The sequence below is a fragment of the Triticum urartu genome, chromosome 3A, assembly GCF_056163025.1.
Source record: "Triticum urartu cultivar PI428250 chromosome 3A, HENAU_Tu73, whole genome shotgun sequence".
In the NCBI taxonomy this organism is placed as follows: domain Eukaryota; kingdom Viridiplantae; phylum Streptophyta; class Magnoliopsida; order Poales; family Poaceae; genus Triticum; species Triticum urartu.
Genome location: NC_141875.1, coordinates 302,191,563 through 302,263,651, shown reverse-complemented (window position 1 = coordinate 302,263,651; position 72,089 = coordinate 302,191,563). Strand labels below are relative to the sequence as shown.

The 72,089-nt window shown below is 43.5% G+C and overlaps 1 protein-coding gene across 1 annotated transcript; it reads right to left on the bottom strand.

The window, feature by feature from the left end:
* Positions 1 to 30,428: 30,428 nt before the first annotated feature.
* On the bottom strand, positions 30,429 to 62,714 carry LOC125543791 (Carbohydrate-binding-like fold). The gene is made up of 27 exons (XM_048707261.2): positions 62,526 to 62,714; positions 62,374 to 62,439; positions 61,245 to 61,331; positions 60,971 to 61,027; positions 60,791 to 60,855; positions 60,536 to 60,702; positions 59,055 to 59,116; positions 58,886 to 58,969; positions 58,590 to 58,746; positions 57,674 to 57,789; positions 55,056 to 55,184; positions 45,804 to 45,875; positions 45,609 to 45,704; positions 45,452 to 45,529; positions 44,897 to 45,025; positions 44,607 to 44,783; positions 44,322 to 44,522; positions 44,124 to 44,237; positions 43,785 to 44,035; positions 43,599 to 43,641; positions 43,279 to 43,527; positions 42,604 to 42,831; positions 32,301 to 32,392; positions 31,580 to 31,808; positions 31,138 to 31,494; positions 30,777 to 30,850; positions 30,429 to 30,685 (listed from the first exon to the last, which is right to left on the bottom strand). Exons 1-27 carry the CDS (start codon positions 62,616 to 62,618, stop codon positions 30,592 to 30,594), a joined length of 3,567 nt encoding a protein of 1,188 aa, XP_048563218.2. The 5' UTR covers positions 62,619 to 62,714; the 3' UTR covers positions 30,429 to 30,591.
* Positions 62,715 to 72,089: the final 9,375 nt, after the last annotated feature.

Sequence of the window (72,089 nt, the reverse complement as noted above, 5' to 3'; positions counted from 1 at the left end):
GTGCACTTTCCAAGGTTACCAAACAAACGTGCATCACGTAGAGCAATAAAAACAACACGTAAATGTTCCAAATGTTCCTCCAAAGATTTGCTATAAATCAATATGTCATCAAAGTAAACTACCACAAATCGTCCAATGAAAGCACGTAAAACTTCGTTCATTAACCTCATGAAAGTACTAGGTGCATTAGTTAACCCAAAAGGCATGACTAACCACTCATATAATCCAAACTTAGTTTTAAATGCTGTTTTCCATTCATCTCCCAATTTCATACGAATTTGATGGTAACCACTACGCAAATCAACTTTGGAGAATATTATAGAGCCACTCAATTCATCAAGCATATCATCTAGCCTAGGAATAGGATGACGATAATGAATAGTAATATTATTAATGCCTCTACAATCAACGCACATACGCGACGTACCATCCTTTTTCGGCACTAAAATGATAGGAACAGCACAAGGACTAAGGGATTCGCGTATATAACCTTTGTCGAGCAGTTCTTGTACTTGACGCATAATCTCCTTCGTCTCCTCTGGATTGGTACGGTATGGTGCCCGGTTGGGTAATGATGCACCGGGAATTAAGTCAATTTGATGCTCAATCCCGCGAATAGGTGGTAATCCCGGTGGCACGTCTTGTGAAAAGACGTCGGCGAACTCCTGCAAAATGTTAGTGACAGCAGGAGGCAAAGAGGAAGGCACGTCCTCGAATGAAAATAATGCCTCTTTGCACACAAAAGCATAGCAAACAGATTTGCTAAAATCTAGATCATCAATATCAGATTTGGTGGCAAGTAAACATGCACTTTTCAATTTAATTTCAGAAGCAACACTAGATTGTTTATTATTATTAGGCTGCATTTGTTGCTCAAATTCTTTTGCCACAATCTGATTTTCACTCTTAGTTTTCTCCTGTTTTGCTTTATTAGCTCTATTAATATCATCTTTCAAAATGGAATCAGGAGTCATAGGAAGCAAAGTAATATTTTTATCCTTATGAACAAGAGTATACTGATTGTTTCTACCATGGTGAATAGAATTTTTATCAAATTGCCATGGTCTACCAAGTAATAAGGAACATGCTTGCATCGGTACCACATCACAATCAACATAATCAGCATATGTAGAGATACTAAAATGCACACGAACAGTACGTGTTACCTTAACCTTGCCGCTGTTGTTGAACCATTGGATGTAGTAAGGATGTGGATGTGGTCTTGTGGTGAGAGATAGCTTCTCCACCATCTCGATGCTAGCCAAGTTGTTGCAACTCCCTCCATCTATGATCACGCGAACAGAACGTTCCTTCACAACTCCCTTTGTATGGAACAAATTATGCCTCTGATTTTGCTCAGCTTGTGTAACCTGCACACTCAAAACACGTTGAGCAACTAAACATTCATACCTGTCAGCATCTTCAGGAGCCATGTATTGCGTCTCATGATCAGAATCGTCTCCACCATGTTCGTTACATGTAATAAGAGCCAAAGTCTCCTCATCATAGTCACTAGCGGACTCATACCCACCATCCTCAGTAACAATCATCACACGCTTAGATGGGCATTCTCTCGCATAATGACCTCCACCCTTGCAACGTCGACAAATAATATCATGTGTTTGCCCTGTTGATGCCATGGATGAAGAAGAGCTCTTTGCAAGCCCAGAAGGTGTGCTCTTGGCAGATAGTGGTGATTGTGCCTGCTTTATTGTATCACGGTTGGAGGTGGCAGCCGACGGAGGCGCCGGTGAAGCAGAACGTGTGGAAGTAGATGATGCACGTGGTGTCCATGAAGAAGGTCGACCTGCAGAAAAGTTAGTCCGCGCCAATGCCTGTCGATCCTGCACTTCACGTTCAGCTTTACAAGCAAGATGGAATAAACGAGTGATATTAGTATACTCCTTATACTCTAGAATCGTCTGAATCTCTCTATTTAATCCACCCATAAAACGTGCAAGCATAGCTTCATTCTCCTCAACAATACCACATCTAATCATGCCAGTTTGTAATTCCTGATAATATTCTTCTACAGAATTTTTCCCCTGTCTTAAGCGCTGCAATTTTTGAAGTAATTCACGTTGATAATATGGTGGAACCCAACGAGTACGCATAGCAGTTTTCAAAGCAGCCCAAGTAGCAGGAATGGGATATAATCTACAATGCTCAGACCACCAAACACATGCAAAACTAGTGAATGCACAAACAGCAGCAGGAACACGTCTCTCCTCGGGATATTGTAAACATGTAAATCGTTGCTCAGTTTCTAACTCCCAAGTAAGATATATATCAGGAACATATCTACCCTCAAATGGTGGAATATTCAATTTTAGTTTAGGGAGATGGTCATGATCTCGTACCTGAGGGTGAGCCCTACCATTGCCATTATTTGCATGTGGACGACCTGATGGTTGTTGCTGTGCTGGTGGTGGCACGTAGTTCTGATTTTGATCAACCTCATCCTCGTAATCGCCAGCAAAATCATCCTCCTCTGCATCAGCAGCAGGAGCCATAGAAGTAGCAACAACAGCACCAACAGTTTGGCCAGGTGCAAGAGGGAGACGGCTCGCTCGGCGGAGGGCTGTTTCACGATGTGTAGGTAGTCGTCGTTGTTGTTGTAGAGGTGCGTTAGGTGCAGCCGGTGGTGGTGGTGGAAGACGCGCGAGCAATTCATTAAACCTGTTATCGAGCTTTGTTTCGAACGTCTTCTCCATGTCATCTATCTTCTCCATGGCCTCTTCAAATCTGTTTAGCACATCCTGCACCTGTCCATTCATCATTTGCTGAAATTTATCATGCAACTCCTGATTCGTCATGTTCTCCCAGTCAGTCTCGTCGGCTTGTGATCCTGCCATGGTTAGCAACAATAGAAAACGCACAAGAATATGATCCTACAGAATACTAACAAGAGGTGGTGGTGGCGGGTGTCACAAATCCGTCAAGCAAATCTCAAATTCTTACCAGTTCTTACCCAGCAGCAGGCGGTGATCGGCAACCGTTGTAGTCAAAACTCTCAAAAGCTTGGATAGAGCGATTGCCAGGGAGAGTCAAACGCACGACGTAGAGGTATGTGGAGCTGGGAAGGCTTATAGTATGGTAGCAAAAATGGTCAGCAATAATCAATTCAGAGATGCAAAGTTGAATAAACGCTCAACGACGGTACTGTGCTGGTCCTAGGCTAGACCGTGCTAGAGACGCGAGCCTAGAACACTAACAAAATCACGGCGCTGCACGTAAATAAGGGAAAAGCACACTCTGGAACTTTTTTTCGCTTTTTTTTTTGCGCTCCTCTTTTTTTTTGCGCTCCTCTTTTTTTGCGAAAAATTACTATAATGGCGAGTGTCTCAAAACTCTTCCCTCGTCAAACTGATAGGATGGGCACGAAAAAAAAAATTCACTTTTTTTTCGGAAATCAGGGCAGCGACGACGAAAATTGCGACAAAAAATCACTATGATGGCACGTGGCTTTTTTTTCCGAGACCTACGCAGGCAAGGAAACACGAATCGGAGTTGAGATTGATCTCAAGAACAAACCTAATATGAGAAGAACTCGGATTGGTTGTGGTATATGGCAGCGGTGGTGGTATATGGTAGCGGTGGTGGTATATGGATAGAGATTGATGGTGGTATATGGATACGGATTGGTAGTGGTATATGGATAAGGATTCAGAGCGGTGGCGGATAAGCAAAAGTGGTAGATGGGCGATGATGATGGTGCGGCGGCGGCGTGACAACTTATGACCAGAACTCGAAACTCTAAAAGACTAGACTCTAAGACCAGCAACTTGACACGACGATGCAACCGCAAATTCAACAAAGCAAAAACCCTAAAAAGATTATGCAAAGGCTCAGATTGGTTCGGATATGATGAACTAACCCTAATTTTTTTTTTGTGTGGCTTTTTCGTGGATTGTAGGTATGAAGAACAGACTCGATCTAATCTACGAAAAACTGTAAAATCTCACCGAGCAACCTGGAAATCTGATACCACTTGATAGACGCAAAGGTGTCCCGATGTTTCGATGAGATGGTGGCTATCGTTTTCTATGGGAGTCGACCTTGACGATCCGACTACGAACGTGCGAGACGTCGCGCCTTAGCAATCGCTAAACCAACTTCCGAGGGGTTATTGACCACGCCGGAGCACGATCAACTTGACCACGAGGGCCTGTTTCCTGCGAGCAAACGAAGAACAAGCAAGAAACTGAGATTGCAATCTGGATATTGCGAATATAAGATGAAAGCTTTATTGATCAAGGTGGGGTTCTGTGACGTCTTGGTCTGGTCGTTGGACGCAAACGAAGTATGAGAAGTTGCAGCTATGGCGAACTTTTAATCTAAACAAAACCCAAAGTCTAAACGACGCCCTAAGGGCTGTATATATGGAGGAAGAGAGGGGAATTTCGTGGCCCTTGAGGGTGGGGTCCGAAACCAACCCTAACTCTTGTTTCCCCACACATACGGACTCTAAAAATAGCCTATACTTAAGTATTTCGAAATTACATGGGCCTGGCCCATTAATAAGGTGACGCAGCACCTAGAATAGCCTATGGACGAATATTATGAAGTGGCATCTTGTATATTTCGTCCATGGCTTCATGCACTCCTTATGGCGGCTTCAAAGTCCTGAAATCATCACTTGTAACTCCGTTCTTGATCCCCTTGCGCATGCCATCAACTTCATGCGTGTTCTTGCTCCAATGTTCATCCTTCTCCAAGCTAGGCCCTTCATTTGAAAGCAAAACAAATGTATCCAATTTAGGCAGCATCATAATCTCATGAACATTAGAATCATTACCAAGAAACGAAAGTACCTGGTAATTTAATTGGCGTGCGCGAGCTCTAGTAATTGGTCCAGTATATGTAACAGTAGGGGCTGTGGGTGTAACAATGGTATTGATGTCCTCATCAATCCCTGTAGCAAACTGATTTCCTGGGGGCAAAACCTGATAACCTAGAGCAGGGGCATTGGTTATGGTGGTGGTGGAAGACTAAGGGAATGGCGCAGATCCGTTCCTTAAAAGGAGTTTAACTCCATCTATTATTCTTGCGTTTACTTAGTGGAGAAGATGAAGAGGATCTGGTGTAGAATGCGAAGAGAGGTGCGCAAAATCAATCGATTAAGTGAGGGCTGGGGAGTAATTGGGGAGACGACAGGCTGCGGCGGCGCAGCCGGAGCTCAGATTTTTCTATTAAATTATAAAGCAATTATGTTTGGGTGGGCTTTTCTTAGGGCATGTGTTAGCAGATGGGCCAACAATCTTGTATATGAAGCAGGCCACATGGGCCATGCAGGAACGGAGCAGGCGCTATAGCGAACGGAGATGCTGGTTGGACGGTTCGATCGACCAGTTGGAGTTTTTACATGTGGGACCTACTTGATGATGTGGATAGGCTGCATGTCAAGAGAAATAGTATAGTGGGGATGAACTATTTAGGTATTATAGATATGAACGTTAGGAATCTCGGTGGCACCGACAGGAACAACTCGGTGGGACCAATGTGCTAGGGCTTAGGGCAAACCACATCTCGGTGGCACCGATTAGATCATCTCGGTGGGACCGAAGTGAAGTAATAAGGCAATAGAGAATCAGTCGAGCCATCTCAGTGGGACCGATTGCAACATCTCAGTGAGACTGAAGTGATTGCAACAAGTCACAGAGAGCTAGCAAGGCCATCTTGGTGGGACCGAGATCCCTATTGGTGGAACCGAATTGTTAGGGTTTCGGCTGTGGCTAAGTCAAGATGAACTCGGTGGCTCCGGATGGGAAGTTTCGGTGGGGCCGAGTTGGGAATTAGGGTCTGGACATATTTGAATAGATAAGGTGGTTGAGGGTTTTGGAGCAATATCACTAAGCATTTGAGCAAATAGATCATTAAGAAACACCTCATCCCCTTTTAATAGTATTGGCTTTCCTATGGACTCAATGTGATCTTGGATCACTTAAACAAAAAATGTAGAGTCTTGAGCTTTTGCCAATCCTTGCCCTTACCATTTTGAGGGGTTCACATCTCTAGTTCATGCCATGCCAATCACTGAACTTCCTGAAATATTTATCTTGAATGGACATTAGTTCAATGAGATATACATTTTTATGAATTACCAAAACCACCCGGGGATTAGTTGCACTTTCAAGTATGGATTGAGGCAAGAGCCTTGCAACCCTCTGTATTTGTTGTGGGGATCATTGGAAGGGCTTTGAATTAATGTCCCATCTGCATGAAATAAAATTGTTCGGTAGAGGTCTCTTTTCTCGGCTGTGTTCTTGATCCTTGCAGGTACCCAAGATCATGAAGAGCGAGCCATAAAGAGGCTAAGGGTAGTGTGACGCCCCGAGACCGATGCTCCAGTTTCCTTCTTTTATTTTAGTTGTTGTCATGTGTTTATTGTGTTTGTTGCATTATCATAATTGTTTTGCACATTTCAGTATGATGTGTTTATGCCATGATCATGATGAGTGCCATTGCCATATTTTGTTTATTGCATCATGTTCATCTTTTATTATATTGCATTGTGCCATTTCATTTTGTTGCATTGAGCCTCTTGTCATTTTGCATTATGCCATCCTTTGCCTGATGCATCATATTATAGCATTGTGTCATCCATGTTGTTTCCAAGTCCATCATGTGCATTGCCCCTACATTATGTTTGTTGTTTGCTCCATGTATGATCGTGCATCATCACCTCCTCCTTTCTTCTTCTTTCTTTCATTTTCGCAAGTGACCTTTTCCCCTCCTCCATAAATGTTCATTTATTTCCTGGTAATCTTACACCATGCGTACACCCCCTTTACCAAATTTCAGATCCTTTGGAGTTGTTTTGGTTGGGTTCAAAAATGGCTCAAGTTTGAATTTAATTCAAACTTGAATTATTTTTATATCCTTAAAAATGCCCAAAGCAATTTATTAAAATGCTACATAAATCCAGAATCCTAAATACATTTTTATCTCATCCTAATTCCTTGCCAAACTCTCTCGCCTTTTCATGCATTTCTGTTTGAAGAAAATGCTTAAAGGAAAAGAGAGAAAGAGAGAGTAGCAATAGCAGCAGGAGCAGCCCAGCGCAGCAGCAGCCCGGCCCAGCTCCAGCGCCTCCCTCAGCCCACCTCTCTCCCCCTCCGTTGGTAATTCCAGCTTGCCACGCTGGTCACCCGCGCTGAGCCCACCTGCAGTGATAGTTCCCTTTTCCCTTTTCTTCCTCCTCTCGCCACATCCCCCTCATAGTAAAACAGAGGAGGAGCACACATGGCCCAATAATAAGGTGACGCGGCACCTAGAATAGCCTCTGGATGAAATTTATGAAGTGGCATCTTGTATATTTCGTCCAAGGCTTCATGCACTCCTTATGGTGGCTCCAAAGTCCTGAAGTCATCACTTGTAATTCTGTTCTTGTTCCCCTTGCGCATGCCATCATCTCCATGCTTGGTCTTGCTCCAGTGTTCATCCCTCTTATCCATGCCAAGCCCTTCATTTGTAAGCAAAACAAATGTATCCAATTTAGGCAGCATCATATTCTCATGAACATTAGAATCATTACCAAGAAACGAAAGTACCTGATAATTTAATTGGAGTGTGCGAGCTCTAGTAATTGGTCCAGTATGTATAGCAGCAGGGGTTGTGTGTGTAACAATGGTATTGATGTTCTCATCATCCTCCCATTATTGAAATGAAGTCGTCCTCGATCGAAGCTCATCTTCCTCACCCAAATAAGGCTTCAAATCTGCAATGTTAAAAGTGGGACTAACCCCAAAATCTACAGGCAGCTCAAGTTTATATGCATTATCATTTATTTTCTCTAACACCTTAAAAGGACCATCAGCACGTGGCATTAGCTTTGATTTGCGCAAATTAGGAAATCTATCCTTACGCAAATGTAACCAAACAAGATCTCCAGGTGCAAACACCGCATGTTTTCTACCCTTATCTCCAGCAAGTTTATATTTAGCATTCATACGCTCAATGTTTTCCTTAGTTAACTCATGCATTTTTTAAATCAAATCATCATGTTCTTTGGCATCAAAATTAGCCTTCTCCGAAGATGGAAGAGGCAACAAATTAATAGGTGCACGAGGTAGGAAACCATACTGTAGGATCGAAAGTATGTCTAGAGGGGGGGTGATTAGACTACTTGACCAAATAAAAAACTAGCCTTTTCCCAATTTTAGTCTTTGGCAGATTTTAGCTATCTTAGCACAAGTTAAGAAATCTTAACACAATTCAAGCGAGCATGCAAAGAGTCTATGAGCAGCGGAAAGTAAAGCATGCAACTTGCAAGAATGTAAAGGGAAGGGTTTGGAAATTCAAACGCAATTGGAGACACGGATGTTTTTGTCATGGTTCCGATACGTGGTGCTATCGTACATCCACGTTGATGGAGACTTCAACCCACAAAGGGTAACGGTTGCGCGAGTCCACGGAGGGCTCCACCCACGAAGGGTCCACGAAGAAGCAACCTTGTCTATCCCATCATGGCCATCGCCCACGAAGGACTTGCCTCACTAGCGGTATATCTTCATGAAGTAGGAGATCTCCTTGCCCTTGCAAACTCCTTGGTTCAACTCCACAATATAGTCGGAGGCTCCCAAGTGACACCTAGCCAATCTAGGAGACACCACTCTCCAAGAAGTAACAAATGGTGTGTTGATGATGAACTCCTTGCTCTTGTGCTTCAAATGATAGTCTCCCCAACACTCAACTCTCTCTCACAGGATATGGATTTGGTGGAAATAAGATTTGAGTGGAAAGCAACTTGGAGAAGGCTAGAGATCAAGATTCATATGGTGAGAATGGAATATCTTGGCCTCAACACATGAGTAGGTGGTTCTCTCTCAGAAAATGTGTATTGGAAGTGTAGGTATGTTCTGATGGCTCTCTCCACGAATGAAGAGTGGGTGGAGGGGTATATATAGCCTCCACACAAAAACTAACCGTTACACATAATTTACCAATCTCGGTGAGACCGAATTGAGAAACTCGGTCGGACCGATTTAGCAAACCTAGTGACCATTAGGATTTTCGGTGGGACTAAAATGCAACTCGGTAGGACCGATATGGTTAGGGTTAGGGCATAACGTAATCTCGGTGTGACCGATTACACAAACTCGGTGGGACCGATTTTGGTAATAAGCTAACCAGAGAGTTGGTCAGGTAAACTCGGTGGGACCGATTTGCTCATTTTGGTGGGACCGAAATGTTACAAAAGGGAAACAGAGAGTTTACATTGCAATCTCGGTGGGACTGATCGCTCATCTCGATAGGACCAAAACTTTATGAAGGGAAACAGAGAGATTACAACCCCATCTCGGTGTGACCGAGATCCCTATCGATGAGACCGATTTGCCTAGGGTTTGTGGCAGTGGCTATGACATCTGAACTCCGTGGCGCCGGATAGAAATAATTGGTGGGGCCGAGTTTGACTTTTGGTTTAGGTCATATGTGGATGTGGGAAGGTAGTTGAGGGTTTTGGAGCATATCACTAAGCACTATGAAGCAAGAACCTCATCAAGCAACACCTCATCCCTCCTTGATAGTATTGGCTTTTCCTATAGACTCAATGTGATCTTGGATCACTAAAATATAAAATGTAGAGTCTTGAGCTTTGAGCTTGAGCCAATCTTTTTGTCCTTAGTATTTTGAGGGTTCCACTTTCCTCATCCATGCCATGCCATTCATTGAGCTTTTCCTGAAATATTAATCTTGGAATAGCATTAGCTCAATGAGCTATGTGTTGTTAGGAATTACCAAAACCACCTAGGGATAGTTGCACTTTCAATCTCCCCCTTTTTGGTAATTGATGACAACATATAGATCAAAGCTTCGACAAATGATAATAAGAGTGAAAACATTGTCGCTTTGAGAAGTATGTGAAAAGCAAGAGCTCCCCCTAAATTTGTGCATAGTTTATGATTTGCTTTGGACTGCAAATGCATAGAGAATTAGGCTCATGGGTTACTCTTTCATGTCACATACATCTTGGTGGAGCGCTCAAAATGATAATAATTAAATACATGCACTCATCACCAAGCAAAGTGAATGATCATATAGGGATAAAATGATAATGTCATCCAACAAGCATTAATGTAGCATATGATCAAACACACATGATCATCCAAATATCACACATACAGAAAGTATCTCAATCAAGCAAATAAAGTTCAACCACCAAAGTAAGAGAGAATAAAAAAGCAACGCTCTCTCTCGAAGCCTATGATCTATACATTTTTCTCCCCCTTTGGCAACAAGTTACCAAAAAGTTCCTAGAAAATGCATAGCACTAAATCGTCTCTCAGGCTTGGTCTTCAGGTGGTGGTGTCCGGATAACTCCAAGAACGAAGGCTTCAGTCGATGTAGATGGAGCTGATGGAGTAGGTGCTAGAGCTGGTGGCACTGAAGTTGTAGCTGGTGCAGATGAAGTGGCTCTGGTGTCTGGAACAGGCACTGCAGCAGATCTCTGAGCTCTAGGCACTCTAGAAAATGCATCAGTGGTTGTCTTGCCATTCCTCTCCTGCATATCATCCTGAAGTTGCTCCACAACAGACTAGATCTCAGTTACCTTCATATCCATGTCATAGAACTTCTGCTCCATGATCCTTTCCAAGCTCTCATGGTTTTGAGTCAGGGTGGCCAGCCCTTTCTCAATCCTTAGAGTGGATGCAATCAAGTAGCCAAGCTGATCTTGCTTGCTCTTCAGAAGATACTGAGATGCCTCTTCCATGGTTGGCATCTTTGCAGCTTTCTCAGCCTTTACCTTCTCCCTCTTTGCTTGAACGTGCACAGAAGATGGTTCATCCTCATTCATGACCACTTGGTTGTTCTCAAAGTCTGGATAGATAGGCATGTGCTCCTTGTCCAACAAGTATGTGCTAGTGCCCATCTTGGAGTTAATCAACTCCTGGATCTGTGGTGCATACCCACAGCTTCTCTTTTGGTCAGCAGCTGTCCTTTTGATAGTTTCAACTATGAGACTCGTGACCTTGAACTTTTGTGGCACATCAAATATATGTAGCAAATTGATGGAGTGGCCTCTGATCATTCTGTGATCACCGGACTTGGGCAGAGGAGTGTGCCTGAGGATTCAATTGATAGTAGGCAGTCCTGACAGCAGGTGTTTCACTGATCCAAATTGGTGAGTCTCAAGATCTGCATCAGGAATCTCCTTGTACATGCTAGCCATGGAGTTGTGATCCTTCTTCTTCTTGGCATAGACATCCAAGTCATCTTCATTCTCCTCAGGAGCATTGATCAATTGATCCCATTCTGCTACTGTTGACTGGTATCTAGTGCCTTCAGACATCCAGGCTATCTTGCCATCTGGGTAGAAGTGAGCTGTGGAGTAGAACTGCATGATAAGCTCATCATTCCACTTTGTGAACTTCTGAGCCACAAACTCGTCAACTCCACAAGCCTTGAAACTGGCATATACTCCTGGATAATTTTCTTCATTCTCCTTGATGTACTCCCAGTTGACCCATCTCATGTCACATACTATTGGTTTCTTGTCAAGCAACACTGTCTCATAAAAATCCTGCTGTTCTTTGGTATGGAACCTGTAGTCCACAGCAGTTCTCCTTCTGGTGGCATATGGATCTGACTCTCTCCATAGCCTCAATCATGAGTCCTTCCTAATCTTCATGTTTTCTGCTACAGGATGAGCATCATTATGATCTGGAATTTTTGGCTTTAACTTCCTCAAAACATGTGTCTCATCATCTTCTTCTTCAGCAACAGTTTCAGGCACTGGGGCCTTGTTTTTCTCAGCAGCTGGAATGTTCCTGGTACTCCTCTTTGGTGCAGTTTTGGGTTTTGGAGCAGCTGGCTTGGAAGTTCCTTTGGGCTTAGATGAAGCAGCCCTGGATCTTATGGCATCTCCCATAAGTTTCTGTGCCTTAGGTGCTGGTGCAACATCCTCTTCCTCTTCCTCTTCTTCAGAGTCTTTCATGATTGAAGATCTCCCAAGCACTCTGGCAGTGGTATTTTTGACCCTTTCCTTCCTTTTCTTTTCTGCCACAACCTGCTCTTTGGGTGCAGATCCCAAAGTCTCTTGAGTAGATACTCTGGCTTTAGACATTGAAGCTCTCTTGGAAGGAACCTTTTGCTTCATTCCAGGCTTGGTGGCAGTAGTTGTGCCATATTCCTTCTTCAGGACTTTCCTCTTTGAGGTGGTTTCTTCTTCCTCAGCCACATAGTCTTCATCCTCTGACTCTGAGGTTCTTTTCTTGCTGGCCCTGGTGGCATCCTTTGGCAGATTGCTTGGTGTGCTCCTGCTGCCATCATCTGAGCTGCTAGAGGGACTAGTGCCCTCACTCAAGTGAACCTGCTCCTCTGACTTGTTCTGACTGTCACTCTGATCTGACATGATGCAAACACTGACAGCAGACCCTGTGAATAGATTATAGATGAGGTAGAGTGGATGAGCATCACAAAGTACAGAGGCTTTTGCAAAAGAATGAATTAAAAACTTGGTTTTAGTCTTTGGCAGATTTTAGCTATCTTAGCACAAGTCAAGAAATCTTAACACAATTCAAGCAAGCATGCAAAGAGTCTATGAGCAGCGGAAAGTAAAGCATGCAACTTGCAAGAATGTAAAGGGAAGGGTTTGGAAATTCAAACGCAATTGGAGACATGGATGTTTTTGTCGTGGTTCCGATAGGTGGTGCTATCATACATCCACGTTGATGGAGACTTCAACCTACGAAGGGTAACAGTTGCGCGAGTCCACAGAGGGCTCCACCCACGAAGGGTCCACGAAGAAGCAACCTTGTCTATCCCATCATGGCCATCGCCCACGAAGGACTTGCCTCACTAGCGGTAGATCTTCACGAAGTAGGCGATCTCCTTGCCCTTACAAACTCCTTGGTTCAACTCCACAATCTTGTCGGAGGCTCCCAAGTGACACCTAGCCAATCTAGGAGACGCCACTCTCCAAGAAGTAACAAATGGTGTGTTGATGATGAACTCCTTGCTCTTGTGCTTCAAATGATAGTCTCCCCAACACTCAACTCTCTCTCACAGGATATGGATTTGGTGGAAAGAAGATTTGAGTGGAAAGCAACTTGGAGAAGGCTAGAGATCAAGATTCATATGGTGAGAATGGAATATCTTGGCCTCAACACATGAGTAGGTGGTTCTCTCTCAGAAAATGTGTATTGGAAGTGTAGGTATGTTCTGATGGCTCTCTCCGCGAATGAAGAGTGGGTGGAGGGGTATATATAGCCTCCACACAAAAACTAACCGTTACACATAATATACCAATCTCGGTGAGACCGAATTGAGAAACTCGGTCGGACCGATTTAGCAAACCTAGTGACCGTTAGGATTTTCGGTGGGACTGAAATGCAACTCGGTAGGACCGATATGGTTAGGGTTAGGGCATAACGTAATCGCGGTGTGACCGATTACACAAACTCGGTGGGACCGATTTTGGTAATAAGCTAACCAGAGAGTTGGTCAGGTAAACTCGGTGGGACCGATTTGCTCATTTCGGTGGGACCGAAATGTTACAAAAGGGAAACAGAGAGTTTACATTGCAATCTCAGTGAGACCGATCGCTCATCTAGGTAGGACCGAAACGTTATGAAGGGAAACAGAGAGATTACAACCCCATCTCGGTGTGAACAAGATCCCTATCGGTGATACCGATTTTCCTAGGGTTTGTGGCAGTGGCTATGACATCTGAACTCGGTGGCGTCGGATAGAAAGAATCGGTGGGGCCGAGTTTGACTTTTGGTTTAGGTCATATGTGGATGTGGGAAGGTAGTTGAGGGTTTTGGAGCATATCACTAAGCACTATGAAGCAAGAACCTCATCAAGCAACACCTCATCCCTCCTTGATAGTATTGGCTTTTCCTATAGACTCAATGTGATCTTGGATCACTAAAATATAAAATGTAGAGTCTTGAGCTTTGAGCTTGAGCCAATCTTTTTGTCCTTAGTATTTTGAGGGTTCCACTTTCCTCATCCATGCCATGCCATTCATTGAGCTTTTCCTGAAATATTAATCTTGGAATAGCATTAGCTCAATGAGCTATGTGTTGTTAGGAATTACCAAAACCACCTAGGGATATTTGCACTTTCAATCTCCCCCTTTTTGGTAATTGATGACAACATATAGATCAAAGCTTCGACAAATGATAATAAGAGTGAAAACATTGTCGCTTTGAGCAGTATGTGAAAAGCAAGAGCTCCCCCTAAATTTGCTCATCATTCCACTTTGTGAACTTCTGAGCCACAAACTCGTCAACTCCACAAGCCTTGAAACTGGCATATACTCCTGGATAATTTTCTTCATTCTCCTTGATGTACTCCCAGTTGACCCATCTCATGTCACATACTATTGGTTTCTTGTCAAGCAACACTGTCTCATAAAAATCCTGCTGTTCTTTGGTATGGAACCTGTAGTCCACAGCAGTTCTCCTTCTGGTGGCATATGGATCTGACTCTCTCCATAGCCTCAATCATGAGTCCTTCCTGATCTTCATGTTTTCTGCTACAGGATGAGCATCATTATGATCTGGAATTTTTGGCTTTAACTTCCTCAAAACATGTGTCTCATCATCTTCTTCTTCAGCAACAGTTTCAGGCACTGGGGCCTTGTTTTTCTCAGCAGCTGGAATGTTCCTGGTACTCCTCTTTGGTGCAGTTTTGGGTTTTGGAGCAGCTGGCTTGGAAGTTCCTTTGGGCTTAGATGAAGCAGCCCTGGATCTTATGGCATCTCCCATAAGTTTTTGTGCCTTAGGTGCTGGTGCAACATCCTCTTCCTCTTCCTCTTCTTCAGAGTCTTTCATGATTGAAGATCTCCCAAGCACTCTGGCAGTGGTATTTTTGACCCTTTCCTTCCTTTTCTTTTCTGCCACAACCTGCTCTTTGGGTGCAGATCCCAAAGTCTCTTGGGTAGATACTCTGGCTTTAGACATTGAAGCTCTCTTGGCAGGAACCTTTTGCTTCATTCCAGGCTTGGTGGCAGTAGTTGTGCCATATTCCTTCTTCAGGACTTTCCTCTTTGAGGTGGTTTCTTCTTCCTCAGCCACATAGTCTTCATCCTCTGACTCTAAGGTTCTTTTCTTGCTGGCCCTGGTGGCAGCCTTTGGCAGATTGCTTGGTGTGCTCCTGCTGCCATCATCTGAGCTGCTAGAGGGACTAGTGCCCTCACTCAAGTGAACCTGCTCCTCTGACTTGTTCTGACTGTCACTCTGATCTGACATGATGCAAACACTGACAGCAGACCCTGTGAATAGATTATAGATGAGGTAGAGTGGATGAGCATCACAAAGTACAGAGGCTTTTGCAAAAGAATGAATTAAAAACTTGGTTTTAGTTTTCCGCAAAAAGCATTTCGGATCTACCGATTTGCAAACTCGGTGATACCGAAGCAGCTTTTGGAACCTAAACTAGTGAACTCGGTCAGACCGAGTCACAGTTCGATGGCATCGAGACTGCTAGGGTTTCACAAAGTGCTGAACTCGGTCACACCGATTTGCAATTCTCGGTCAGACCGAGAATCACATGTGCAATGGCCTGAGCCAAATCGGTGGAACCGATTTCATCAACTCGGTCGGTCCGAGATGGTTTCGGCGGAAACCTAACCCTAAATTTTCAATTCATGACTAAACTACGGAGTGTTTTCAATGGATAGAACGGTTTCAATCGTGGCAAGATTCATGGCAAAGCAATGTGCTGGGGAATCGGAGTTAGAACGGCACAAAGTTGAAGTCCATACCCTAGTTCGGCGATGAACTTGCTACGGCGGCAACGGCGGAGATAATCCCATTGACGGCGGAGGAGACCAGCGACAGGAGGCGGCTGGCGACGAGGAGGACAATCCGGAGACCCAGGGAGGCAGAGCAGGCTAAGCACGGGCGAGGAGGTTCGGAAAGTTTTCCAAAATTTGACTCGTGGATATATATAGCCTGACCCTGTTGGTGTGACCGAGTGGAATAACTCAGTGGCACCAAGATTCATAACTGCAAGCAGTTACTGAAACTCGGTGTGACCGAAAAGTTCAAATCGGTTGCACCGAGATTGAAAACCTAGATCGACTTAGTGATCTCGATATGACCGAAATGGATGAATCGGTCAGACCGAAACACACAAAGAAGTTTTGGAAGTTTAAGTCTATGACGAATCGGGGACTCCGAGTGCTCCTCACACAGAGTGGTTCGAATCTGACTTGATCAAACTTTGTGATGCAGCATGAATAGAGTTTGAGACGAGAAAAGCATAGATAGCTAGAGAAGGTTCTTAGGCATTCTTGTCCATCCACTTGGCCAAAAGAAAAGGAAACCAATCAATCAAAACAACAAGTGGATGTCCTCGAATGAGTAAATTATGCAACCAACATGCTCGCACAATAAAATGACAAATGAAATATGTGGCAAAGCATGCACAAACAATTCTAGCATCTATCAAGCAATTGGCGATGACTAGGTCATCTATATATGAGTATATTGACTTAGGAGTCAAATGAGAACATTTGATCATAGGTCATACTCATCGTTTAAGCACAAGTGGGGTTACCACTTTTACATAAAGCGTTGTTGTGTTCACACCATTAGAGTTGCTTTAACTCAATTGTTAGAGTAAAGCTCCCTCTAGATGTGAGATCCCCCCTAAGAGGGATTAACTAACCTTGGGTTTTGTCGATGATGACTTCATGTAGGTGTTGAAGATGTGGATGCTCTAAGTTGATGTAGATCATTCGGAGTGAGTTGCACTTTCAATACCTACACGGGTTAGTCCCACAAGGAACAAACAAGGATATCCATAGACATAGAGTGATGCACACACAAGATGATGTCTATGAGAGCATTAGGTTACCTTGTCCCTTGTCTTACCAACAAGAGGGTTTGTGACTCCTTGAACTAGTGCAAGATGTGGAAATTGATTGCACTTGTTCTTGCCAAAATGATAAGAGTGAAGTATGTTGGCGGAGTCACCATCAAGAACTCTCTAGTTCTTCTTCTTCGGGATCCACACCATCTTGATGGGAATCCTCGGAGTTGTAGTTGTACTTGATGAAGTGGAACTTGCTAGTCTTGGGAACCCACTTGACCAAGGCCTTAGGAGCTTCTTCAACTGCATCAATTTCCTCTTGAAGCTTGTGCTTGCCTTTTTGCTTGTGGTCTTGTGGTGGAAGATCATCTTGAGCTTGTGTCCCTTGGAAAGAAGTAGGATCATACTTCTCTTGTTGAGGAACAAACTTTGTCTTGGGGTATTGATCTTCTTCCCACTCAACTCCATTGGCATTGAACTTCCGTTCAAAACCAATACCTTGATTCTTCCGGTGCCTTCCTTGCTTGCGTACAATTTCCTCGAATTTCTTACTCCCGGCAAGGCTCTTGTAAACACCTTTCTCTATAATTCCCTTCAATAAGCTATTTTCTTGCTCAAGTGTACCTTGGCTAAGAGAATCATTAGTGGAATCAAGAGAACTACTAGAAGCAACAACATTGGATTTAGCATGATTATTGTTACTACTAGAAGAAGAATCTTTCTTGTTCTTGTTACTAGACTTGACTTGAGGCATGTAAGTGGATAAGAGTAAATGCTTGGCAATGTAAGAAGAACTTTTCTTGCAAAGATCATCATTGATTGCCTTTAAGAACTCATGCTCTTGCTCAAGGTTGATCTTCTCAAAACGTAATTTCTCATGAGTCCTTAAAAGTTCTCGATGATCTCCTAAGATAGTTTCATGAGCTAACTTAAGAGTGTTTAGTTCTTTAGTTAGAGACTCACTCTTCTCCTTATCATTGTCATTCGTTTCATCTTGATTAGCATGATTAATTGACGTTTCATCATAGTATTCATCACTATAGTTGTCAACAAGTAAATCATCATCACCTAACAAGTCATCTTCATCACTATTGAAATCAACATACTCGGGGTGTGATACCTTTGGACCTTTGGCCATGAAGCATCTTCCAATTCCTTCATTTAGTGAATCAAATATGTCGTAGGAGTTGGTTGACACAAGTGCTAGACCGGCAACACCTTCATCTTGAGTATATTCGGAGTCGGAGTGATAGCTTCTCTCAGAGTCATTGTCGGAGTCGGAGCCGGATACCCATTCACCAACATGAGCTTGATGTCTTCGTTTTGTGTAGCTCCTTGATGACTTGTCCTTCCTTTCCGAATCCTTGCTTCTCTGAGAGGGTCTTCATTCATATCGATCATCCCTACTCCTTCTCTCCCTTGATGGTGATTCTTCTCTTCTACTTCTTCTTTTGGGAGAATCTTCTCTTCTCTTGTGGGGAGCCGTACACTCATTGGAGTAGTGTCCGGGTCTTCCACAATTGTAGTAGTTTCGCTCTCGACTAGAAGATCTTTTGTCATTGTAGGACCTTGACTTGGAACTTCTCTCTTTGCTTCTATTCTTGTAGAACTTGTTGAAGTTCTTCACCATTAAGATCAATTCTTCATTGAAGGTTTGTTTCTCACTTGATGATGTGGGAGCTTCACATGAGGCTTTGTAAGCACCACTTGACTTGTTATGGAGCTCCTCCTTATCCTTGAGTGACATCTCATGAGCAACAATTCTTCCAATGACTTTCGTTGGCTTGAGATCTTTGTAATTTGGCATCATTTGGATCAATGTGCATACGGTATCGTATTTTCTATCCAAGGCTCTTAGGATCTTCTTGATGATGAATTTGTCGGTCATCTCTTCACTTCCTAAGCCGGCAATCTCATTTGTGATAAGAGCAAGCCTAGAGTACATTTCAGCGACACCTTCACCATCCTTCATTTTGAACTTGTCAAGTTAACTTTGAAGCACATCCAACTTGGATTCCTTGACGGAGTCGATACCTTCATGCATGTCAATCAAAGTATTCCAAATTTCCTTTGCATTTTCAAGACGGCTGATTTTGTTGAATTCTTTGGGGCACAATCCGTTGAAGAGGATATCACAAGCTTGAGCATTGTATTGTAGCATCTTCAAATCTTCCGCGATGGCTTCACGATTCGGTTCTCTCCCATCAAAGAATTCACCTTGCAAGCCAACACACACAATAGCCCAAATGGCGGGGTTATGTCCAAGAATATGCATTTTCATCTTATGCTTCCAACTAGCAAAATTAGTACCATCAAAGTAAGGACCTCTATGGTGGTAATTTCCCTCGCTAGACGCCATACTCTCCTAGGTTGTGAAACCAAGGCTATGACCGCCAAAAACTATGGAAATCAAAGCAAATGGAGACCAAAGCTCTGATACCACTTGTAGGATCGAAAGTATGTCTAGAGGGGGGGTGATTAGACTACTTGACCAAATAAAAAACTAGCCTTTTCCCAATTTTAGTCTTTGGCAGATTTTAGCTATCTTAGCACAAGTCAAGCAATCTTAACACAATTCAAGCAAGCATGCAAAGAGTCTATGAGCAGCGGAAAGTAAAGCATGCAACTTGCAAGAATGTAAAGGGAAGGGTTTGGAAATTCAAACGCAATTGGAGACATGGATGTTTTTGTCGTGGTTCCGATAGGTGGTGCTATCATACATCCACGTTGATGGAGACTTCAACCTACGAAGGGTAACAGCTGCGCGAGTCCACAGAGGGCTCCACCCACGAAGGGTCCACGAAGAAGCAACCTTGTCTATCCCATCATGGCCATCGCCCACGAAGGACTTGCCTCACTAGCGGTAGATCTTCACGAAGTAGGCGATCTCCTTGCCCTTACAAACTCCTTGGTTCAACTCCACAATCTTGTCGGAGGCTCCCAAGTGACACCTAGCCAATCTAGGAGACGCCACTCTCCAAGAAGTAACAAATGGTGTGTTGATGATGAACTCCTTGCTCTTGTGCTTCAAATGATAGTCTCCCCAACACTCAACTCTCTCTCACAGGATATGGATTTGGTGGAAAGAAGATTTGAGTGGAAAGCAACTTGGAGAAGGCTAGAGATCAAGATTCATATGGTGAGAATGGAATATCTTGGCCTCAACACATGAGTAGGTGGTTCTCTCTCAGAAAATGTGTATTGGAAGTGTAGGTATGTTCTGATGGCTCTCTCCGCGAATGAAGAGTGGGTGGAGGGGTATATATAGCCTCCACACAAAAACTAACCGTTACACATAATATACCAATCTCGGTGAGACCGAATTGAGAAACTCGGTCGGACCGATTTAGCAAACCTAGTGACCGTTAGGATTTTCGGTGGGACTGAAATGCAACTCGGTAGGACCGATATGGTTAGGGTTAGGGCATAACGTAATCGCGGTGTGACCGATTACACAAACTCGGTGGGACCGATTTTGGTAATAAGCTAACCAGAGAGTTGGTCAGGTAAACTCGGTGGGACCGATTTGCTCATTTCGGTGGGACCGAAATGTTACAAAAGGGAAACAGAGAGTTTACATTGCAATCTCAGTGAGACCGATCGCTCATCTAGGTAGGACCGAAACGTTATGAAGGGAAACAGAGAGATTACAACCCCATCTCGGTGTGACCGAGATCCCTATCGGTGAGACCGATTTGCCTAGGGTTTGTGGCAGTGGCTATGACATCTGAACTCGGTGGCGTCGGATAGAAAGAATCGGTGGGGCCGAGTTTGACTTTTGGTTTAGGTCATATGTGGATGTGGGAAGGTAGTTGAGGGTTTTGGAGCATATCACTAAGCACTATGAAGCAAGAACCTCATCAAGCAACACCTCATCCCTCCTTGATAGTATTGGCTTTTCCTATAGACTCAATGTGATCTTGGATCACTAAAATATAAAATGTAGAGTCTTGAGCTTTGAGCTTGAGCCAATCTTTTTGTCCTTAGTATTTTGAGGGGTCCACTTTCCTCATCCATGCCATGCCATTCATTGAGCTTTTCCTGAAATTAATCTTGGAATAGCATTAGGTCAATGAGCTATATGTTGTTAGGAATTACCAAAACCACCTAGGGATAGTTGCACTTTCACATACACAATTTCAAAAGGGCACATCTTAGTAGTAGAATGCAATGAACGATTATAAGAAAATTCAATATGAGGCAAGCATTCTTCCCACATTTTTTTATTATTCTTCAAATCAGCCCTAAGCATAGTAGACAATGTTCTATTGACTACTTTAGTTAGTCCATCACTTTGGAGGTGACAAGTAGTACTAAAAAGCAGTTTAGTCCCCAACTTAGCCCATAAACATCTCCAAAAGTGGCTAAGAAATTAAGTATCATGATCTGAAACAATTGTATTTGGCACACCATGCAAGCGAATAATTGCACGAAAGAACAAATCAGGAACATTAATAGCATCATTGCTTTTATGACAAGGTATAAAGTGTGCCATTTTCGAGAACCTATCCACAACAACAAATATGATATCCCTCCCCTTCTTTGTTCGAGGTAAACCTAAAACAAAGTCCATAGATATATCCTCCCAAGGAACACTAGGTACACGCAAAGGCATATATAAACCATGAGGATTTAGTCGTGACTTAGCTTTTTGACATGTAGTGCAGCGAGCAACAAAACGCTCAACATCATGTCTCATCTTTGGCCAAAAGAAATGTGTAGCAAGTATATCCTCCGTATTCTTAATGCCAAAGTGTCCCATTAATCCTCCTCCATGTGCCTCATGCAACAACAAAATATGAACGGAGCTAGCTGGAATGCATAGCTTGTTAGCACGAAACACAAATCCATCATTAATGACGAACTTGTTCCACGTTCTTCCTTCTTTACAATTCTGCATTACATCTTTAAAATCAGCATGATACACATATTGATCTTTGATGGTCTCCAAACCAAATATTTTGAAGTCAAGTTGTGAAAGCATAGTATAGCGACGAGACAATGCATCGGCAATAACATTTTCTTTACCCTTCTTGTGTTTAATGACATAAGGGAAAGTCTCAATGAATTCAACCCATTTAGCATGTCTACGATTCAATTTAGCTTGACTTTTAATATGTTTCAAAGATTCATGATCAGAATGTATAACAAATTCTTTGGGCCATAAATAATGTTGCCATGTTTCTAAAGTCCGAACAAGAGCATATAATTCTTTATCATAAGTAGAATAATTCAGACTAGGCCCACTTAATTTTTCAGAAAAGTATGCAACAGGTTTGCCATCTTGTAATAACACACCTCCTAATACAATTCCACTAGCATCACATTCAAGCTCAAAAGTCTTATTAAAATGAGGAAGTTGGAGTAAAGGAGCATGTGTCAACTTATCTTTCAATACCATGAAGGCTTCTTCCTGTGCAGTACCCCAAACAAAAGGCAAATCCTTCTTTGTAAGCTCATTGAGAGGTGCAGCAATGGTGCTGAAATCTCTCACAAAAGGCCTATAGAATCCAGCGAGGTCAAGAAAACTCCTCACTTGTGTGACCGTTTTGGTCTGCGGCCAACTCTCAATAGCTTCAATCTTGGCCTTATCAACTTCAATTCCCTGTGGAGTAACAACATGGCCAAGAAAAGATACTCGATCGGTGCAGAAGGTGCACTTCCCAATGTTACCAAACAAACGTGCATCACGTAGAGCAATAAAAACATCACGTAAATGTTCCAAATGTTCCTCCAAAAATCTGCTATAAATTAGTATATCATCAAAATATACTACCACAAATCGTCCAATGAAAGCACGTAAAACTTTGTTCATTAGTCTCATGAAAGTACTAGGTTCATTAGTTAACCCAAAAGGCATGACTAACCACTCATATAAACCAAACTTAGTTTTAAATGTTGTTTTCCATTCATCTTCCAATTTCATACGAATTTGATGGTATCCACTACACAAATCAACTTTGGAGAAAATTGTAGAGCCACTCAATTCATCAAGCATATCACCTAGCCTAGGAATAGGATGACGATAACGAATAGTAATATTATTAATGCCTCTACAATCAACACGCATACGCGACGTACCATCCCTTTTAGGCACTAGTATAATAGGAACAGCACAAGGACTAAGAGATCCGCGTATGTAACCTTTTGTCGAGCAGCTCCTGTACTTGACACATAATCTCCTTCGTCTCCTCTGGATTGGTACAGTATGGTGCACGGTTTGGTAGCGATGTACCGGGAATTAAGTCAATTTGATGCTCAATCCCTCGAATAGGTGGTAATCCCGGTGGCACGTCTTATGGGAAGACGTCAGCGAACTCCTGCAAAATGTTAGTGACAGTAGGGGGCAAAGAGGAAGGCACGTCCTCGAATGAAAATAATGCCTCTTTGCACACAAAAGCATAGCAAACGGATTTACTGAAATCTAGCTCATTAATATCAGATTTTGTGGCAAGTAAACATGCACTTTTCAATTTAATTTCAGAAGCAACACTAGATGGTTTATTACTAGGTTTCATTTGTTGCTCAAATTCTTTTGCCACAATCTGATTTTCACTCTTATTTTTCTCCTGTTTTGCTTTATTAGCTCTATTAATATCATCTTTCAAAATGGATTCAGGAGTCATAGGAAGCAAAGTAATATGGCTATCCTTATGAACAAGAGAATACTGATTATTTCTACCATGGTGTGCAGAATTTTTATCAAATTGCCATGGTCTACCAAGTAATAAGGAACATGCTTGCATAGGTACCACATCACAATCAACATAATCAGCATATGTAGAGATACTAAAATGCACACGAACAGTACGTGTTACCTTAACCTTGTCGCTGTTGTTGAACCATTGGATGTAGTAAGGATGTGGATGTGGTCTTGTGGTGAGAGATAGCTTCTCCACCATCTCCATGCTAGCCAAATTGTTGCAGCTCCCTCCATCTATGATGACGCGAACAGAACATTCCTTCACAACTCCCTTTGTATGGAACAAATTTTGCCTCTGATTTTGCTCAGCTTGTGTGACCTGCACACTCAAAACACGTTGAGCAACTAAACATTCATACCTATCGGCATCTTCAGGAACCATGTATTACGTCTCATGATCAGAATCATCTCCACCGTGGTCTTCACGTGTAATAAGAGCCAAAGTCTCCTCATCATAGTCACTAGCGGATTCATACCCACCATCCTCAGTAGCAATCATCACACGCTGAGATTTGCATTCTCTCGTCAAATGTCCCCTTCCCTTACAACGACGACAAATAATATCACTTGTGTGCCGTATTAATGCCATGGAAGAAGAACTCTGTGCAGGTCCGCTAGGTGTGCTCTTGGCAGATAATGGTGGTTGTGCTTACTTCCTTGTATCACGGCTGGAGGTAACAGCTGATGGAGGTGTCGGTGCAGTAGAATGTGTGGAAGTAGAGGATGCATGCGGTGTCCATGATGAAGGTCGACCTGCAGAAAAGTTAGTCCGCGCCAATGCATGTCGATCCTGCACTTCACGTTCAGCTTTACAAGCAAGATGGAATAAACGAGTGATATTATTATACTCCTTATACTCTAGAATGGTCTGAATCTTTCTATTTAATCCACCCATAAAACGTGCAAGTATAGCTTCATTCTCCTCAACAATACCACAGCTAATCATGCCAGTTTGTAATTCCTGATAATATTCTTCTATAGAATTTTTTCCTTGTCTTAAGCGCTGCAATTTTAAAGTAATTCACGTTGATAATATGGTTGAACCCAACGAGTACGCATAGTAGTTTTCAAAGCAGCCCAAGTAGCTGGAATAGGATATAATCTACAATGTTCAGACCACCAAACACATGCAAAACTAGTGAAAGCACAAACAGCAGCAGGAACACGTCTCTCCTCGGGATATTGTAAACATGTAAAACGTTGTTTAGTTTCTAACTCCCAAGTAAGATATATATCAGGAACATATCTACCCTCAAATGATGAAATGTTCAATTTCAGTTTAGGAAAAAGGTCATGATCTCGTACCTCAGGTGGTGGTGCATCCCTACCATTGCGATGATATACCTGAGGACGACCTGGTGGTGGTGGTGCTGGTGGTTGCACGTAGTTTTGATTTTGATCAACCTCATCCTCGTAATGGTCCTCCACCTCTGCAGTAGCAGCAGGAGCTACAAAAGCATCAACAGCTGCACCAGAATTTTGCCCAGGGTCAATGGGAACGCATTGTGCTCGTTCCACTTGATTTGGAAGGCATTGTTGTTGCTGTTGTTATTGTAGAGGTGTGACAGGTGCAGCCGGCGGTGGTGGTGGAAAACGCGAAAGCAATTCAGTAAACTTGTTATCGGGCTTTGTTTCGAACGTCTTCTCCATGCCATCTATCTTCTCCATGGACTCTTCAAATCTATTTAGCACATCTTGCACCTGTCCACTCATCATTTGCTGAAACTTATCATGAAGCTCCTTGTTCGTCAAGTTCTCCCAGTCAATCTCGTTGGCTTGTGATCCTGCCATGGTTAGCAGCAATAGAACCACACAAGGATATGATCCTACAGACTACTAACAAGTGGTGGTGGTGGGTGTCACAAATCTGTCAAGCAAATCTCAAATTCTTACCAGTTCTTACCCAGCAGCAGGCGGCGATCGGCAACCGAGGTAGTCAAAACTCTCAAAGCTTGGATAGAGCGATTACCAGGGAGAGTGAAACGCACGACATAGATGTATGTGGAGATGGGAAGGCTTATAATATGGTAGCAAAAAAGATCAGCAATAATCAATTCAAAGATGCAAAGTTGAATAAACACTCAACGACGGTACCGTGCTAGAGACGTGAGCCTAGAACACTAACAAAATCACGGCGTTGCACGTAAACAAGGGAAAAGCACACTCTGGAATTTTTTTTTCACTCTATTTTTTTGTGTTGCTCTTTTTTTGCGCTTCTTTTTTGCGAAAAATCACTATAATGGCGAGTGTCTCAAAACTCTTCCCAGGTCAAACTGACAGGATGGGCACGAATTTTTTTTACTTTTTTCTGAAATCGGGGCAGCGACGACGAAAAAGTGCGACAAAAAATCACTGATGGCACGTGGCTCAAAAGACTCAGAAAAACCTAAAAATAGGATAGGGAAAAAAATATTTTTGCCTAAGAAAATTTAGGCCTAAAAACTCCCCCGGGGTCTCTAGACTCTTTTTTCGTAACCTATTCAGGCAAGGAAACACGAATCGGAAATTAGACAGATCTCGAAAACAAACCTAATATGAAAGGAACTCAGATTGGTGGTGGATATATGGTGGTAGGATATGGCAGCGGTGGTGGTATATGGATACGGATTGGTGGTGGTATATGGATACGGATTTGTGGTGGTATATGGATACAAAATGGTGATGGTATATGTAGATGGGTCGGTGGCGGATAAGCGGTGGTGGTAGATGGCAGGGGCGATGATGATGGTGCGGCGGCGGCGTGACAACTTATGACTAGAACTCGAAACTCTAAAAGACTAGACTCTAAGACCAGCAACTAGACACGACGGTGCAGCCGCAAATTCAACAAAGCAAAATACTGAAAAGACTATGCAAAGGCTCAGACTGGTTCGGATATGATGAACTAACCCTAATTTTTGGCGTTTTCATGGACTGTAGATATGAAGAACAGACTCGATCTAAACTACGAAAAACTGTAAAATCTCACCGAGCAACCTGAAAATCTGATACCTTGATAGAGGCAAAGGTGTCCCGTCTTTCGAAGAGATGGTGGCTATCGTTTTGGAGGAAGTCGACTTTGACGATCTGACTACGAACGTACGAGGACGTCGCGCCTTAGCAATCGCTAAACCAACTCCGAGAGGTTATTGACCACGCCGGAGCACGATCAACCTGACCACAAAGTTTTGTTTCCTGCAGGCAAACGAAGAACAAGCAACAAACTAAGATTGCAATCTGGATATTGCAAATATAAGAGGAAAGCTTTATTGATCAAGGTGGGGTTTTGTGATGTCTTGGTCTAGTCGTTGAACACAAACGAAGTACGCGAAGTTGCAGCTATGGCAAACTTTTAATCTAAACAAAACCCAAAGTCTAAACGATGCCTTAAGGGTTGTATATATGGAGGAGAGAGGGGAAATTTCGTCGCCCTTGGAGGAGGGGTCCGAAACCAACCCTAACTCTTGTTTCCCCATACATACGGACTCTAAAAACTGCCTATAATCAAGTATTTCGAAATTACATGGGTCTGGTCCAAAAATAGTGTGACGCGGCACCTAGAATAGTCTCTGAACGAAATTTATGAAGTGGCATCTTGTATATTTCGTCCAAGGCTTCATGCACTCATTATGGTGGCTTCAAAGTCCTGGAATCATCACTTGTAACTCTGTTCTTGTTCCCCTTACGCATGCCATCATCTCCAGGCTTGAACTTGTTCCAAGATTCATCTTTCTTGTCCAAGCTAGGCCCTTCATTTGTAAAAAAAACAAATGTATCCAATTTAGGCAGCATCATATTCTCATGAACATTAGAATCGTTACCAAGAAATGAAAGTACTTGATAATTCAATTGGCGTGCGCGAGCTCTAGTAATTAATCTAGTATGTATAGCAGCAGGAGATGTGGGTGTAACAATAATATTAATGTCCTCATCAACATGTATATGTGAGACGAGGATCCCCTGCCGTAGGGGGTGCCGTTCCACCACCAATACATGGGCCTGCTTGAAACTTGGCGCACAGCAAGTGGTGCAAGTTTTTGTTCTTTGATGCCCACAAAACAAAACAATCAGCCACTCGTATCACAGTATTTGTAGAACTGTCAACAATGACACTGCAGTTCTTTCCTCTTGCTACCGGAAATCAAACACCAGGCTCTCAAAATTATATTACCTCCATCCTGAATTATTTATTTTAAATTTGTCTAGACACAGGTGTACTTAGGACTAAAACGTATCTAGATAAATCCGTATCTAGACAAGTAATTCGGGTGGAGGGAGTACGTCCGTCCCAAAATTCTTGTCTTAGATTAGTCTAGATACGGATGTATCCAACACTAGAATGTGACTTGATGCATCCATATTTAGACAAATCTAAGACAAGAATTTTGGGACGGAGGGAATACTACCATCGTATGACATTTCCAATAACCAACAATGAGACAAAATTTGTGCTAGTTAACAATGACACCCCCCCCCCCCCCGGTAAATGTAAAGAAATATAAGAGTGTTTAGGTCACTATATTAACTGTTAGCTTCCTCATCTGCAAAATACCCATTAGGACTCGTTTGTTTCACGTGGATCAGAGGGGTTTTCAGAGGATAAACCCCGCGAGGCCCATAATCCCCGCAAATACCCGTTGGCCCATTGGCCCCATTTGGTAGGCGCGGTTTGGACAGCCCAATCCCCTCGATTCCCTTTCGACCCACCTATTCCCACGCGCTTCAGAATCATCGAGGCCCCCCTCGAGGATTTGGCTGCTCAACTCGAGACGCCGCTGCCGACGCTGCGCCGCCTCCTCCCCAAGACGCCGCGCCACCCGACACCTCGACGTTGATGATCTCCTCCGGCATACTGGACTTCTCGTCGGTGGTTAGTCATCGCAGCCCCTCCCCTCCCCCCTCCTCTCCATGGCTGCCACCTCCCGCACGCCCTCCGTCCGCCTCGTCCTCACCAGCGAGCACGCCAAGAACGGCGTCTCCTACCCCAACTCCACATGGACCCTAACCCTACCAGCTAGCTTGCCAAGAACGTTCGCCTCTTCCCTAGCCGTCCAGATTGCCATAAATTTGAGTGCTGAGGATAAATTGGCAGATTGTAAACCACCTAGCCGTCGAAACTTAGCTGTTTGTTTGTTTTCAAGGACGAAGTAAAGTTGTATGAACCATTCATAGTCATTCTAGTTGGTTGATTAGATATTACACCATCAGATATGTTCTTCAGTTAACTGTAGTGCTAGGCCGCGTGGCTGAGACAATTATGCTTTTGTTTATTGTCTTTCTTAACACCTCGAGTGATGCCTCTCTTTTATCTTCTAAAACATTATTTTTGTTGTTTCAGCTGAAAGTTCTGGTACAACTGTGACATTTGTGATAATAGACGAGTGGGTTGTAACAGTAGCATCAGTTAGTGATTCGCGCTGCATACGAGAGGCAGTGTGGTGTAGATTGTTAATTAGTGATGGTGATGGTGATGGTATGATGTTAGGCTGCTAGCTCCTCTTCTGTTTTTGCATGCACTGTTTCAGTTCATAGAGGCCGTCTGTGCTCCTATGATGTTAGGCTGCTAGCTTCAAGGGAGTAGTGACAATTGGCGAAGTATTTTCCCAACATACTTATATAAATAGGAATCTGAGAGGGGCAATGATCGTCAGCATATTTATGTTATCATTTAAGAAATGGCCTAACAGAAGCAGAGGAAAAACAGAGCAACAAATGCTCTCCTTTTTTCCACTGAAGACTGCCAGCTCCTCTCTTCTAGGGTCCAGTTACTAAAACCTGAAGCTGGTTGGGTAGACACTAGTCACTACATGAAGTGATTATGGCTCCAACAATGCAGTCCACGACCACTTCAACTGTCTATACGACAACAAGTTTACTCTAGCAGTTTTGGCTCTGTATAAACATGTAGGTCCTCAATACTGAGAAAAAGGTTAAATGTAATCATACATGAGATTATAGGCCTCTATTTAATTTGAGCATATTTGGATTGGAGACGATGATTTACAGTGATTTACATGAGATTATAGAGACATACAATGATTTACTAGTTTGTATCAGTTTTTTCATTTATTTTTCTCCTATATTTTATATTAGCCTAATGGCTGATGCTTTCCGTTCGAGGCACAACTTGACTCAAAACTGAATAATGCAGTAGTATATTATCTTTGTATGTCCTATTATCTCCTCCAAATACTATGGCTGGAAAAGACTAAAGCCTCTTCTGATTTGCACCAACCAAGGGTTACGTGTGTTCTTTAACAGGCTGGTACTATGCTTTATGCCCAATGAAGCTATGTTGTTAATTTGTTATATCATGATTTTAGCTCAGCAGATTGTTAGAATGTTTACCCTCAGTTGAGCGTGTTATCCAATTTTATGCTGATAAGTTCTTATTAGCATCTTCTTTTGGTATTCCCAACTCCTCACATCCTGCTTGAATTGGCTGATGGGATCAGTCTCATAGAGTGTATTTGTCAATATTGTTCCAGAAAAAATAATCCTATTCTTCTTGGTCATTGCTGTAGGACATCTTCGTCTTGGTCATTGCTTCCACTTCTTACATCTGCACATATAATTCATAGATGTAGGACAGTTGTGGTCTATTTGTTGTTATCGCCGCAACATCATTTGTTTTCTGATGATGATATGCATGCTCGGTGCTTGTCTCTAGTTAGATAGGTATAAAGGATGACAAACTTGTCTGTTTGCGGCTAATCACCTGCAAACTTCAACAGCAAGAATGCCCTTCATCTGCACGTATCGTTCAGCATTGCTTACATCTGCACATATGAATCCTAACTCTAGAACGGTTGTGATCTATTTGTTGTTATTGCTACATCATCATTTATTTTCTCGTGATGGCTTGTTTGCGTGTTCGGTGCTTGTCTCTAGTTAGATAGGAGTAAAAGGATCACATCCGTATCTAGACAAGTAATTGGGGCGGCGGGAGTATAATACTACCATCGCACGACACTCTCAATGACCAACAATGAGACGAAATTTGTATTAGTCAACAATGATACAAACTATTAACTGTTAGCTTCCGCATCTGCAAAATTACCCATTGGGAAGAAAGGAAACAGCTACTTTCTAATCCTGACGTGTAAGTTCAAATTCTCCACACCTAGTCAGGATCATATGTTTCAGGCTCTCTTTCTCAATATTGTCTTCCGTGGTTCCTTTCTGCTCGGTGTGTTTCCTGAACTTAGGGAAGTCCTCTGGTACAAGTCCTTCAACCTATAGCATCATGATATCATATAAAAGCAGTTCCTACAACCATGATTACTTAAGTTTACACAAAGAGGCTGGTCATGATATAGCAACCAACCTTGGCATACTGATCACGACTGTAACAACAGAAACTCCAACAATAAGAGGAAAAACTGGGGCTGGGGTCAGTTCCTGCAAGAGATAGCAATTAGATGATACATAAACACAAAATTTAGGAACACGTTAAAGATTTTCCAACAACAAAACATATAAATGCATGGAATACAAAGATATCTTGGTTCTGGTTAAATAAAACCTTGAAATTTTCTACTGTATCATTCATTTGCAGACAGGCAAAGGAATGGTTTCAAAAAGCTAATTTCTTCAGTTCTTACCTCAAATTTCCCAGTTTGAGAAGACAAACAAATAAAGTATGTCATTGTGATGCAATGCTGACGCAAGTGCATGAAAAAGGTTACCTGTTTGTGATGCCGCTCTTCCGTTTTATATTTAAGAGGACCAACATGAATCTGAGGTTGCTTTTCTAGGTCAACTTCAACCAACTCAGATTCAAATATATGGGTATGTGATGGAAGGCCAGACCGAAGCTGAACAAAATGCTTTCCTTTGGGTAAATTTCTTACTTCGACGTGGTAGGAAAGAGGAACAGGAAGTACAGATTCTATTCTAGAAGGGTCAACAGCTGATCTAATTTCAACAGATAAATGTGGCTGCAACATATCAATGTCATTTCCTTCCACGTGACAGCTCAAAATTGTTGCTTCTGGGCGTTCAAAAACCACAAAACCAATACCAGAGATGTCCTCCTCATCGACCTGATTAAAAAAGAGCAGTGCCTCTGTCATTAGTGACAAGATTGCAGTACGCAAATGCGCGCAAAGGACATCAAGAGTGACTTACATCAACTGATACAGATTCTGGTGAAGCACGCTCAACTGCTGCCAACCTGAGATTATCTTTTGCAACTACTCTTATTGAGTAAGATGAGCCAGGGATAAGTCCTCTCAAGCGGAACCTACCAAAGGAATCTGTAGTAGCTTCCTCATAATAACCTCTTGATTCAGATCTAGCTTCAACAAAAACACCTTCCTTTGGTTGGCCAGTTAACAGTGTAACAGAACCCATGGCACTACATTGAAAAGCAGGTTTAGGTAGTAGCATAAAATTGGTTTAGTGAAACAGCGTGTGCCAGAACTGCTATATTGATTAATTTAGAACTTCATGAGCACATTCGCGTCATGTGGGAATCATGCAGGAAACATAATTTCGAAAACATTAGTGGTAGGTTCACTGCTGCACTTCAGCACTCATACAGAGTATAAAAGTTACATTTCCCAGAATAACACTAGTAATATTAAATGTATTACTCCTATTGTGTGCATACAGCTAAATATGAAGGCATAACCATGATTATTTGAGTGGCCTCTTTAGAACTGGAAAATTTCTCAATGGTATATATGTTATCATCTCGTGAGCATTACATAGCCTAATTGATACTCAAATATATGTGCATGAATTATCTGCAGACTGTGAGGTGGTTTCTTTCAATAGATGGCAAAAGATGGGAACAAATTAGAACATGCATGCAAATCAAATTGCATATGTTAAAAATCAAACAAACCTGAAGGCAACACGGGTTGCACGGAACTCAACCGCTCTAGACTCCCCAGAATTGAGATCAATAGCAACTGTTGATGGAGTAAATTTATATTCCTACAAGAAAACCACCAAACCATCAAGGGCTCTCCAACCAATAAACTTGTATATGATGCCCAATTACAGTTATGTTGTGCAGTGTATATGGCATATCTGGTAGTGCGCCACCATAACTCTATCATTATATGCCCACCCGGCTTTAAAAAAAACTCAGAAAGTAGTGGAAAATCAAGGGGATGCAGCTCAGGCTTTCAAGGACGGGGTTATTAAGGAGGGCCCTTGGGAGGAAGGAGGTGATGCAAACAATATGTGGATGACGACGGCAACTTCCGTTCTAAAGGTGGCTTCAGAAGAGTTTGGGGTGACGGGAAGTAAAGTGAAACTAAAGATGCCCGGTGGTGGAACGATGTTGTCCAGAAGGTTATTAAGGAGAAGAAAGACAGTTTTAAACGCCTACACCTGGATAGGGGTGCAGACAACATAGAGAAGTACCAAGGCGGCAAACACCACAAAACGAGTTGTGATTGAAGTGAAGCAGCACAAAGGCTGTGGAGGAGCAACTCCACCTTGCTGCTACAATGTATACAACGCAAGTGTTGAAGGAACAACTTCAACGTGCTGCGCTAGATATCGCTCTAGAGGCGAATGTAGGCCGATATGGCAGCAAGAGTTCAATCCAGAACTCTTAGAGCACAAGATCTACTCCAAGATCTTAGATAAGAACAACAAGTTCTATTATAGGTAGTGGGTACATTGTCTGGTTACAAAGTAGAGGAGAGGACCTCTATTTATAGGGCTTTGAGGAGCCTTCACATACTTCTACTTATAGCTGGAACACTCTAGAAAACATTATTTAGGATTCACCATTCTACTCACAGCTACTTATAACTAGAGAACTCTAGGAATGGCAGGTAGGGTAAAGAAAAGAAATACTACACTAGAGTGGAAGTATCTAGAAGTAGTCAGACAGATCTGGCATATGGTTTTTTTTCTCATCTATTGCTCCTCATCATTCTCCCCTGATTGTTTGGAATTCGCCCTCAAGTTATCGTCGTAGAGCGCTTCTTCTGGATGGTAGAGAGTCAAGTCCGCAACATTGAAAGTGTTGGATATGCCCATGTCGCTTGGAAGATCTATCAACATATCATTTATCTTCCTCGTGATAGAGAAGGGCCCATACCTTCGCTGCCTAAGCTTCCCCTTAACACCTAAAGCAGCCTCTCTCTTCGGAGGTAGACCATCACCTTATCACCAACTTAGAAATGATTTTGGCCTCCTTTTGCAATCAGCAAGTTGTTTATATTACTGATTTTGTGCTTCCAAAGCACCACAAATCTCTTCAAATAATCCAGTGTAATTAACAACAAAAGACGATTTTGAGTTTCCCTTGGATGGTAGCTTCACCAGGTCCACCACATGTGTTGGAACTTTAGTGTAGACAATGGAAAAAGGGCTCCTTCCTGTGGATCTATGCTTGGAGTTATTGTAGGAGAACTCTGTAGGAGATAAAGCCAAATCCCATTGTCCCTTTTTTTCTCCACAAATGCAACGGATCAGATTACCCATAAACTTGTTCACCACTTCCGTTTGTCCATTGTTTGTGGATGAGCAGTGCTAGAAAATTTCAATTCAGTGTTGAATTGCTTCCACAAAGTGAGCCAAAATGCAGCAAGAAACTTCCTCTCACGGTCTGAAACGATGGACTTTGGTACTCCATAAAGTCTGGCCACTTCTCGAATGAACAGATTTGCCACATGATGGGCATCCGTTGTCTTGCGGCATAGGATGAAATGAGCCATCTTAGAGAATCTGTCCACGACCAAACACAGCATCACTTCCTCGCCTTGTTCTTGGCAAGCCCAAGACGAAGTCCATAGAGATGTCCTCCCATGGAGCGACGGGAACAGGCAAAGGCATGTATAACCCTATGTTCTAGACTTGGCCTTTGCAGGTTTGACATATGGGGCACCGCTGAACAAACTTGCCAACATCTCTCTTTAGTTGTGGCCAAAAGTAGCGACCTTCCAAGTTAGCGATAGTCTTGTCCCGTCCAACATGACCACTAAGTTGAATGGAGTTCTCTAATTAGTTTGTCACGCAAAGAACTTCTTGGGGTGCACAAACAATCATTTTTCAAGAGATAGCCATCCTGCACCAAATAGTCATCACCTAATGGTTGGCCCCTGATGTGCTTCACCCAAACATGGCCAAAGTCTTCATCATTCCGATACAACTCCTTTATTTTATTCATGCCTGGAAGTTCAGCCTCAAAAGAAGTCAAGAGGCATGCACGACGACTCAAAGCACCGACCAAAGCATCGACCACTCGGTTAGTTGTCCCAGATTTATGCACGATGAGATAGTTAAACCTCTCCAGATATGTTGCCCATCTCGCTAGTATGCGGTCAACATGCTTTTGATTTCTAAAATGCTTCAAGGATTGATGGTCACTATATACAATGAACTTTTTAGGCAGCAAATAAACTTCCCAAGTTTTCAAGGCTCTGAAAACGGCATATAATTCTTATTGATAGGTACTCCATTTCTGTCTAGCTTCGCTTAACTTCTCACTGTAGAAAGCAATGGGCTTCCTTTCTTGAGATAGAACAGCTTCAATGCCTACTCCACTTGCATCACACTCCAACTCAAAAGTCCTGTTGGAATCAGGTAGCACCAAGACAGGAGCTTGTAAGAATTTTTGCTTGATCTCATTGAAACTAGTTTCAACCGCTTCTGTCCATTGAAACTTCCTTTCTTCAGGCACTCGGTAATTGGTGTCATGATAGTGCTGAAATTCTTCACAAATCGTCTATATAAAATTGCAAGGCCATGAAACCTTCTTACCTCAGAAATGGTCTTTGGAGTTGGCCATTCTCGGATTGCTTCAACCTTGGGAGTCATCAACACGAATACCATCACATATTATAACGAATCCTAGGAAAAGAAGTTGCGTTTGCAGGAAAACACATTTCTTCAAGTTGACATAGAGCTCATTTTCCCTTAGTACTTCTAGCACCTTCCGAATGTGATCAAAGTGTTCGTTCTCATACTTGCTATAGATCAAGATGTCATCAAAATAGACCACAACAAAATGGGATAAGAAGGGTCGAAGGACTTGATTCATCAAGTGCATAAAGGTACTTGGTGCATTTGAGAGTCCAAATGGCATGACTAGCCATTCAAACAACCCTTCTTTTGTCTTGAAGGCTGTTTTCCATTCATCCCTGGGTCTGATACATATTTGATGATATCCACCTCTTAAATCCAACTTTGTGAACACTTTTGCTCCACTAAGCTGATCCAACATATCATCCAAACGGGGAATAGGGAATCTATACCTTACAGTGATCTTGTTAATGGCTCTATTGTCCGTACACATGCGCCAAGATCCATCTTTCCTTGGCGCAAGCAGGGCTAGTACAGCACATGGGCTAATACTTTCTCGAATGTGCCCCTTCTGCAGCAATTCCTCCACTTTCTACTTCAATATATCATGCTCTTTTGGGCTCATTCGATAGTGTGGAAGATTAGGAAGACTTGCTCCGGGAATTATGTCGATTCTATGTTGAATTCCTCTCATCGGTGGCTCTTCAAGTATGTTATAAAATTTTGCTAATAAGCCACATACCTTTGCTGGAATTTCAACAACCAGGTGCTCTTCTCCTTTTACTATAAGTGCAGCACACAAATCTGCCTCTTTCAAGTTTTCCATAAACTCATTAGAGGTGTGGGAGATAGTTAACATACTTTTCCCCTCCTCCTTAGAGATATTACGATCAGTTTTATTTGGTAGAATAATGATCTTTCTCTTGTTCCAAATGAAAGTGAGAATTTTCCCTGCCCTTGTGTGTAGTATCCACATCAAATTGCCAAAGTCTCCCAAGAAGAACATGGCTGGCGTCCGCGTCCATATCAACTACGTCAGACAACAACATTTGAGCGATAATGCTTGCCCAAAGAAAATGGCAGTTGCATTGTTTGGTGATCCTCGTATTCACTCCTTTCTTGATCCATCCAATAGTGTAGGAATTTGGATGATCATGGGTTTCAAGCTTTAAATGGTTCACCAACTTCTGGGGGATAAGATTTTCGCAGCTGCAACTATCAACCACTAATTTGCATACCTTGCCATTCACCGTGCATTTGCTCTCAAATATTTTCTTCCGTTGTGTGTCGTCAGGTTGTGGTGTGGAACATAGAAGACGTTGAATCACACATACCACCTCTTCACCTTGACAAACCTCTGTCCCCCTACATCTTCATATTCGTATTCTTCCTCGTCGCCTTCACCGTCATGGATAGTTGTGTTAACGAATTTCCTTAGTGGGCAACCGCTGGATATGTGTCCCTCTTCACCACATTTATATCATTTTGGGCCTTCATTGGACTTACCCTTGCCTCTAGTTTGCTTCAGGATTGGTTGTTTTGCCTTGGGTGGAGCGGTCTTTTCTTCCACTCTATTAGGGTGATCCCTAGACGAGCCTTAGTTGTCTTTCTTTTCTTCCACACGTTGACGTTGTCTTTCTTGTCATCACAAATCTATAAGGCTAGAGCTTGCACTTGATCAATGGACCAGATTTGTTGCATCATCAATCGATCTTGAATAGCATCATTGAGACCATTGATGTACCTTGCAACTTGTTGATCTTCAGTTTCAGCAAGGTTGCACCTCATTTGTAGCCTTAGAAACTCCTCCGTGTAATCTGAAACAGTCCTATTTCCTTGAGCACAATTTTAGAATTGGATAAATAGGATCTGGTCATAATCAGTGGGTAAAAATCTCCCTTTCAAAAGGCTTTTCATTTGCCGCCAAGTTCTCACACGAGGTTTTCCTCTCAGCGTGCGTTCTTCTTGAACACGATGCCACCATGCACTACGATATTCCGGAACTTCCATGACCTCAAAGAAAGTCTCCACTTCATATAACCAATCAAGGCACCCTTCAATATCAATATTTTCATTAAAAGTTGGGATCTCAGCTTTCACCTTGTATGTATCCCTTGCATATGTAGGGTTGGATACTCTCCGATAAGCATAGAGATTAGGTTCTTCAAGGGCATCATCATATTCTTCACCTTCAAAAGCTTCAACATAAATTGGCCTTCTTGAAGCACGTTGAACAACACGTTGTTGTGGCGGTCTTGCTCCAAGATTACCTCTCTTTCTTTGTTAAACATCTTCTTTAGATGAATCGCCTTCATTGACAGTAGGGGGGGCACCCTTTCTTACCATCCCAACCAGGTGGTCAAATCTCCGATTAAGATCTTCACGCGGCTCTTTGATTTGTTGTTCTGCAACATCCATCCTCTTCTCCAATTGCTCCATTGCTTGCTGCAGCTTGCTCTCGAAGAGGAAAGCAAGAACGATTATGGGTCAACCTAGCTCTGATGCCACCTGAAGCAGCACAAAGGTTGTGGAGGAGCAACTCCACCTTGTTGCTACAATGTGTACAGCACAAGTGTTGAAGGAACAACGTCAACGTGTTGTGCTAGATATCGCTCTAGAGGCGAATGTAGGCCGATATGGCAGTAAAAGTTCAATCCAAAACTCCTAGAGCACAAGATCTACTCCAAGATCTCAGATAAGAACAAGTTCTATTATAGGTAGTGGGTACATCATCTAGGTTATAAAGTAGAGGTGAGGCCCTCTATTTATAGGGCTTTGGGAAGCCTTCACATACTTCTACTTACAGCTGGCACTCTAGAAAACATTATTTAGGATTCACCATTCTACTCACAGCTACTTATAACTAGAGAACTCTAGAAACAGCAGGTAAGCTAAAGAAAAGAAAAAAATACTATACTAGAGTGGAAGTATCTAGAAGGAGCCAAACAGAACCGGCATGTGATTTTTTTTCTCATCTATTGTTCCTTATCATGAAGCAAGGGGTCGAGCGTATGAGGACCTCTACCAGTGTTTAAACACGAAGGAAGGCGAAGGGGACATGTATAAGATGGCCAAGATCCAAGAGAGGAAAACAAGGGATGTCAACCAAGTCAAATGCAGCAAGGACAGAGCAGATTGGCTTCTGGTGAAGGGTGAAGAGATCTAGCATAGATAGCGAGAGCACTTCAACAAGTTGTTCAATAGGGAGGATGAGAGCTCTACCATTGAGTTGGACGACTCCTTTGATGATACCTACAGACGTTTTGTGTGACGAATCCAAGAGTCTGAGGTTAGGGAGATTCTAAAAAGGATGAAAGGAGACAAGGAGATGGGCCCTGATTTTATCCCAATTGAGGTGTAGAGAAGCCTTGCAAACATGGTGATAGTATAGCTAACTAAGCTTTTGAACCTCACTTTTTTGGTCAAACAAGATGCTCGAAGAATGAAGGCGGAGTAGGTCAGTACCAATCTTCAAGAACAAGGGGGGAGGGGGTGTTCAAAGTTGTACTAATTACTGTGAAATTAAGCTTATGAGCCACACAATGAAGCTATGGGAGTCATTGAGAACCACTTAGGCTTTGTTCGGTCGTCGGGGATCCAACCCCCTAGTGGATTCAAACCGCCCAGGGTTTGGGTGATCCCCACCCCGTCACCCAATCCCCACTAATCCTTTCCTGCATAATCCCTGTCTACGTATAATTGTTCGTTTATATCTCTCTCTTGGCAAACGAGCTGGAAGAATAGAAATTAAGAGGGGCGAGGAGAGGGGAAAGAAGATGGCAAGATAATTTTTGGGAGGAGCGGGCGCCAGAGATGGGGGTCGCTACGGGCGCCGCCGTGCTTGCGTCGGGATGGAAGAAGAGGGTCGCGCCGAGGATCTACTGCTAGGGAGAGGAGGGTGAGGTAGAAGGCAGCAGCCGGTTTTCAATGGAGGATTGAGTTTGTCTCTCCGACTCCTTCCCCGCTGCCGCCGCCACTCTTGCCCTCTTCTCCATTTTCTTTCGAGACGAGACGGCGAGACGAGACGTGGTTTTCTTCCAAGCAGAGGAAGAAATGGCTCGGAACCCGGTGGAATCCCTGCGCTTTGGGGGGTTTTGGATGGCAAATAAACCCGTCCGGGTTTAACCGAATATGCATATAAGCTAAGTAGGGATCCAACCCCTGCAAGGGTAAAACCAACGGGGTTCGAGACAAAACCCCTCCGATCCCGGCGGGGGTGGGATTAAACAAACGAAGCCTTAGGAAGAATGACAAGCATGACAAAATATCAGTTTGGTTTCATGCATGGGAGGTCGACCATGGAAGCCATTTTCTCAACAGGACAACTTATGAAGAGATACAAAAAGCAATAGGACTTGCGTATGGTGTTCGTTGACTTGGAGAAGAGAAGGCCTACAATAAGATACCACATAATGTCATGTGGTGGGCCTATGGAGAAACACAAAGTCCCAACAGAAGTACATTACCCTTATCAAGGACCTCCATGATAATGTTGTGGCAAGTGTTCAAACAAGTGATGGCAACAACGATGGCTTTTAACACTGATGACTTCCCAACTGAAATAGAACTGCACCAAGGATCAGCTTTGAGCCCTTATCTTTTTTGCTTTGCTGATGGATGAGGTCACAAGGGATGTACAAGGGTATATCCCATGGTGTACGCTCTTCGCAGATGATGTGGTGATAGTCGGACAGGGGTTAATAGAAAGTTAGCTGTGGTGACAAACTTTGAAATCGAAAGGCTTTAGAGTAGATCTAAAACCGAGTACATGAGGTGCGGTTTCAGTACTACTAGGCATCATGAGGAAGAGGTTAGCCTTGATGGGCAGGTGGTACCTCAAAAGGCGCCTTCCGATATTTGGGGCCAATGTTGCAGAAGGATGGTGATATCGATGAAGATGTGAGTCATCAACTCAAGCTGGATGGATGAAGGGGCGCCATGCTTCTAGCGTCCTCTGCGACAAGAGTGTACCACAAAAGCTAAAAGGCGTGAAATATAGGACGGTGATTCAACCTGTGATGTTGTCTGGTGTTGAATGTTGGCCAACTAAAAGGCGACATGCAACAGTTAACTGTGTAGCAGAGATGCGCTTGTTGAGATGGATATGTGGCCACACTGTTAGAAATAGACTACAGTAGAGGAGCAGAAGGGAGCTAGGGCTGAACACAGGATAGTTTTGATTTCTTGAAGTTGTTGCTTGTATTGCTGCACTCAGCTCTATTGAACATGCTTGATCCTGAAACCTGAACATATAAATGCAGATTTTACATCCATGTGGTGGACAGGCCACCCCTCATGGGTAGGAGAGTGAGAAGCCGAATGGACTCCAAGTGTGCGATGGGGGTTGAAGACTTCATCGAAGTCGATCCCGGGCTGCTGCACATAACCTTTGGCGACGAGTCGTGCCTTCTGTTTGATGTTTGACGACGGCGCCGGCCTCGTTCTTCAATTCAAAGACCCAAAGCAGGCCAATTGGGCGATGGCCGCGTGGTAGGTCTACAAGCTTCCGGTGTTGTTCCGCTCCATGGCATCCATTTCTTCCTTCATGGATGCACGCCATGATGCGTCGCGCTCAGCCTTGGCAAAGGAGCTTGGCTCTCCTTCACACACAAGGTAGAGTGTGTCATTGACGAGCTCGCTTGATGCCTGTCCAAGAACAGGGTTTCTGAAGATCACATTGGCAATGCCACGGTAGTGCAACGGTGTGTCATCATGAGCTGCGTCCAGCCACTCGTTTTCATTGGGCGATGGTGCACAAACTCAGGTTGCATTGGCTGTGGAGATTGTCTTGGTGAGATGGCTGTGCAGCAGGAGATGGTGCAGGAACAAGGGAAGGTGCTCCCCCTGCAGCTGCACTTGGTGTGGAAGGAGCAACTTGTTGGGTCTTCATGATGATGAAGTCGCTGCATGGTGGATCTGAGCTGACAGCCGCCCAATCCCAGCTGGCCTCTTCATCGAAGATGACATCATGGGTGATATGGACACGCTTGTTCACTGGATCGTATGCGCGATAGCCCTTAACGCGCTTGTCGTAGCCGATGAAGACCATGGCGGAGCTGTGGTCATCGAGCTTGCGAAGCTGCGGACGGACCTCCTTGAGGTACACCACACCCAAAGGTGTGCAGGTGCTGGACAGCGGGCTTCCTCCCGTGCCATGCCTCAAATGGTGTCATGCCAGCCAGACTTTTGGTGGGGGCTCGGTTCAGCAGGAAAACTGCAGTTGTGACCGCCTCCCCCCAAAATTCTGCTAGCAGCTTCCTTTGTTTCAGCCGGGCACGAGCAATGGCGACCACCGTCTGATTCTAGTGTTCTACCGACCATGCAGCTCTAGCAGTTTTTTTTTTTTTGAGTTGCCGGTACATGCAAAAACCAAACCGACTACTGCTGTCTAGATGCACACACTGCCTTACTAAGGAAGCTCCACCCGACCTACTACTACTCCCTAGCTAAGTAAATTATAACAAGGATTACTGCTAACACACACAAGAAAGGGTTGGGTCCGAAATGATGATATACGTGATAGTGTTGGGGTATCACCGACTGAAGAGAAGCTTGTCCAACATCGTCTAAGATGGTTTGGGCATATACAACACAGGCCTACTAAAGCCCCAGTGCATAGCGAACGGTTAGACTATGCTGATAATGTCAAGAGAGGTCAGGGTAGACCAAACTTGACATGGGAGGAGTTAGTAAAGAGAGATCGGAATGACTAGAATATCACCAAAGAATTAGCCATTAGCTATAACAGGGGTTCGTGGAAATTAGCTAAAAAAGCCAAAACCTTGAGTTCGAGAGCTTATGGGTTTCAACTCTAGCCTACCCGAACTTGTTTGGCACTGAAAGGCTTTGTTGTTGTTGCAATCAGTTCGAGTGTGAATTGTGAAGCGAGCAAGTCTACCTGGTGACGAAGTCAATAAAGATCAGGAAGACTAAAAAATCACCAAGTCATTGATTCTTAAAAATTAGTATCTTCTTAGCCAAGTGACCCTTTGTATCCTCGCCACATTAAGCTTGAACTATAAATATATCTCTCCCTATTCTTTGATATCCGTATGTCAGAAATGTTGAGAAGTTAGTTCAGTTGAGGCCTAGAGAGAATCGGATATTATTTCAGATGAAGGCTATCAAAACTCACAGCTAATAAATAGGATGCAGTTTGGTCAAGGTCAAGTCACTCAAATGTAGACGTCAGTACATGTTACGAGCAAATAAGACAATAATTATGAATATTTTATGACATCATATTAACATATGAACAACCCACTGATATATTTAGACACATTGTTGAAAACTAGTAAAATCTGACGTGAAGATTTCAGATTATTTAGAAGAACTGTGGTACAGTACAAACTAGAACCGAGAGTGTGAATAACAACAAGTACCTTAAGAAGAGCGCGGAGATAATAACTCCTAGGAAATAAGTTATTGAAGCTGAAAGTTCCACCAGAACCACTGACTGAGTTTTTTCTGTAACCTCCTTCACCACTCAAGGATAATAATACTGCCGGTAACATCTCTGTATCATTTTCGCCATAAATATGAACTAATATCTGACCAAGTTTCTGACAAGCAAAGCTGTATGGGCCAGTTTGCTTGAGATGATAGCCAGCCTGAAGGAAGGAATGATATCAGATATAGGATATTAAAGAAAACACACGTTTTTGGTTGCTGATTCTAAAAGTTCCCTTCCCAGTTGTGGTTAAATGTAACTAGGGCATACTATATTGAACAGTGCACTGTTTAAGCTTGAATGAACAAGACTGGAACCACTTCTGACTAAGCAGTTTACAAGAAATCACATTGACTAGTCTAGTGCAAAGGTAAATAAAATAAAGTGGTGCTCCATGCAAACATCACTTACCACGTCTTTCCTATTTGAAAAAAAGAGTGACTGGAAAACAGTTTGTATCACCAGCAAAAACAAAATATGAAAACTGAGAAATCATACTAATACACTGTAGTACGGTACACAGTTGCAGCATATGACCATGAAGTCAACACCGGAGGTCAACACCCTAGCGATTACACATAATGTGTGTGCAGAAAAAAGTATAGACCTTTGAGGCTTCGATTTCATATCCTATATCCTCATACAAGGGCCCTGCAAAGAATGACCCATCGGAATTTGTCTTTGTCTCTCTTGCTATATCACCTTTCTTCAGCATCGCATACTTGCTATTTCCAGCTGCCAGAATCATGATATGAACATCAGGAGTTGCAGGTGACACTGATCCTTCAAGGTATAGACCCATTTTAGCAGTGATTGAAGGAACAGCATCTTGGCATCCGCTTGCAGACACTGAGAACTGCAGTTTAAATATTAATGATGGTTTCACCATTCAAGTTCAGAAGTTTTTTTTAATAAACCATCACTCACCTGATGCCGTGATGGATAAAATAGGATCTTTTTCCTTCTAGTGCTGTATTACAGAAAAGTATAATAGATCAATAATCAAGAAAGGGAAACATACAAAACAAGAGTTAGAGGTAAAAGGAATTTGCAACTATTGAGAAATTCTGACTGTTGGTGCAAAACCAAAAGGACTACGAGTAAAAATTATACCTGGAATCACGAGGGACAAAAATGAAGTCTTCCCCAAGATCAGTCCAAGTAGAGTACTCAAAGACAGTAATACCATTTTGATAACTCTTTGCAAAAACAGGCATGGTAGATATTTTGTCGATAGAGCTCCCATTACTCTTGAAGGCATCAACAACGATATCTTCTAATAAATCAATCTCTTCCAGAGGGGAGCTTATGTCCACATGGATTTCACCTCTTACAAGATACTTCTTTGCACTGATGTGAACCAACTAGGGGGGAGGGTAACTTTTTGCGTTAGGGTGCCAAACTGAACTTCACATGGATAAAGATAAAAACCAAAGTACATGAGCAGCTCACCACTGGGTTCTGTGTATCAAACACAATAGGCGAGGTCCCAAAGGAAATGCAAGAATTAACTAAATAAAGCTCATGTTGCCCAGGAGTTTCGATGCAAATTCTTTGTGACCCTCCCTGTGTAGGATAAAAAGTGGACGGATTAACAAAAAGTTGTATTAATTCAAATATATTGTAGATTTAATAAGTCCAAGTATGGACCTTTATCAACAATTCAAGTTTAGAAGAGTCTGGTTGACGAATGTATGCTTCAGTGTCATGACTTGAGACTAGCTCTATCCAATAACCCTTTTGTACAAATACAATATTTGTCACATCATCATTACCGACATCTACATCCAAGGTATTTTCGTCCCAGCACCAATCATCGTTTGCAGGAGCCTTGGATGAAGAATGTTTCACCTGGAAGGGATTTTCACAAAATAGCCAAGAGTTTAGACAGAATAGTGAAAATTCAATATTGTTGATCAAATTACAAGATTTTACCTCCAGACGATATTTTCCAGGAAATACTTTTGTGAACACAAAATTAGCATTATCTTGCTCCAAACTGGTTGTCTTCGTTTCATGCTCGACACCCCCAGCTAATCTAACAAGCAAGAGCAGAATATTTCGATTGCATTTCTCTTTGCAGAGGATCTTACCGTGAACATTGACTTGTGACTGTTTACAAAGAGGTAATACTCAGATACAATCAAGTCAGAGTATCCATCAAATTTATGAAAGTTAAATAATGTTGAAAAATCACCAGAATAGGTGAAGAAATACTCATTTACCTGAGAGAACTCAACATCAAGCAACGGGCACTTGACATTGACATCAATATATTCTGGAGAAAACAAAAGATTGGAAGAACCTTCGGAATCTACAGGTAATGCAGATAATCGGTATTCACCAGTAGAAACCTGCATATTGCAAGAAAGGAAGAAGAACAGATAATTTCGTCATATAACTTTAAATTGACTTACTTGAATGAATGAAATAATGCTGGAGCTCACATCGCAAGCTGGTTCGTGTAAGATCAGACCAAATTTCACAATGATATAAATAACCATTCAAGGTAGGTCTATGCAAAATTCCTATTCCTACTCACACATAGAAGACAGCTAGTGGTAAAAAAAGGCTTAGTACGACATCCTAATTTGCGTTACATTTGTTCAAACTGTAAACATTGAAGATAATAATGCATCTAATAATTCTGAAGTGAGATATGTTCAAATTGCAACATACAGTGCACGAAACTATGTTCATACAAAAAAGTAGCAAAAAGGAATGACACATCATTAGCTCAAAGTTTATTTCCAGCAACAAAACAAGAAATAACCACGTACCTCAAAGCAGAATCTTCCATTTTCGCTGACAATTTTCCTCTGCGGCTTTACATTTTCAGGCCCATGTGTTAAAGTTACCTAACAACCCCACACAAACTGTAAGGATAAAGTTTTCATGGTAATCTCAATGAAACAAAAGACCATATCAAGATATTACCATGGCTTTAGAGTTTGGAGTTACTGTTTGAACAACACCACATACATCATATCGAACTGATTTGATATCATCAATGCTTTCCATGTTTGGCAAAATCTAATGAAAAGGACAGTATTTAGCCACAAAAGGGAAGCTAAGGCACTTGATCTTGAGATTTAACAATTTAAGGTGTTCCCTCAATCAGGCACTTTTTACCATGAAGTTCCCCAAACGGTTGAACTTATAATGATCCTTCTCAGCAACTATATCATACTTCTTGGATGTAACCTACACACAGGCGAAAAGATCAAAATGGCAAGTTTAAACTCGAAAATACGAGGTAGCATAAGTATCCTTGTTTCTTTCTTTACATGAGAATTAGAAGAATTAAGTACTTGCAAAGACAAAATTCTGTACCTTCTATTTCAGTAATCTGCGTATCCTAGATCCTGTCATTTTATGACAAGAACTAACAGTAAGAATATACAGTTTTCTTAGTGTCTGTTGACCAGATTGTGTTTTAAAGCTGTCTAGTTTGAAGATTTACTAACAACCAGATGAAGGGAAATTGATGTTGGCTACAGTGTCACAGTCATGTTAAGAAAACTTTCAACTAAATTGTCCAAGACTTGAGTTCTATTTGGACTTTTGGAGTATAGACATAAAATTAAAAACAAGAGGGCGTGATAAAGCAGTAAATGGTGCAAGCCATTGTTCTAAAGACTAAACGTCCAAATGTTCCACCCATGCCAAGATAATACAATACAAAGTTTACCGCTTCAAAGGTAGTGAATTGCTTGCTCTTAGGAGTTTTAGTTTCCAGCAGTACATTTGTCCGTTCCTTTAATCAAGAAATTTGCAGTTTCAAAAATGTTTGCAATGTGACAATTTGTGCCAGAACAGATTAGGGTGTTTTACTGCAAAACAGTAACAGAAACTAAACTAGCTTATATGTTAGAACTACTAGGTTCTCTCACAAGGATCCACTCACTGTTTTTCTCTCATAACAAATGCACATATGACACACATATGCACTTACATTCGTTCATGCTTGAGGGGCTACATCCTGCCACAAACTTATCTTACATAGATGGATACATGTCCTTATATGTGAGGACTAGGGTTTGTATTTGGCCGTCGCCATGAATTCGAGCTACAAGGGAGGGAATTACAGAAAGATTGCTCACGCAAGAGCACACACCACACACGCCACCACTAGCCGTTATCCTCTTCGCCGCCTTCGTCCGTGTTGGAGCAGGGTATAAGTAGTGAAGCGCTCTAGGCCCATTCTGGCCCAGCTAGCCGAGCCGAAAGGCGAGGCTGCCTCCTGGGCCTGCCCGTCTCTTCAACTAGCTCCTGGCCCACCTCGGGATCGCTGACAATCCCACCCTCCTTAGAAACGGCTTGCCCCCAAGCCGGTGCTCGCGGAAACTTTTGCTGCAAAGTCACCTTGTCTTCCCAGGTAGCCATCTCGACAGGAGTTGCACTCCATTTAACCAGGACTTGAACAAGAGACCCAAATCCTCGACGAACCACTCTTTGGTTCAAAATCTGCTCAGGAATTTGAAAATGATCATCGGGAGTAGGTAACTGAGGCAATACCTGGTGGTTAGCGTGTAACAGCTTTCGAAGGAGAGATACATGAAACACTGGGTGCACTTTACTGCTTGCTGGTAAATCAAGCCGATAAGCCACTGCCCCAATGCGCTCCAAAATTTCAAATGGCCCATAAAACTTGAATGCCAGTTTATGGTTGGCCCGAGGGCAACTGACGACTGCAAGTAAGGTTGAAGCTTCAGGAAAACATGTTCTCCCACTGCAAATTCACGATCACTCCGATGTTTGTCAGCTTGTGTTTTCATATGCTGTTGTGCTCACAGCAACTGATGTCGTACTGACTCCAAAATGGTCTGACGGTTTGCAAGCCACTGGTGCAAGTCTTTAGACTGAATTGCATCTTCTGCAGCCAACACTCGATCACGGTCTGAAACGATGGAGAGAGGCATGCCATGCAACTTATAAACTGTATTCAGAAACGCTTCATCCACAGTTTCTGCAGTAAACGGGTGATGCAGTGGAACAAAGTGACCATACTTTGACAGTTTATCGATAACCACCAGCAGACAATTGTAACGGCCAGATGTTGGTAGCCCCTCGACAAAGTCCATTGTAACCATTTCCCAAGGTGTGTTAGGAACACGTAGAGGCTGTAGTAATCCTGGATATGGCACTCGCTCGGGCTTTGCTTGCTGACACACCAAGCAGTGTTGCACATAACTTTTCACAAACCCCCTCGTACCTTTCCAGCGAAATAGCTGACGAACTCTTCTGTAAGTTACTGGGAATCCAACTGCCAACAGAATAGCCAAATATTCTTTCTCGTAAATTGAAAGTGTTTGGTTCCTGGGCCCCGGTGCTTTACTGACATAAGCCAGAGGGTGACCATCCTGCATAAGCACAGCACCCACACCAACATCACAAGCATCTGTTTCCACAACAAAAGTTTTGAAGAAGTCAGGAAGAGCTAAAACTGGAGCTGACACTAGAGCTTGTTTCAACAGAACAAAAGCTTGTTGTTCTACATTTGTCCAATGATATGGTACACCTTTCTTCAGGAGATTAGACAGTGGTTTGCTCAACATTCCATAATGAGAGATGAATTTTCTATAGTACCCAGCTAGCCCCAAAAATCCCCTGACTTCCTTAGCAGAAACTGGAACTGGCCAGTCCTTAATAGTAGAGATCTTGGCAGGGTCTTTAGCTACTCCTTCTCCACTGATAACATGCCCCAGATAACTAATTTTTGTCTGAGCAAAAGCACACTTGGAGAGTTTAACATGCCACTTGTGTTGTTCCAATAAAGATAACACTTGACCCGGGTGTTCCAAATGCTAAGCATAAGTTTTACTGAATATGAGAATGTCATCAAAGAAAACCACTGCACAAACTCTCAACACAGGTGAGAGTGTGTCGCACATTGCAAAGTTGAAAGTACTGGGCCCACCAGTCAGACCCATTGAAACCACCAAGAATTCATAATGACCAGTGTGTGTCCGAAAAGCAATTTTATACTCTTCTCCTGGGGCCAATCTTATTTGGTGATACCCAGCCCTCAAATCCAATTTAGAAAACCAACAAGATCCTGCCAACTCATCAATGATTGGAATAGGAAATTTACTTTTAACTGTCAAAGCATTGAGATGTTTGTAATCAATGACAGGCCTCCATGTCTTGTCCTTCTTTTGCACCAAAATCATAGGAGAAGAGAATGGACTATTGCTGTGTCTAATAATACCAGAGGTCAGCATTTCCTGCACTTGCTTTTCCAATTCATCCTTAAGCACAGGAGCCAATCTATAAGGCCTGATTGAAAAAGGTTGAGCCCCAGGAATTAAAGGAATGGTATGATCATACTTTCTCCTTGGAGGTAACCCTTTTGGAACCTCAAAAACTGAACTGAATTGTGACAACACTTGTTGAATCTCTGCAGGTAACTCAGATGGAGTTGTATATGTGCCAATGAGCAATGCAGATAACTCAACCAGAGCAAAAACCTGAGGAGCTGCATCCTGTCCCAACAGTGTCACCAGCTCACCATGGAGCTGAAAAGAGCCAGTGTTCAGTCCAATCCACCTGCATAGGGCTATGACTTGCTAGCCAATCCAGGCCCAGTATTCCATCATAAGATCCTAGTGGAAAAACTTTAAAATCACTGACAAATTCATGTCCTGCACAATACCATTGCCCTTTCTGCAACTGTTGACTACAGGGCACAAGAGATCCATTAGCGACACAGGCATAGGAACAACACCTTGCAATTTACTGGCCACAGCACAATCCACAAACGAGTGTGTACTGCCAGAATCCACCAAGAAAATCATCAGCTGGCCTGCAGCTGTACTTTCAGTTTCATAGTTGTAATTGTAGGTGCAGAAATTTCTCCCAGAGCAGCAGCAGAAAGGAAAATTGCATTGGCCTCACCAACAACAACTTCTTCAGTATCACTGACATCAGATGGCATATTCTGAACATAATCAAGCATCTCCTGCACAACATGCAGCTGCACTTCCTGTTTGCAACGATGATCTCGTCGAGCCCATCGTTCACCACAGATGAAACAAAGCGCCTTGGACTTGCGATAAGCTCTAAGTGAAGCCCAGCGATCATCTGAAGCTGTTGTTGTTTGATTGGTGTCAGATAACTTCTTCTCATCGGTGAAACGAGCTACAGTTGGACGAGTTTTTGTTGGAGCTGTCGAATGCTTACTGCTGGCTGTCCCGTTTCCAGTGAACAGAGATTGGTCGCCCAGTTCTTCAGACAAAAGTGCAAGCGCATAAGCAGAGTCCAAATCGACTGGTTGCTGAATCCCAACCAACAGACGCACCGACGACACCAGTCCTTCCATCAAACGGGTGACATGGTGTACATCACTTGGGTTAGACTCATATGTAGTCAACTGATCATACAGTTCCGAGAAGCGCTCAACATAATCTTCCACCGTGCTCGTCTGCCGGATATGAAACATCTGACGGACCAGATTCTGATGCTTATTGCGTCCAAAACGGGACTGTAACAGCCTACAAAATTCGGACCAATTGACATGAGGTGCTCGTTGCTGAACTGATTCTAACCAACGAGCTGCGGTTCCCTCAAATTGTGAAGACGCAAACGAAATCCACTGGTGCTGAGGAGTATTCCAAAACTTAAAGTAATCCTCACAACGAGACTGTCACAGTTTCGGATTAGAACCATCAAATCGCGGAAGCTCAATTCAAGGACCAAAATTCACCGCATCCGGAAGGAATGCCTGAAAATTTTCAGCAGCAGGAATCAGTTGGCGTGACGAGGCTAGATCTGTGTGCATACCTCGAACTGGTGGAGGAACGTAACGGGGGCCCGAACTCCTTTGCTCCAGATCAGCTCGAACTCCGTCAGACCCATTCGAACCACCGCTCGCTGGCGCTGGCGGAGGGCCTTAACCAGGCTCCCTCGGCGAAACGGGTGTCGATGTTGCCGGGGTAGATCCTCGCTCGGCACCAAGTTCGCCGCGCAACTCATCGAGGTCGACCCCGATGGCAAGCTTGACGTCGTCGATTCGACCGAACAGCTGATCCAGTTTACTGTCCAGCTTGGCGAAGGCGTTGACCGCCTCCTCGCTGCGCTCCGTCGAGGCCTTGGCGAGGGCGGCGACGAAATCCGCGCGCAAGAACTCATAGATCGTGCAGGTCTCCGGGGAAATTTTTTCCATGGCTTCTGCCCGGCGGCGTACGGCGAGGCAGGTGTGGCGGGGGAGGTTGGGCGGCTCCAGGATTGTACGGCTCTGATACCAGATTGTGAGGACTAGGGTTTGTATTTGGTCATCGCCAGGAATTCGAGCTACAAGGGAGGGAATTACAGGAAGATTGCTCATGCAAGAGCACACACCACACACGCCACCACTAGCCGTTATCCTCTTCGCCGCCTTCGTCCGTGTTGGAGCAAGGTATAAGTAGTGAAGCGCGCTAGGCCCATTCTGGCCCAGCTAGCCGAGCCGAAAGGCGAGGCTGCCTCCTGGGCCTGCCCGTCTCTTCAACTAGCTCCTGGCCCACCTCGGGATCGCTGACATTATATATGACTTTACAAACCAGCTTATTGCTCATACAACTCATGTCCTTCAGTCAATGCATCCAATGTCCAGCTTAGGTGCATGCATGCATTGAGCATGCCATTACCTTTTCTACTTCCTTATCAAGATAACAAGCAGTCAAAAGGATTTTGACTGTTCCTACCGTCATATTAGAGATGCCTTGCCTTCTTTCTTGCTGTAGAAAGTCAGCTAAAATGCAAGCTAGTGCACATTTATCTGCATGCATTGCATCACCTCATGCATGCAGCACCAAATTACCATATGACAAATTAATGCTAACATTCTAGGCTTGTTCATAAGAGAAAACCTAGACGTGCTCTGTTTGGAACCTCTCATATAAGTTTGGAAAATGAATGTCCTCACCCGGATGATTTGAGAATGACGCTGAGTCGCCTACGGAACCAACCACATGTTCAGGCCTACCACGCATGCTTTTTTGTAAGCACGCGTAGGACGTGAGTCGTCCCCATGGGCAGCTGATTCCTGTCCACAATTGTCTTTAACTTCGGGTGCTTCCAAGCACATACACACCTGTTGATGTACTGCTGCCGTGTACTAGTGCTCTAGTAGTACTAGCTAGTAGACACTACGGCTGTGTGTTTTTTTCTCGAAATAGAGGCGTAAGATCAGCCCTAAGCCTCGAGCAAAGAGTAGGGACAAGAAGAAGTGAAAAAGAAGCTGTGCAGAATTTGCACTACCAGTCTGTCCAACATAAATGCTTCGGGCAAAACCTTCTGGAAGCAATGGACTGTCCAATCCTAGGAGACCAGACTGTCAGTCTGAACAACCAAACTATAGATGGACGGTGCGCGCGACCTAACTCTCCGGACTCAATGGACTGTCCGGCCCCGAGGACCGAACTGTCCGATCAGCCGCTGTTTACACTACCAGACAGTCTGGTGCTTCCGACCGGAATCAACCGGTTTGCACACCAATTCAGGCTAAGAAGCCCATGTAGCCCACCGGGCCCGTACCTGTTGCAACCTCCTCTCAATTTTTAGGGCTAGCAAAGCATATACTTAGAACTTGAGAGCTTTGCTCCTTATATCGCCTCCTTTTTGGTGTCAACTAATGGGTTTGGCTCTATCTTCACCATTGGCCTGCAGCTTGCCAGCCTGCAACTTGCCTCACAGACATCACTCCTTGTAAGACATCACTCATGGTAAGCCAGCTCCTCACTTCTATGGACAAAATATGGATTTAAGTTCTCACCTGTTATTGCATGTTCTTTTTCATGTGCTACTTACGTCAATCATTTTATGTTGTGTGCATTGAGCCTGTTTCTTATCAGCGCTTTTGTTGCAACAAAGGAAAACACTTCCTATTACCTGACGGATCCCACACACGTGTCGATCGCCTCCATCGCCGTCGGATCTGGCTGCGGCGGTGACGGCTCGCCGGATCTGGCCACGGCGAGGTGACAGACCAGACATGCGGGTACTAGCGGTCGCGAGCGAGCCTGCTTGAGGCAGCCGCGAGCTGAGCCAGGCAGAGGAGGTGGCTTGGCTAAGGCGAGGCGGCGGAGCGGACGGAGGCGACAGAGGGCGGTGTCAACCCCTGAGAAGACGATCCGAACGGCGAACACAGACACGAGCGGATACGCTTATTTTGCAACAAAGGGCATGTCGCAATTGAAACAAGGCTCTTATTGCAAAAGGGCACTATTGCAGCCTCGCAAAAATAACTGCGACAACACCTTTGTTGCAAAATTTTCTGCAACAATACCTCTGCGAAATTTTTCTGCAATAAGACCTCTGTCGCAGAAAATATTGCAACAGCTCATTTGTTGCATAGATGGCTGGTCACGTGGGTAGATAGGATGGCCATCCGCAGCTCCATCCAATAATCAGGGACCCGGTCGATCTTTTTCTCTTATCTGCTCCATTCAATGATCAGGGACCGGTCTGTCTCTCTCTTATCTGCCTGCCAACGCATACCATCTAAGAAGCACGGATACGGGGACGGAAGCACGGGGATACGCATACGGGGATACGGGATACGGCATTTTCCAAAAACAGCCATTCGGGGATACGGCGGGGTATATAAGTATTTAGAAAAATAAATATGGAAGTATTTAGAAAAATAAATTTGAATTAAGATCTAATGAGAAAAAAATTTAGTACTGGATATATATTGTCTCCTTTCTATTCATGAAAGACTGAGAGCAGTGCACTCAGAGCCCATGTAGCTGTCCGTCCACTTAGAGCCCATGTAAGGCCCAATTTCAGAAAACCCTAGACTAGTAGTAGCACTCCAGCTGCTCCAGCCGACCCCAACCTCCCATTCTCGTACTCCCTTTCTCCAGCCGCGAGTGAAGAAAGGAAACGACAGCGCCGCCAAATCGGCAGCTTGCATCACCCATCTTCTCCGTGCCCAAATCTTCTTCCTCGCTGGCCACCACACTCCCCATCTTTCTTCCTGCCGGAGCTTCTTCCTTGTTGGCGGCCGCCTTGCCATCTTTCTCTACCAAGATCTCCTTCCTTGCTAGCAGCCATTGAGGTTAACTGCTCGACCATGGTTGCTATCGGGAAGATAACTGGGTAGCAGCATGGTCACTGGAGGCTGGCTGCCGAGTCCCCACCGTGTCCACGCCGTATCTAGGCCGTATCCCGATTTTATTTCTTTTTTTAATTCGAAAAAGATGGGATACTGCGGGATACGCGTATCCAGCCGTATCCGGGCGTATCCCCGTGTCCCCCCGTATCAGGACGGCAAATCGGCAGTTCTGGCCGTATCGGTGCTTTTTAGCATACCATTGCCCTGCAACAAATGGATGTTCAATTGTTGCAGGACTTCTGATTGATTTTGATGGGTTCGCGAGAGAAAATGTTTTTGTTGTATGTGCAATTTTCATGTTGCAGCAGGAAGAATAGTCTAGCAACAGCGGTGGCATGCTGCAAGCTGGGGCATACGATGTTGCATGCTGAGACGAAGATGCTGCAATGTCGGGTCGATGACGATGCAAGTGAGTACAAAGCTGCAAGGTAGGTCCACCATTTTTGCAAATGACGGAATCACGATGCTGCAAGTCCAGTCCAGCGACACTGAGCTGGACACGAGATGTTGCAAAGCCAGCTGCCGCGGATGCAAGCCTGACAACACTGCTCCAACAAGCATCTTTGTTGGAGACCGTAGCTCACGCTGGAGCGACACCAGCAAGTACCAAACAATAAGAAAAGTGTTTGGAACTATGCGCATGCACACGATAAAAAATGAATAGTTTTGCATGCATGTGTTAAAATGTTGCAGAAAAAAATTGACGGTGTTGTGGCAGCGGCATAGGAACCGTACTTCGCCGTTACATAGCGTGGCTGCTACACTTTTCAGTGGGCTGCAGCTGTTTGTGGCGAGCGGTGCATGAGCTGGGATTAAAGGCTGGGATAGGTAGACTACACAGAGTAGAAAACCGGGATTAGAAAGGTACACCACATTGGCTGAAAACTGGTCACGTATCCAACTGATCAAATGATCAATCCAACCGCGGTTGAGCTGGCTGATCCCGCGCATCTAAGTTATATAACGCACTATTTGCAGTTCCTATGGCATACATTCTAGCCTCTATACTGGAGTTCAAACTTTTCTGTTTGTTTTTAGTAACTTTGTTATTTTTATCGTATTTTCCTAAATTTAATATATAAGAACCAACTTAGCTAATTTTGGTCAACAACCAATCTACGAGCCCTCAACCAGCTTGAATGACTAGGCGGACTGGTGGTGCTAGTGATCTGTACACAAATAAACCATGATATACCTTGAGATACAAGTAAAGATACAAATAAAGAGAAAAGAAACACCCTAGATAAACAGATGCGCTAATTAAAATTCTGATCAGATAACAGTACCTGATCAAGTCTGTAATACCCAAGATTATCTGTTACAGCTCTCAACTGACCATCGACTATAACCTTGGCACCTTCAATGCCAGCACCATAGCCATCAACAACATGTCCACCAACAGAAAAACCAGTAACCTAGCAAGATAAATGTGGAAAATTGGTGGATATCAGGTTTGCATACAAAGAGCAAGGAAAACAACTACTGAAGCTGAATGTGCACAAACATGTTCAAAATCACAGCAAATAAAGAACATGTTCAAGCTCAAATTGCTTAAGCAGCTGAAAGTTCTCAAGTCTAGGTTGTTACAGTATATGTGGATTGCACTAGCCCTTTCCACAAGTTCTGACTTTTGGTTGCGTTGGCTAGTGCATGAAGCTTAACATAGGTTAAGGTATCATGTTATAGCACGGTGCCCATGAATTGATGCGAAAGAACATCTAGAAATGCAACAAGGACCATAGGCATGGTGATCGCCGGAAGAGCCTTACGACGCGTTTGGTTTCGAGAAAATAGCGCGGTTTACGATTGCAGCGTTTCCTGAAACGGTAGCGGGCGTTTGTTTCGCGTACGATGTTTTCCGTCGCCGCGTTTTCCGATACACCGCTTCGTAAAGTTGAAACCGCTTGAACCGAAGTGAATTGGAAAACGGGACTCTCAGCCCGAACCAAACAAAGACTGTCTTAGGTAAAAGCGATTGGAAACGGTGCTTTCCGATACGAGAAAACGAATACATCACGGGAGCTGAACCAAACGCGTCGTTAATGTCTTACGACCGCTGTGTGGTCTCGGCAAGAAAATGAGGGTGAAAACCCAGGGATATGGGAGCAACAAAAACGACCATTAGGTGGTATTACAAGGTTCAAAGAGAGCAAATTTTAATTTTTCAAACAAGGAACGTTGGGCAGTAATGAGATGTGGAAAGAGGACAGCAATCAAGGAAGAAAGATGGCACAAGAATGGAATCTTCCGTTATGCCAGAATAAATAAAATTGCTCGATTATGCATGCTACGATATAGACCGAGGAAAATTGGTTTAGTGGGGAAAGCTAAAAAATCTAGAGCAAGATTTTGCATTAGGAGTGGCTTTTCACATTTGTCTATTTGTGCCAATTAGAGGAATGTTGGTTCCTATGAGAGTAACAGCCCGTTTGGATGTAGACATTGGTGGCGGGAATTCGTAATTGGCATTGGGCTGACCCGAATGCAGCTTTTTGGATGGCCTAGACATTCAGGCGTGGTATTCGGGCTCAATATTGAAGCGTTTTTTTGAACACACGCACGGCCCTCCACAAATTTCGACCCCCAGAGTTCAATATTCTCAATATTCCCTGGAATCATTCGCCTCGTTACCCCTTCGCCGTTCCCTGCACGCAAAGAAAAGAGATCGAGGTCGAGGCCAGCCCGCCCCAGCAGCCGTCTCCAAGACCGGCGGCTTCTCGCCGAATCAAGGTGGACGCCGTCCCCTACGCTCTTTACCCATCCTCTTACAACCCCTCCACACGCCTACCCCACGCACGCCAAGGATGCAGCAATGGCCAATCACGCGCCTTTCTGTGTCCTACTCCACGTCCGGCAATGGCAGCAGCCCCTCGCTGGCCGCCTCCGTCAAGAACTTCTCCGTCGTGCTGGTGCTCTCCTCTGTGCTACTCTACTCGATGAGCACATCCCCAGGGCGAGACGACCCAGGCAGAGCTCGATGACGGCACTCCTCCGGCCATCCCCACCTCACCCCCATGCTCCCCACCTCGCCCCCATGCTTCCCCCGTGCACCCTATCTATCTCCGGTGTGATTCGCCATGCCCCGTATCTCCCCGGCATGGGATCTGCCTTGGCTGGAACAGGTGGCGCGATGAGACCGGCTGGAGATGGGCTGCTAGTTCGGCTGGAGATTGGTGGCGACGTCGAGTCTGGCAATGGAGATACAATGTCCGGCAATGCGTGTGTGGCTATGTGTGCAGCATTGCTTGCATGCGCTGCTGCATGAACATTCATTGCTCTGTTCATACTTCATACACTTGTACATGTGCAATTCAACATCTGACCATCCAAACAAGAAAATTGTGGCTTATGATGGATTCCAGGTGCCAAATATATGACCATCCAAACACTAAAATTGATATTGAAGCTCTCAATGTCATGGATATTTGGCATTAAGTCAATTTAGTTATTCAATGCCATGCCTTTGAATGTCTACATCCAAACAGAGCATAAGAGTATATTCATTTTTTTTGCCTTTTGCAAGAATACTGGTCCCACGTTTGAACATAATAGTGCATTTTTTATTGATTGTAAGATCTTTTGCATGAGTGGTGATCCCACATGTGAGGATGAATATATTTGTTTATTTGATTCATTTGTAAGTTACTGGCCCCACATATACTATGCCTAAGTAAAAATGGAGGGAGAGTGAACTCACCGACAACTCTAGACTTTACAAGTAGGAAAGATATTTTGTTTATATCCATTAAAGCATACATGCTAATCAATTAGTGGTAAACTTCAAGTAACATCTACCCAGCTTTAAATGATAGGTAGTCCTCTTGTCAGCCATCCTTGAGCAAAAATAGCTTCATCCATAACTTTACAGTCCAAATTATGAGATGTATAGTAAGTTAAAAATTACCTGGAATTTTTGGGGGATTGTCATGTGACTATGCTCAAGGGAAACATGTAATGAAGAAGGTGAAACATCAAAAACAGTGTTTTCCCCTCTGTAGTATGGCAACAGATCATAGCTACCTGCAAAATTATACAAGATAATGAAAATTTCTATGCTTGGTGTTTACACATCACCTCACCTTCACAAGCATTATATCACGTGAAAAATGTCGATTAGCAACAGAATTGCAATGCTAATAACGCATCAAGTAACTTTAGTGCCATAAATAAAAATATGAACTCATAATTTACAGCATTTGGAAAGGGACCATGTGAAGGAGTGTCTACAACTTGATGCACTAACCCCCAATGATACTTGCGCATTTACACCAAACAAATTTAATAAGGCAACCTGACGATTTACATGGCTGGAATACTGTGCAGTTCTCATGTAGGTTCCTTTTATATACAGATCTGGCAAAAACAGAACAAGACTTCCTATGGGAAACAACCATAAACAGAATGTCTACGACTTGATGCACCAACACCAATGATACATTCACATTTAGAAAGTGTAATAAAACAAAAATATAGTAGCCTAAAGGTTTATATGAGTGAAATACAATGCAAGTTCTCATGTAGGTTCCTTTACATACAGACCTGGCAAAACAAAAGAAGACTTTCAATGGAAAACAACCATAAACAGCTAGCATACATAATTTACAGTCCATGCTGCATGAGGACAAGCAGTTCCTTATAGGAGAAGATTATTATTAGTTAATTAGATACACAAATTACATGTACAACTGTTGTTGTTTTTGTCCTGGAAGACATGTCAAATAAGAGGACATGTCAAAAGGAAACTTCCACAGCATGTTAACTACAGAATTTTACGTACCAGTTGCATTACAGTGTGATGAACTATGGGCAAGTTAACTTACCACAGGGCATTGATCTAAATGAGAACTTCCCATCCACACCAGATACTGCATGGCAAAGAGCACCTTCCCTGGGTGCATCGGTCAAACCTTGCGAGCGAGGAACCTCCTTTACATCATTTGAATATAAATACAGGTGAACTCCCAAGATTGGATTTCCCTGGTACAAGAAATGCTTAGTATATGTTAATCTAAAAATCCAGCAAACAAGAAAATCACAACCCTAAAGCTGGCAATTTCAGTCATATGCTTACAGCATTGGTTATAACTTATTGCCAACATACAGATTCCTTCAGTACCTGTGCAACTACAGAGCCATGAATATTGTAACCTGATACGAAGAAAACATCATCTACTACAGCATTTCCAAATCGCAAGTCCACCTACATACAGAAAACAGACTCCACTATAAGCAATACATGTGTGTGATAACATATATTGGCAGATAAGCAACGATGAAATCCTAACCTCTGATGAACCTGTCATCTCAATTTCATAATCAGGATGAGATGCACGCAACCTGTAGAGTCCTGGAAAAGATCAAAGACACACATAAATGAACAAACAAAGGTGCCGCGTAGAAGCAAACAAGTAAATGCATGTCAGGTACTAAGCTCAAATGAGAAGGGGGAGAAAGTAAGAGTCTGACCAGACTAATCCATTAATGGATACCACTACAATAAAAAGCTGAGCTAGAAATGTTGTGTTTGGACCATAGTTACCAGATTCGCAATTTCACTAAGCTTTACTTCATGATCCCAACTTTCAAAGGCCAAATCACTGGAGGTCTCTGTACATACATCCACGCAGCACTGGCCGCCGCCAAAAGTTCACCAGCGTCACAACCTACTCATGCGCCACGCTGCTGCAGCGCTTTCCTCTATCGACTATGCTGGAGGAGAGCCTGTCCACCACTAAGCTAGCTGCTGATGCTTGTGATTTTGTGCATGGAGATCAGCAACTTGGTAGTAAATTCCGAGCGAACTGGACCAAAACTATGGTTGAAGAAACAGTTCGCTGCAATAGGTTTCCCCCAAATGTCTGGGTCATATTTGCAAAGGATGGAGAGGGGGTGCGTGAGACATTTGAAACAAAGTTACTACCATGTCTCTGCTGATGTATTGTGGGGTGGGAGTGGATCTCGTGGTGCAGATGCCTCCGGTGGAACGCCAAAGGAGGGAAATGATCTCTTGGCTCTAGGGTTCAACATAACCATGAGAGAGATTGCAGGTACGGTTTGCCATGACACTAGATTCTAAAAGACTTTTTAGCAACTTAAGTAGACAGATCGAGAAGTTATTCCAATCAGAAACACACGCCAACATAATGACCGAATTGCACATCTTTTACAGAGGACGTGATCCGTACAAATGGAATAATAAAAAAACAGATTGAACAACCTATACAAATATAAACATGGGATCTAGGGTTCGTGGTACACATGCCTCCGGTGGAAAACCAGAGGAGGGAAATGATTTCTGGGCTCTAGGGTTCAACACAACCATGAGTCCATGAAGGGAGCAGGTATGGTTTGCCATGACACTAGATTCTACACGAATTTTTCACCACTTAAGCAGACTGGTCAAGAAGTTATTCGAGTCAGAAACTCATGCCAACATAACAACCCAATTGCATATCTTTTCCAGAGGACTTGATCTGAACAAATGCAATAATATAAAACAGATAGAACAACCTATAAAAATTTAAATATGGTGGCATGTCATTAACAGGAGTAAATTAAGCATCTAATATATTCAAATGAAACAAAAAAGAAAGACACGTTGACAAATTTTAATTAAAGTCACATCATACAAGTCCTTAATAGGGTACTCCGTAGCTACTGATAACATTGAGTAAGAGATGAACTCACAGGAAATGACCAACACTTCTCACATCAGACTATATACACGCATATGCTGTGGTTTTCTAATGATGAATGTGAGGCTAACCAGGAATTATGTTCACGAACGCATATCCTCCTGTTGATGATGTCAAAGCAGATGCAACTAACTCATCCAAATCTGATAACAGCTCAACTTTCACACCAGAAGGTCCTCCATCTTTTGAACAGCTCTTACCACCAACAGCTCCCACTATTTTACCAGATACTGTAAATCTGCATGACGAATTCCACAGTTAAAACTTGAATCAGATAATTATCCGCACCAAAAAAAAGTACTAAATAAATGGTCAAAGCAACAGACCCAGTGAATTGAAAGTTTATATCTGCATTTCCATTGCATCCATTTTGATCAATGACAACAGGAACCTGAAAATGTTAATTGATGACTTATTTCACACAATAGATGGAAGTCAAAGCCAAGCAGATAACTAAGACAGAAAAAAGGGAAGAACAAAAAGATTCAGTCGACACATCAACTTACAGTTTCAGGCTTCCATGACCATCCCTTAGGCCCCTTAACTCTGACGATAAATGAACCCTGTGGAGAGACAACAAGCCAAAATCAAACAGATTAGGGTCCACAACTGTTTCAATGGGAATGCAGCGCTCACTATTGAAATATCATACACATCACAAAATTAGCTATTACTGTTATATCTGTATCCCTACTTGTAAAAAAAATTATACATGAAAAGGTGAGATAACACATAATGAAGAAAACCTACACTAAAGGCAAGCATCACCCACAAGTATACCTTGTCATAGACTGGAATGAAATAGTACCCATTAGGAGCACATTGGGTGCTTTCTTTCACCAAACCATCAACAGTACACAGCTCAACCTGATTCAAAAAGTTTAGGAGGCGATGAATTTGTGCATACCAGATACCACAAAAACAAAAGCATAAAGTAGAATATATGGCCACCAAAAGTAATCTGGAATTAATAATTATACTACAGATGTAGAATTAGTCTCTATGGCTTTGATATGCATATAAGCAACTATAGCGAAGATATGAGATTTTCTCACTGATGTAGTACGATACATCTTATGCATAACCAGGGTAAAATGACACAGGTATGTTATTGTTAGAGAATCCCTTGGGGAAACAGATTCAATTAGCTCAAAAATAATTAATGGCAGAGAATATAAGGAATATAAACCCACCATCATGATTACAACTGAACCTGTCAATCATGAGTACAACTATTGTTGACAGAGACTATTGTTGACAGAGTTTCTAACACCTCCAACAGTTTTTACTTGCGCCAAGCTTTGCAAATGCATGGAACTTGCTCAAAAGTCACAACCTCCATTTCATTTTTCATGTAAAACTGCGTGATCAAGTTACCAGAGCAGTCACCTAATCCCAAGCAAATTTGGTGACCACCATCACTAGCAGCAACAAAATACAACATACATATGGTCGCAGGCAACGAAACATTAGCGTTATAATTCTCCGCAACCCAGTATTCATTTTCGTCATGGGAAGAAAGCAAAAGTAGTTTAGTCCGATTGATAGCAACCAGTAGCAGGTAGTCCCATTGCACGAAGCATCTAGCAATTTGTAATTATAAACAATTGGCCCAAACTAGCAGCGCCACTGGAACCAGTGGATCCAGCAACTAGAAAAATCCACAAGGTAAAAGTTCAGGTGAACTATCTCAAGCAACAAAACGTATCCCTGCTGAAGCACCCATTAACTACTAGCAGAGGCTTGATCAAGTGCAGCAACGTAGATCGCATACCGTTATGTTAGAGTGAGGGGGTGCAGCAACTCCCTCACATCAGAGTGCGGCAACATAGTGCAGCAACTTGATCGACAACAAGTACAGAACAACGATAATTTACGAAATAATTAGAGTGCGGCATGTATCGCATACCGTTATGTCAGAGTAGTCGAACTTGGACTCCGACGCCCTCGTCGACTTTGCCAGGCCCGAGCTCGCCTGCAGCAAGAGCCCAATCAGAAAATGCATTAGAATCAAGCCAACCCAAGCCGAAACTGAAGCTTAGCGAGTAACACGAGGAATACTTCGACGAAACCGCCGCATCCGTCGATCTCGTCGGAGGCAGCGGAGAAGGCGGCGAGGGAGAGGAGGAGGAGGACGGGGAGGAGGGGGTCCATAGATCGGATCTAGTGGGCGCAGAGCATGTCAGGGAGATGACGAGTTTGAGGAGATGTGCGGGGGGTGGGGGTAGGTGTAGTAATAGCAGTGGAGTTGCGACTTGATCCTGGAGTAAAATGCATCAACCGTCCTTGAACTTGCTCACGAGGACCAAAACGGTCCGTAAACCCTAAAACTGATCCAATAAGGTCCCTAAACTCTGAAACTGATCAAATACGGTCCCTAAATTCAATACGGTCCTGGTGCGAGCACTCCTGGGCTATGTACGTGGTAAGTGTGTGCTGCTTGTGTACGTCGCGGGGCCAAGTCAACTCTCTCATTCGCCGGTAGTTTTTCCACGAAACCCTAAAAACCTCCCTGACGGCGGTGACTAGGGTTCGGAGGAATAGAGGCGCTCGTCGACTCTGACCGGCCGAGCGCTTTAAGATCTCGTGAAGATGGTCACATCTGATCAGGGCAAGGCTGCGGGCGGAGCGGAATCGCCACGCACAGCTAGGGCTAGGTTGGAAGAGGCTCTAGAAAAGTTGAGCATCACATAGGAAGAAGCTACTCCGCTGGTCATTGATGACCACGAGGAGGGCGCGCCGGAGAAGTGGCTCTTAGTAGGGAAGGTTCTACACCGCAATCTGCTGCATATCCATACCATTGCTAATGCCCTTCGTCCGGTGTGCGGAAATCTCCGAAGACTTCAATTCAGATCTATGGAGGAGAACATATTTGTGGCTGATTTTGAGTCCCATAGAAATCATGATCGTGTTTGGGATGAATCCCCATAGCATATCAGCAAGAATGCAGTGATTCTGGCTGAGTTCAAAGATTGCATGAGACCGAACAAGGTTCATTTTGACAGGCTCCATCCATGGGCTAGGGTTCTGAACCTGCCCTACACCGGGATGACTCATGGAGAAGGACGATAACTAAGCAGGTTGATCCACAGGCGTCCTCAGCGCAGTTCGATTACACGGATAGTTTCCTGTGAGCAAGGGTGGCCATTGATGTGAACAAGCCACTGAGAAGGTGGATTGTAATTGATTCGGTGAAAAGAAAGAAGCAAGATTCATATGATATTCAATACGAGAACGTCTCTCACTTTTGCTTCTCTTGCGGTCGATTGGGACATTCTGACCCGTTCTGTCCTACTCCTGGCCAACGTGATGCGAACGGTTGATGAGGACATGACTACCCTGGGTACGACAAAAATATTGCATACATGCATATTTGTCAGGTGATTTATAGTGCAAACTATTCAATAATCTATTTATAATATCCAGAACAAAAATACTTCACACACTTTTGTGTCTTGTCTAATTGCAGGTGTATGGAACATTTGTACAATCCACATATGAAGATAAGGTAAAAGGAGAAGTTTAGGTTCTGTTCAAAAAGTTCTCTCACGTCATTTTTGGGCCAAGAGAAGATAGAGTCCAAGTCTCTCATGTTCTGGATTCAGATTCGGATTACACAGACATACCTGACTCAAAACGCCAACAACTTTTTCATACGAACTCCGAATTGGGTGATTCTTTTTTATTGGAAAGTAGATTTCGTGCTCTTTCCATCCCAATTGGATTCACCTTCAAATTCGTCCAGAGCATTGAGATATCGACGAAACAATTTGACGCTGCAGCAGAATCCGAGTCAAACAAGAAGTCCAAAGGTGTTGCATCACCTCCACTTAGGCCCATGAGCCTTATACGACCTAGGGTTAGTTTTAGGCTGTATTAGGACGTCCTTCCACCTCCTTGGCCGCCACCCCTTGATCCTATATAAGTAGATCCATCTAGTAGCTTTTTCCTTGGGTTTTGTTTAGATCAAAAGTTCGCCATAGCTGCAACTTCGCATACTTCGTTTGTGTTCAACGACCAGACCAAGACGTCACAGAACCCCACCTTGATCAATAAAGCTTTCATCTTATATTCGCAATATCCAGATTGCAATCGCAGTTTCTTGCTTGTTCTTCGTTTGCTCGGAGAAAACAAACCCTCGTGGTCAGGTTGATCGTGCTCCGGCATGGCCAATAACCCCTCGGAAGTTGGTTTAGCGATTGCTAAGGCGCGACGTCTCGCACGTTCGTAGTCGGATCGTCAAGGTCGACTCCAACTGAAAACGATAGCCACCATCTCATCGAAACATCGGGACACCTTCACCTCTATCAAGTGGTATCAGTTTTCAGGTTGCTCGGTGAGAATTTCCAGTTTTTTCTAGATTAGATTTATTTTCTTACCTATTGTCCAAGAAAAAGTCACAAAAAAGTTAGATCTATTCATCCTTTGTCCAAGCCAATCTGAGCATTTGCAATTTTCTTTTCATTGCTTGCATAGTTGAATTATCGGTTGCATCGTCGTGTCGAGTTGCTGGTCTTAGTGTCTAGATAGTTTAGAGTTTCGAGTTCTGTTCACATTAGTCATGTCGTCTGTGACGCCCCAAGACCGGAGCTTCAGGTGCCTTCCATGATTTCCGGGTTTCGTCGTGTGATTTGTTTGGTCCGTTGCATTTTATCTTTGCATCATGTGCATTGCATCATGTCATCATGCCATCATGTCATTTCTTTTCTTAACTCAACTAAATAAATCATATGGATCTTCGATCCATTTAAATCGAGGGAAGGTTGACTTCTCTTTATAACATATCCTCCCGATATTAGTGGAGCTAGTATAAAATAATCCATTCTTACGGAATCACCTAAAACACACTTGCAATTTAATTCCCATGCCTTTTCCCGCTTCAAGTTTGGTCCTCAAACTTTGCCCATATTTTCTTTCATTGCTTTCCCGATCTCCACAAAAATTCCTAACATTTTTGGACTCTCCAAAAATGTTTTTCTAATTCAAACTTATTTGAATCATGTTCAAATGTGTTTGAATGCAATCCTTTCAAGCGGTGCCAAATGCATTTTCTCGGAACGAACTCATTTTTATGAGTCCGAGAGATTTAACCGCATGCCCAAATTCTGTCTCAAACCCCTCCTTTTCTTTTCTTTCTTATCTTGTTTTGCTTTATTTATTTATTTTCTTAGAGTGAGAGGGAAAGAGAGCCTAACCGGCCTCTGGGGCCTAACCCACCTCGCAACCATGCTCTCCTCAGGCCACCAAGGCCCATCCAGCGCCGGCCCACTCCCTAACCTAACCCTAGCCATCGCTCACTCCCTCTCGATCCCATATCTCCCTCGATCCCTTCCCGCACCGCCGCCTCTCTCTTCGTCCCTCCTAGCGCTCGCGCAGCCTCGTGCTCCTCTCGATCCCCTCCTCATTCGACGCGCCATCAGAGAACGAGAGCAGCGCCCGAGCCACCTCCCTCTCCTTTGTTCCCATGCTCTCATTCTCCCTCAATCCATCTCCCTCTCTCAGCGCTCTCTCTCTCTCTCCTTGGACAGGGACCCTGGATACCACATGGATGGACGACCCTGTCGTCGCCTCGCTCCTCTCCGTCTTCGCGCCGTGGCAGGAGCCGCCGCCCGAACTCGTCCATCGCGCGCCCGTCCCCCATGGCGTGCCACCTCGTCCCTGCCTCTCCACCACCTACAGGTCACCGGCATGGCACCATCGTCACGACGCCGGAAAGCTTCGAGGCGAGCGCCGCCTAGAGCTCATCCGCCCGGAGACGTCCTTCGTCTCGTCTGCGTCGCTGGAGCCCATCCCCAAGTCCCTCGTCGGGCTCCGTTTTTTCCCTGCCGTCGTGCCTCCGTTCTGTCTCCTGGTGGAGGAGATGACGAGCAGTCAAGCCGCATCAAGCGACGCCCACGCGTTGACCACGCCCTCCCTTCACCTACGCGGGGCCGTGAGCCAGCGCCAAGACCTGTTTCGCCTCTGCCAGCCCCGTGCTGTTGCTTGCATCAGTCAAGCCCCTCTGTCCCGATTCGTTGACTATTCCTGCATGCACATGTGAGGTTTGTTGCTGTTTGTACCGAAGACCGCGAGTACAACTACGTCCACAAACGCATCGTGTATGACTACAACGTGAACAAGTACCATGATGACCTCTGAAGAACTCGGTTTCACCAAGTCCCACTACCGTCGCCGTGTACCACTACGCCCAAGTTCCACTACAAGATGTACCACTACCGTCGCCGAAGACCGTCAAGTGTACAACTACCACCGCCGTTGATTCGACAAGAAAACGTGTACCACTACTTCCACGACGTCCCGTGAACGCCTACTTCCTCTACACCGCTCCGAACTCGAACCGCTCCGAAAAATGCACGCTTCAAAGGTATAACCCCGAGACGATCACCCGTGGACCGAATGCATGTGTTGTATGAGATGCTCATGTTTGCACCGTGATCGAGTTGTCGCTTGCGATGCCCCTCTTTTGCCATGCCACCGTCATGTGGGACACCCGGTATCCGGGATCACTCCCCATCTCTTGCGTGTTCCACACATCCGCACACTTCTCGTTTGCATTGGTATCTCACTCAAGTTGTCGTTGCTGTGGCACCTCTTTCGTTCCGCCATGGTGACCAAATGCTTCATAATGCTCTTATCAACTTTTAATAAAATTTGCATAAACTTGCACATGTCATCCGCATCATGTTAACAACATCAAGAATGTTTAATTTGTTGTTTGCATTAATTTGCTAAATGCATATGGGGAGTTACCGGATTTGTTGTTTGTTATATCCGGCCCCATTTAAATTGTTTAGATAGTATAGTTTTGTTATGCTTCATCTCTTGCCATGTTAACCAACATTTAATATTGTTGAGTACCTAACCGGGAGTGAACTAAATAATTGATGTGGTGTTCCGTCAATATGCAACTCATTGCATATTGGGCTCCACTTAACTTGTAGTTTTGTTTGTGCACTTTGCCATGCCATGCCCTCTTTAAACCGGACATGCATCATTCTTGTTTGCGCATCATGCCATGTCTATGTGGTGGTTGTTTACTAGATTGTTTGCTCTTTTCCGGTGTTGCTTCTTCGGGTTGGTTCCGATAACGTCGTGTTTGTGAGGATCCGTTCGACTACGTCCGTTTGTCTCCTTCATGGACTCGTTCTTCTTCCTTGCGGGATTTCAGGCAAGATGACCATACCCTCGAAATCACTTCTATCTTTGCTTGCTAGTTGCTCGCTCTTTTGCTATGCCTATGCTGCGATACCTACCACTTGCTTATCATGCCTCCTATATTGTTGAACCAAGCCTCTAACCCACCTTGTCCTAGCAAACCGTTGATTGGCTATGTTTCCGCTTTGCTCAGCCCCTCTTATAGCGTTGTTAGTTGCAGGTGAAGATTGAAGTTTGTTCCTTGTTGGAACATGGAGATGTTGTTCCTTGTTGGAACATGTTTACTTGTTGGGATATCACAATATATCTTATTTAATTAATGCATCTATATACTTGGTAAAGGGTGGAAGGCTCGGCCTTATGCCTGGTGTTTTGTTCCACTCTTGCCGCCCTAGTTTCCGTCATATCGGTGTTATGTTCCCGGATTTTGCGTTCCTTACGCGGTTGGGTTATAATGGGAACCCCTTGACAGTTCGCTTTGAATAAAACTCCTCCAGCAATGCCCAACCTTGGTTTTACCTTTTGCCACCTAGCCTTTTTCCCTTGGGAGTCGCGCATCCCGAGGGTCATCTTATTTTAAACCCCCCGGGCCAGTGCTTGTCTAAGTGTTGGTCCAAACTAGAGCCCCTTGCAGCGCCACCTCGGGGAAACTCGAGGGCTGGTTTTAGTTGTACGGATTGCTTATCCGGTGTTGCCCTGAGAACGAGATATGTGCAGCTCTTATCGGGATGTCGGCGCATCGGGTGGTCTTGTTGGACTTGTTTTACCATTGTCGAGGATGTCTTGTAGAACCGGGATACCGAGTCTGATCGGAATGTCTCGGGAGGAGGTCTGTTCCTTCGTTGACCGTGAGAGCTTGTCATGGGCTAAGTTGGGACACCCCTGCAGGGATTTGAACTTTCGAAAGTCGTGCCCGCGATTATGGGCAGATGGGAATTTGTTAATGTCCGGTTTAGAAAACCTGAAGTTGACCTTAATTAAAATGAATCAACCGCGTGTGTAACCGTGATGGTCTCTTTCCGGCGGAGTCCGAGAAGTGAACACGGTGTTGGAGTTATGCTTGATGTAGGTTGTTTAGGATCACTTCTTGATAATACTTTCTCGAACGTGCTTTGCCTTCTCTTCTCGCTCTCATTTGCGTATGTTAGCCACCATATATGCTAGTCGCTTGCTGCAGCTCCACCTCATACCTTTTACCTTACCCATAAGCTTAAATAGTCTTGATCGCGAGGGTGCGAGATTGCTGAGTCCCCGTGGCTCACAGATACTTCCAAAACCAGTTTGCAGGTGCCGATGTTACCGAGCAGATGACGCAACCAAGCTCAAGAGGAGCTCGATGAAGCTCTTGTCCTTTGTGTTGTTTCTTTCTAATTGATCAGTAGTGGAGCCCAGTTGGGGTCGATCGGGGACCTTGTCGCATCTGGGGTTCTTCTTTTATTTTGGTTCCGTAGCCGGACCTTGATTGTATTTGGTTGATGTAATGCTTTATTCTTGTAATTGTCTGAAGTGGCGATTGTAAGCCAACTATGTATCTCTTTCCCTTATGTATTACATGGGTTGTGTGAAGATTACCTCACTTGCGACATTGCTTTCAATGCGGTTATGCCTCTAAATCGTGCTTCGACACGTGGGAGATATAGCCGCATCGAGGGCGTTACAAGTTGGTAATCAGAGCCTTCCCCGACCTTAGGAGCCCCCACTGATTGATCGTTTTTAGCAGCCGTTGTTGAGTCTAGAAAAATGTTTTGAGTCATTTAGGAATTATATATCGGAGAGTTTAGGAATTCTTTTTTACTCCCAGTCTCCTCATCGCTCTGGTAAGGCATCCTGACGTAGAGTTTTGACTCTTCTCTTCTCAAATTTCACTAAAAAAAATTAGGATCACGCGGGTATCTTGGAATCGTTCCGATGGTTTTGTGACGAGAACATTGTCTTGGTGCCTCCTATCAGGGGTTTTGTGGAAGTGTCCCGGGGAGTTGAGCTCTGAGGTGTTGTCGTCATAATTTTATCGTTGCAGTTCTGGAATACCTGAGTTTAGTACGCCGACATCGAAAATCTCTTTTATGCAGTTCGTTGGTGAGATAACCTCGACGCCACCCAGTACTGGGGCGGGAGTTCGGGAGTATTGCCATAACTTGTATAACGGATGCTTTTCGAAGGTTGAGGTAGACGATTTCCGAAGGTTTCTTGGTTATGTGTTGAAGGATGGATACAGCTGGATGTAGGATTTGTTAGTTTGGGTGAGATATTATGCTTCCCCTGTATCCCCAACACCTGATTGCATAACCGGGAAAATTTCGGGAGTTTTATAAGTGGGAATTCAAGTAGCTCTTAGGATATCTTTCCGACAGATGTATGATATGAAATTGGGGTTCGATGTCTAGTGGTCCGCCTATTCACGGTTGGTTTTACAGTGGTCTCGTTGTGTCTTAAAGAGTCCTTGGCTATGCGGACTCGGGGACGCTTCGTATGTCATGTGCATTGCCTTGTACATGATGGTGTTGTACGATCGAGCCCGTGTAGGACCCACCACAAAAACTTCGGACGAAATCTCTATCATATGTTTGTTCCGGCTTATTCTGCAAGCCAATCCTTGTTTTGTTTTTGAGTTGTGGTATTCGAGTTGCTTCGAAGTCAAGTGTTGATTCCATACCTTTCCTAAACGGTGTTCTCATACTATGATGTGAATACAAATCCTTCATGATAATCGAGATTGTCATGTCAATCCTTTTCACCGATGTGCTTCTCTTCAAGTGGATCCGATCATTTCAACATCCGCAAGATCAATTCTAAGTTTCTCAACGGTGTTCGTTTCATCCATTCCAAATTGTCTTTGTTTTTCCCACCCTCCCTCCCTTTGTTTTTCTTCAAGGACTAAGATTTCTTAATCAAGTATCCATCTTATTGATGTGAAGTCTCTCCATTCTTTTCCTTCAATGTTCTTATCCGGTGATTCTCATGAAGATACTAACGGAGCATCAAGTTCGGCATCCTTCGTTCTTTTCCCTTCTCCGGTAGATTTAATCCAAGTTTGCGGTGTTGACCATATCCTTTTTCCTCGTTTCAAATACCTTCTCATGCCGGTGCAATTCTTAATCATTCACCTCTCGCTATTCAATTGTTCCGGAGTGCTGAAGATATCTCGAAGATTCGTGTTTCCACTCTACATTCATTCAAGCTCTTTCGACGATGTTCCCTCATTCTAGTCATTTAATTCAACCGGTGTTTTCTCTTTTAAATCTTTTCAACGGTGTTCTTTGAGTGGGCCCTAACCCACAGGTCTTTTTCCAGGATCTTACCTGACTCTTCTAATTCTCCTGAGGCTATCCTCAAAAATTCTTTTTGAAGTTTGACTTAAGAATGAATTGTCATCAGTCAAATGCCTTTCTCCAAGATCGGTTAAATTCTTTTCATCGTTGGCTCAACCTTTCTATTCTTCATTCCGGTGTGCCTCAATAATTCTTGGTGGTGTTTCTCGTTGGCATTCTCATCATTTGAAGACCGAAGAAGAGTTTTACCTCCATATCTTATCCGTTCTCTCAGAGATTCGTGGTTCTAGTTCGAGGCCGTCCTCTCATAATTGTTTGATTGTGAGAATTCTTTTCACCTATCCGGAGCAATTCAAGAGTTTTCTCAGTTTGATTATCCGGAGTCTATCAATTCAGAATTATTCATTCTCATCTTTCAGCTCTCTTACTCTAAATCATACCGGTGTTTAAATCAAGGACTCTCTAATCAGTTCGTAATCTCTTCGTTCTCATGGATCTAAATTCTCTCAAGCATCTTCGTTCATTTGCAAATTCTTCCCGGTGATTCGTTATCTTTTATTAGTTCTTTTTCAACCCTACCGGTGGTTCGTTCAATATTTTCCCAAGTTGGCGCTATATCTATCTTAATCTTTTTTACGAGAATAAGTAATATGTCGAATCCGTTGATTGTCATCAATTTAATTGGTGAAGGATAAGCATAATGTAATTCTTATTCTTGTTTCATCGAGTTTGTTCAATTCCTGTTTTTTTCAGGAGTTATTCATCATACTTATTCTGGGTTTCAAGTGCTCATCTTTCTTTCCCGGAGTTCCAAGTTCTCTCAATTATTTCATCACGAAGATCCATCTAAATCATTGCAAGGATTCACCTTGTGTTTTCAATTTCTCTTTCTTTTTGTTCTTTTGTTTACCGGAGTTATCCATGAAGGTTCTACATGATGGATTCATCAAGGATTTAATTCCTTCTCAAAGTGTTCATCGACATTCTTTGCTAAGGAGCTCAAGCATTCTTCATCTCGCATTCCGAAGTGCATTTCTTTCGTCCGTATCATTGGAGGTGGTATTATGTCATTCTTGATAATTTGAGTTCATGTTTCATGATTCACAGGTTGTTCAGAATGAGATATTTCAAATCCATCAATCTCGTCATTGGAGTTATCTTGGGTTATATTTCACAATAAGCCTTCCCTAAGGATGGTTGT

Excerpts from the sequence above, each read along its gene's own strand:
- LOC125543791 (XM_048707261.2), bottom strand. The coding sequence starts at position 62,618 with ATGGACCCCCTCCTCCCCGTCCTCCTCCTCCTCTCCCTCGCCGCCTTC. Across the intron at positions 44,036-44,123 it reads TTGATACACAGAACCCAGTG|TTGGTTCACATCAGTGCAAA; the intron begins GTGAGCTGCTCA and ends CCTCCCCCCTAG. Across the intron at positions 30,851-31,137 it reads AAGAGCGGCATCACAAACAG|GAACTGACCCCAGCCCCAGT; the intron begins GTAACCTTTTTC and ends TATCTCTTGCAG.